General features: G+C 37.5%; 6 protein-coding genes, 1 non-coding gene and 1 pseudogene across 8 annotated transcripts; 5 read left to right on the forward strand and 3 right to left on the reverse strand.

Moving 5' to 3' along the window:
• Positions 1 to 6,624: 6,624 nt before the first annotated feature.
• Positions 6,625 to 9,543, reverse strand: LOC119992274 (40S ribosomal protein S4-1). The gene is made up of 5 exons (XM_038838977.1): positions 9,414 to 9,543; positions 8,712 to 8,789; positions 8,452 to 8,632; positions 8,205 to 8,302; positions 6,625 to 7,335 (listed from the first exon to the last, which is right to left on the reverse strand). Exons 1-5 carry the CDS (start codon positions 9,414 to 9,416, stop codon positions 6,901 to 6,903), a joined length of 795 nt encoding a protein of 264 aa, XP_038694905.1. The 5' UTR covers positions 9,417 to 9,543; the 3' UTR covers positions 6,625 to 6,900.
• Positions 9,544 to 9,815: 272 nt separating this feature from the next.
• LOC119990721 (mitochondrial import inner membrane translocase subunit TIM22-4-like) lies at positions 9,816 to 12,230 on the forward strand. Of its 2 annotated transcripts, XR_005466079.1 has the most exons (5): positions 9,816 to 10,006; positions 10,690 to 10,883; positions 10,960 to 11,032; positions 11,520 to 11,593; positions 11,782 to 11,923. XR_005466079.1 is itself a non-coding variant. In XM_038836792.1 (4 exons), the coding sequence occupies exons 1-4, from the start codon at positions 9,853 to 9,855 to the stop codon at positions 11,865 to 11,867; spliced, it is 507 nt and encodes a 168-aa protein (XP_038692720.1). In that variant the 5' UTR covers positions 9,816 to 9,852; the 3' UTR covers positions 11,868 to 12,230. The 2 variants fall into 2 exon arrangements, 1 of the variants encoding a protein (XP_038692720.1); XM_038836792.1 differs by lacking the exon at positions 11,520 to 11,593 and having other exon boundaries at positions 11,782 to 12,230.
• Positions 12,231 to 12,727: 497 nt separating this feature from the next.
• Positions 12,728 to 12,800, forward strand: TRNAK-CUU. The gene has a single exon. It is a non-coding gene; the product is annotated as a tRNA-Lys (tRNA).
• A 14,756-nt stretch (positions 12,801 to 27,556) lies between these two features.
• LOC119990712 (uncharacterized protein At5g39865-like) lies at positions 27,557 to 28,811 on the forward strand. The gene is made up of 2 exons (XM_038836780.1): positions 27,557 to 28,544; positions 28,671 to 28,811. The coding sequence occupies exon 1, from the start codon at positions 27,770 to 27,772 to the stop codon at positions 28,538 to 28,540; it is 771 nt and encodes a 256-aa protein (XP_038692708.1). The 5' UTR covers positions 27,557 to 27,769; the 3' UTR covers positions 28,541 to 28,544; positions 28,671 to 28,811.
• Positions 28,812 to 31,720: 2,909 nt separating this feature from the next.
• LOC119992312 (serine/threonine-protein phosphatase 7 long form homolog) lies at positions 31,721 to 33,536 on the reverse strand. The gene is made up of 4 exons (XM_038839025.1): positions 32,965 to 33,536; positions 32,751 to 32,851; positions 32,134 to 32,656; positions 31,721 to 32,059 (listed from the first exon to the last, which is right to left on the reverse strand). The coding sequence occupies exons 1-4, from the start codon at positions 33,412 to 33,414 to the stop codon at positions 31,733 to 31,735; spliced, it is 1,401 nt and encodes a 466-aa protein (XP_038694953.1). The 5' UTR covers positions 33,415 to 33,536; the 3' UTR covers positions 31,721 to 31,732.
• A 310-nt stretch (positions 33,537 to 33,846) lies between these two features.
• Positions 33,847 to 36,152, reverse strand: LOC119991504. The gene is made up of 2 exons (XM_038837850.1): positions 33,944 to 36,152; positions 33,847 to 33,860 (listed from the first exon to the last, which is right to left on the reverse strand). Exons 1-2 carry the CDS (start codon positions 36,150 to 36,152, stop codon positions 33,847 to 33,849), a joined length of 2,223 nt encoding a protein of 740 aa, XP_038693778.1.
• Positions 36,153 to 55,090: 18,938 nt separating this feature from the next.
• On the forward strand, positions 55,091 to 55,190 carry LOC119992336 (annotated as a pseudogene).
• Positions 55,191 to 58,311: 3,121 nt separating this feature from the next.
• LOC119990950 (zinc transporter 6, chloroplastic-like) lies at positions 58,312 to 60,303 on the forward strand. The gene is made up of 2 exons (XM_038837095.1): positions 58,312 to 59,203; positions 59,895 to 60,303. Exons 1-2 carry the CDS (start codon positions 58,541 to 58,543, stop codon positions 60,207 to 60,209), a joined length of 978 nt encoding a protein of 325 aa, XP_038693023.1. The 5' UTR covers positions 58,312 to 58,540; the 3' UTR covers positions 60,210 to 60,303.
• Positions 60,304 to 72,089: the final 11,786 nt, after the last annotated feature.

Raw genomic sequence — 72,089 nt, forward strand, 5'->3', positions numbered from 1 at the left:
TTGGTCTAGGTCGGATATTCCTAAATACATTCTAACCATCTTATTGGTCTAAACATGCATAGGAATTCATGGAGTTCTATGGAGATTAGAATTCATACAAATTGTCACCTAATTAAAGGGAGACACATTCATAATCAAGTGTTTCAAGAAGCATAATCTACTTGACATATTATTGTCTAAGCAAATTCTCCAAACAATTTCATCCAAAAACCTAAAGTGTTGGCCAAACACCACAAGCATGAAGAAATTGCAATCAAACATAGAAACACAAGATTTATACCCAAATCAACTCATATATATGTACATCAAGTCATAAACAAAGTCATCAAACCCAAGGCTTCAACCTAGCCTTGGCAAAAGAGGTTTAGTTATACATAATGAGAGAAAAACGCAAGAGGAGAGATGAGAAAATCATGAATAAACCCAATTAGTTGAGTAAATCCAAGTTGAGCTGAAGAATCTCTCCTCCTAGCTCCAAGAGTCGCCTTCCCCCTCTGGTTTCGCTATCCAGAAAATCAGTTTTTGATCCAAAAGTCCCCTTCCGCTCGGGAAAATCACGAATTAAAACAAACCCAAAATCTGTCTTTTGCGCCTAGGCGTATTGAATTCACGCCTAGGCACAATCCTAGGCGTGGTATATATTTTCAATCATCTTCACATCAAATGCTCTCTGGACTGGGCGTGCATAAATGATTCTGGGTGTGCACAATGGTGCGCCTAGGCGCACGCCTAGGCGCGTTACGCCTAGTCCCACAATTCAAATGACCATAACTTCTCCATATGACCTCCGATTTGCCTGATTTTAGCTTCTACGGAAAGCTTGAGATGTCTAGTTTCCAATGCCTTTTGTTTCACGCGATGCCAATAACATGACAGAAAGTTATGACTATTTGAACACACGAAGGTCGGTGGACATTTCCTTCAATTCAGCCCATTTTCCGTTGCTTTTCATCCAAACCGCAATCAACCTATCAAAATACAAATCAACACATAAATACACTCATTATTTATCAAAAGAAAGCTTAAGAGGGGGATATTTCTACCAAAAACAATAGGTATTATCATACCTATCAGTGGCGCAATGCAAACACCTGCATCAAGATCCGGTCCATCTAGGATTGTTGGCAATTCCTCAAAGCTTGTTGGCAATACCTCTTAGGGCTGTCAAAAAGACCGTGCAAACCGAATCAACGGCCAAACCGACCGATTGGTCGGTTATTATAAAATATATGTTAGTGAAAACCGATCGAAAAATCAAAAAAACTTACCAAATCATCAATAATGGACCGAATGGTAGGTTAAAGTATGTCAAAAACCGACCGAACCGACTGTTTGACACCGCTAATACCTCTAGGGTTTTTCACAGTCCCTCTTCTCTAAATCTTCGCACAACTGCAATTATATTGGTACTGATGGCCAATCCTACAACTAAGAAAAATGCTAGGAAATAAAGAAGATCGTTTATGGGGTTTCTGGCTTCACTTAGTGTTGTGATGCAAATGGTTTGTAATGCTTAAGTAATTTTGTGACCTATTTAAATAGTTGTTTGGTTGTGACTTAGCTTATGTTTTTATGACCTATTTAATGGTCTAATGGTTGTGATTTATATTATGTTAAGGTTAATGGTATGTTTTTATATAGCTCTATTCATCTGTTTTTATATAACTCCATTCAATAATTGATGTTTATTTATTAAGATTCAGTCCCATTTTGGTTTGTTACATATCCATACCATGCAAAAAAATTATTATTGGATAAAAGCTACATAATACCATGCAAAACAATTAGCATTGGATGTAAGCTACATAATAATACCATGCAACACAATTAGAATTGGACCAAAATTATAAGCTTAAGTTGTTACATATATCATTACATAATATTCATCTACATTAGCATAACATTTGAACAAAATATAAGCTGCTTTTGAAATCATTACATTAGTAGTAGCTACATTATTAAAATAGCTCAAAATATTGCCCTACATTAACAGTTAAAAAAAATATTGCCCTAGTTTTAACAAAACGATTTATGTCAGGCACTTCATAATAATCCTAAATGGTAGATTGTTGACTTGGGTGTTCAGTTGAATTCATATTTGCAACTCCATTGTTTGAGAAAGTACTTGTCGTATCAGTTCCCCCATATCCTCATTCTTGTAGGAAATTGAGCATATGAGGTTGGATTCTTTTAGTTTGTTATTGGAAAACATATTAAAATGTCCAATCATTTTAATATGTTTTCCAATCATTAGTCAGTAATACAAGAATAAAAGTAAAATGCTAATAAGGTAACATATTAAAATGCCCAATCATTAGTCAATAATACAATAGTAGAAGCAAAATGCCAATATGGTAACAAGGTATTTCAGCTCCTGCTCCCCTTGCTACTTGTGGTCCCCTATCTGCTTGTATCCTACTAGTTCTTGGTCCCCTCGCATTTAATGGTCCCCTACCTAATCCTAGTCCCTAGCTGCTCCTGGTCCCATTATACTAATACCCCTAGCAGCTCCTGAACATTCACCTCATCCCCTTCCCATTCTTCCAATTCCCCTAGCAGTCTTGAAGTTTGACCTCTACCCCTTACCATTCTGCCAATACCCCTACCAAATCTTGGATTTTGGCATCTGCACCTTCCAAATTGCACCTGGTTTGGATCACACAAATCAATCTTATAGGTCCTGAAATTATGTTTAGGTATTCCACATTGTTGACATCTCATTTTGGTTGACACCCTACCTTTTTTTTCAGCAGATATAGTTTCATCGTGTTTGGCATGCGTACTTGTTTTGTTATTGTAGGTGGCATGATGTCTAGAAGACCAGTGTTGGTCTATGAATTCATACCATGGCTGAATGATGGGTGAATAATAGTACTCATATGTTGGTTTCTTGAAACAATGAGGAACATATAGCTCAATATTATGCTGTTTGGAGTTGACACAACTAATAGCATGGCAACATGGCAAGCCAGTTAGATCTCTGCTCTACAATTGCATTCCCTTCCCTTTAAGTCAACTGTGAAAGTCTCACCCATCTTTGACACCCCAAATTTCAAACCTCCAGCTCATCTTATCATCCACCTTCCACTCTCATTCCAACATTTATTGATCCGTTTTATTGGTCTTGGAAGACTTTCTCTCTATTTTGACACCATCTGGTCATCAAATAATTTTTTATCTCCTCAAGCATAGACACCATAGGCATTTCTCTAGCACATAAAATGACACTATTAAAAGTTTCAGACATGTTGTTCACCAATGTGTCACATTTTGGATGACCATTAAAGTGAGACCTAATCCAAAACCTTGGTTCAACACTCATTAATCTAGAATATGCTGCAAGTTCAATTGTCCTCATCCAGTCTTGAGGATATATTGCTCTTGCAGCCTTCCATATGAGATCCTTCAATTGGTTTTAGGGATTGAAATTGATGTATAAATGACTAACACAAAATCTCCACACCTTGGAGGTCTTTATCTAATGTCAATCCTAGCCCCTTTTGTTGGTCACTCATGAATGTCCATCTGTTATGCAAGTGTGAACCAATATCTTCGAGTAATTTTCCAATAAACCATGACCAAGAGTCCCTATTCTCCCTTTGAACTATAGCATATGCTATATAGGTAACATTTGGTCATTTGGGTCCCTCCCAACTGCTGTCAATAGTTGCCCCCCATGTACACCTTTGAGGAAACACCCATCTAACCCAATAAATGACCTACAAATTACAAATGACTTCTTGCAAGCTTCTCAAACACAGGGAATATGGTCTCAGGGGGGAGTACAACCAATTGAGAATCATGATTTGAACCATTTGCCCTAACAACTGCAAAACTACCATGATTTGACCTCAATATTTCTTCACAGTAATCATGGAGTCTCTTACTACTGTTCTTTATGACTCCCCTACACTATGTCCATTGCCTTTCTCTTTGCCCTTGCTGCAAGCCCTAAACTAATCCCCATAACATATTTTTCCTGCACATTCATGATGATCTCAACAAGCTTCATCTTAGGATTCCTTTTTAGCTTAGGCACTAACTTTTTCGCCAACCAATTTGAACTCAACATTCTAACATTTTGGTTGTAGTACAATCATGTTTGAAATTGACAGATTTAAGCTGCCAAGTTGAGTCATTGGGAGTCTGAGAAGCATGCAAGTAAAATTTACACCCTGTAGAGCATACTACCCTTGCCCTTATTAAGTATGACTTATCTCATTTCAGTTTATTCCCAGAGTATCCTGCATATGAAGACACTGCATCCTTAAACTCTTCTCTACTAGCAAATGTTGTGCCAATCTCCCAAGTGTAGTCAGACATATCTTTCCTAGGAATAAAGTTTGGATAATTATGTAGAACAATTCCTTCATCTACTTCAGATATATACTCATCACTAGGAAGACTATGCAACTCCTCATCTTCACTGCCATCACTAAGACCCCTAACACTCACGGTAATCCCTCCCCCTAACTTTCTTCAATCACATCTTGATCAACCTTATTGTTATAGCTAATCTGCAAAGGCTCTGCCTCAACTTCACTGTCAACATAGTTGTCGTATGCAAGCTCATCTTCTTCAATAGCAAATGATCCATCATCACTGTGATACAGACTATCATTATCAAAACTACCATTGCCGACATGGGCATCACCAAAATCACCCAATTCAGCCATTATAAAAACCTTCCCACATGTAAATATCGCCAGAACAAAGACAGAAAAAACTTTAAATACTTTGCTAGTCCATTACAAACGACAAAAGAACAAACAAAATCTAAATTGTGGAAGAATAAACAACTCACAGTGGTCCCAACTCTGCACCCTTTACATGAAGCATGCTACTTCAGGTTCAAGCTCCCTCCAGGTTCGCGATCCTTCATGTTGCACCTTCAAGTTCACGATCCTTCAATATCCTTCAGTCCTTCACGAAATTGTCCGTCTTGCACACTAATCTCCAGTTCTTCACGAACTCAAGCTAGGGATTTTGAGTTTCTAAGGATTTGGGGCAAACTTGTCTTCACGAGGGAATACCAAATTCTTAAGTACAAAATATGTCACGTAATTTATTTAATTTTATTTGCCAACGTGGAAATGATGTGGCTTTACTCATCTCCGATGAGTATCACGTAAGCCACTCGTTTGCTGAACTCAACAGAATAGTGGGTTAGGATATAATCGATAAATTTTAAAATTTAAGGACAGAAATGAAAATCTGACGAAAGTTGGAGGACATAAACATTTGATTCTAGGTATATAATTAGTTTGATAATTAGAATCAACATATTCTGTATTTCCCCCATTTTATGCTTTACATATACGGGGATTGCCCCTTTATAGAAAAATCAATACACAGTGATGAAAATCAGAGATGCTCACCTAGAAGAATAAAAATTTAAAATTTTAAACCAGATGTAAGATGCCATCAATTGTATAAATTTAAATAAAAAAAAAAGTTTCCACCAATGCATAATGCCACGTACTGATCATCTAGCATTGACATTGCAAAGGCTCTGCCTCAACTCCACTGTCAACATAGTTGTCGTATGCAAGCTCATCTTCTTCAATAGCAAATGGTCCATCATCACTTTCATACAGACTATCATTATCAAAACTACCATTGCCGACATGGGCATCACCAAAATCACCCAATTCAGCCATTATAAAAACCTTCCCACATGTAAATATCGCCAGAACAAAGACAGAAAAAACTTTAAATACTTTGCTAGTTCATTACAAATGACAAAAGAACAAACAAAATCTAGATTGTGGAAGAATAAACAACTCACAATGGTCCCGACTCTACACCCTTTACATGAAGCATGCTACTTCAGGTTCACGCTCCCTCCAGGTTCGCGATCCTTCATGTTGCACCTTCAAGTTCACGATCCTTCAATATCCCTCAGTCCTTCACGAAATTGTCTGTCTTGCACACTGATCTCCAATCCTTCACGAACTCAAGCTAGGGATTTTGAGTTTCTAAGGATTTGGGGCAAACTTGTCTTCACGAGGGAATATCAAATTCTTAAGTATAAAATATGTCACGTAATTTATTTAATTTTATTTGCCAACGTGGAAATGACGTGGCTTTTACTCATCTCCGACGAGTATCACATAAGCCACTCGTTTGCTGAACTCAACAGAATAGTGGGTTAGGATATAATCGATAAATTTTAAAATTTAAAGACAGAAATGAGGACATAAACATTTGATTCTAGGTATATAATTAGTTTGATAATTAGAATCAACATATTCTGTATTTCCCCCATTTTATGCTTTACATATGCAGGGATTGCCCCTTTATAGAAAAATCAATACACAGTGATGAAAATCAGAGATGCTCACCTAGAAGAATAAAATAATTTAAAATTTTAAACCAGATATAAGATGGCATCAATTGTATAAATTTAAATAAAAAAAAAAAAGTTTCCACCAATGCATAATGCAAATTGTATTGACATTGCACAGAGCTATAAAAACTTGATTTCTCAAGCGATAATACAAATTGTATTCCCAACTCAGAATTTCTTTTATCATAAATCATATGAGACGAAAATTTACTGATGTCTCAATATCCTCAAGTTATCACATATTCAATCACCTCACGGGAATAAGGAACGAGCAATGGGTAAACAAGCAACAGTCGCAGCCAATTCCCCTGCACTGCCAAATCATTAAAATGAAAATCATAGAACAAGTAGTCATTGCACAGATCAAGCCTGAAATAGTATGATATATCTTAGCTATCACAAAACCATAATTGAGTCGACAAAGCAACCTCAAAAATGACCAGGAAACAACTATGTAACAACTAACCAAAACTTAGTCATAAAAGCATTAGCTAGCAAGAATGTCTTAACAGCTGAACTAGTTCCCATCAGAGACCTGGTGCCTTTGTGAATCAAGCAGTTGTTGCCTGTTGGGCTGCAAGTCTCTTCCTTGCCTCCTCAATAATAGACAATTTAATACCCTTGCCCTTGGGAAGAGACACCCATGGCTTTGTACCCTTGCCAATGGTGAAAACATTACCAAGACGAGTAGCAAATTCATGGCCTTGAGCATCCTGGATGTGGATAGTCTCAAAGCTTCCCTTATGTTTCTCCCTGTTCTTAATGACTCCAACACGTCCTCTGTTCCTTCCACCAGTCACCATGACAACGTTTCCAACATCGAATTTGATGAACTCAGCAATCTTGTTTGTCTCAAAGTCCAGCTTGATGGTGTCATTGGCCTTGATAAGTGGATCTGGGTAGCGTATGGTGCGGCCATCGTAAGTGTTGAGATATGGAATTCCCTTCTGCCCAAATTGCACTGAACGAACCTTGCATAGCTTGAACTGCAGAAGAAAATTTAGAAGTTAACTAAATAGAGCAAGCGCATTTTTTATGTGAATATGAACCAACTCCACAAGTGAAACAATTGATACAAGAAAACAATAAGAAAGATGATTTTTCAAAACTTCCTTCCAATAGCTTAACCGGTACATGAGAAAGATGTGAACTCCAAATTGGTAATTTCAATCTAAAGATGAAAGGGTTGGAAGACTCACCCACGAAACTATCAATCAAATGGTTCTATGAATGAACTAGTCTTTAAATTCGGCAGTATTTTGTAACTGTCCAATTAATTTTCTTATCACATTAATACATCACAAAGTATTTATAATGCTTCTAGTGGATTAAGGGAAACTGATTTATTCCAAAAAGATTGGTCCAATGAAAGACCCTACCTTGCCAAATGCCCTTTCTCAATAAAATATTATTAAAAGGATACTTAATATATTATCAATCAAAGGATACTCCAAATATAATATCAAGCAAAGGGAACTCCAAATATCTTACACACCAACAGTTCTCTTCAACGAAGAGGAACTATCGAGATCTATATAGTTTGGCAAAAGCCTCATTTAATTAGGATTGAATACTTTTGGAACCGGTTCTAGATCTTCTTTTCAATTTTACTAGGGTGAAGCTACATGAACTGATGAACACTCAACAAACTACACCATCAATAATAAATATTCAACATGAACACTCATCATCTTTGCTGAATTAATAAGACTTTTGTACATTAGAAAATTTACAACAAAATCACTATGATTCCATAAAAGCAACTGCCTAAGCTTACTCATCAATAAATGAACTAATCTAATTGCATAATAATGCAATATCCAAAAATATAAATAAAAATCAAGTGGCAACCAACCTTAGCTTCCTCATCTCTGATTGAATGGAGGCGAAAACGACCCTTGGTATCATACAGCAGACGGAAGTTCTCATTTGTTTTTGGAATTGATACAACATCTGACCAAATTACAAGGGAAAACATTTCAAGAATTTCCAATTAGAAATAAATTAAAATTTTATTCCCAAATGGCATACATAATTCTCAAATCAGTATTCATAGTTTTCATTCCAAGACAGAAGGTGTAACTAATGAAAATAAAACTTACCCATGAAACCTGCTGGATATGTCTTATCAGTTCTAACCTTTGCATCAACCAGCACATGCCTTTGCATCAAAATAGCAATGACCTCACGGTAGGTGAGTGCATACTTCAACCTGTTCCTTAAGATAAGGATCAAAGGCAAGCACTCCCTGGATTTGTGGGGTCCAGATGAGGGCTTGGGTGCCTATGCAACCAATGGAAAACATTATAACCCAAATAAAAATTTTAAACTGGATACAGAATACACTAAAATCTTCACTTACAAATGCCCCGCCAAGTTTGTCAAGCATCCAATGCTTGGGGGCATTAAGCCTCTTCATATGTTTCTTCAGTCCTCTAGCCTGAAAAACAGATGTCAAAGTTAACAACCACAACAGTCCCAACAAAGGGTCAAAAGTTCTTACAACATTCACAACAAAGGGTCAGCCAGAAACTAAAGAATGTGATATTACACAATCCAAAGCAACCGCATTACCGACTATTTTTCTTTGTAACACATCTCAATGCCTGTAAAACAGAATTTTCAACAGATTTGTACCCCAATGCACCTTCATAGCCTTTTAATCTAATCTAACCGGTATGTATGCATACCAATTAACCATAACACTAATGAAACTCCACAGGCGCAAAAAAAATCATGTATACTAACTATATCATCAGACATACTCTTTCCTTCACTCTTGCTTTTTTCCAAACTAACAACGAAATCGAATGGAACAAAAAGATAAGGGTCAACAAAATTGGATGCATGAGAAAGTATCTGGACCCTCATAGATCCAGAAAATAAAGTAGTCCATTCAATCAAAATCCCCAAAAAAATAATTAACATCTCTTAGGCCTAAACAAAATGGAATTACGAAAATAAAAGCACAAAGAGAAAAAAAAAAACGGAATATGTAATGTATCTTATAATCAACAAGAAGAACGAATCTAAAAGATGCAGAGGATATCGAAACCAAACGAACCATTTTGTTCTTCTCGAGCTATCTGCGCCAAGCGGCAGGTCTGCTCCTCTCCCACACCTGCAAAGATAAAAACAGCCCTCAACTGTGCAATAAGGCAGAGGCTAGCTTAAAACCCTAACTCCGCTATTTATTTGTTTTTACGTGCTCAATGACGAAAATGCAACTTTTAAGTTTGAGTTTTACCGAAGTGCCACTAAGCATGATAGTTAAAGAACAGCGCTATCAAACGACGTCGTTTGCACAACCAACCTCGAGGAGCTAAAACCTCCCAGTAAGAAAATCTCGCTTCCCTTCCGTGGCGGCTACGCTCCAAAAGCCGCTTCGCTTATAAGGGTTTCCCCCCCTTCCATGGTCCTCTGTCCTTGATTGCAGCCCTTTCTCATTCTTCCAGTTTTTAGTTGTTCATTTATCACTTTTGGATTCGAGTTGCTGTTATCTAATGGCGACCGATTCAGGCGCTGAATCTGGGAACGGTTCGAAGGAGCCAGAGAAGTCCCAGATTGAGCCTTTTAGAATGCCCTCGGCGGAGGAGATCCGCGCCCAAGAAGTTTGGAACAACTGTGCTGTTCGCAGTGTTGTCAGTGGAGTCATGGGTTAGTCCAAAGTTTCTTCCTCTTCTGATTAACATGTCCTTTTGATTATTGCTCTAAATTGTTCGTAAATTTCACTTCTTGCTCCCTTCCTCTGTCAAATGATATAGTTTAATTTTGGGGCTGTTGAAAAGTTAAAACTTAAAAAGTTTCATTAGTGGTTGAATCTCCTTCTCTATTTCTCAAAAAAAAAATGTAGTTCCTGTGGTTTATTAGGAAAATGGGGAAATGCGAGGTTGAAAATAGACTTCTGATAGTTTTGTTACCCTACTAATCTGTTGTATGATAGCTGTGAATTCAGTAGGGAATAGTTTATGTTCTGTCTTTTTTTAACTGCTGGTATCTCAGTTGGAAGGGTTGTAAATCAAATTGTGGTTCAGAGGTTTTGAAATTCAAAACTTTAACTGCTTCATTGTAGCAATAGAAAGAAACATGCTATGAAATTTGTTTGAGATCGAATATATTTACCTTCTCTATTTTCCTTTCAATTATTTGGGAAGTTGGGGACTATCACAAACGAGAACTCTCAAGTTTTGATTCAAGTCTGCTTGTATTTTGTTGTTATTTCTTTGCTGCTAGATTACTTTTCGTCATGTTGTGAGACATTGTGTGTTCTATGTGAGGGTTAGGGATTCTTGAGTATAGTGATTTGATGAGTGTGTTTGATTTTGGAACAATGTTTGTAGGAGGTGGGCTCGGGTTGTTCATGGGTTTGTTCCTTGGTGCACTTGATAATCATCCTACAATGCACGACGAAATGACTGGTAGGCAGCAATTTATTTACACTGCCAAGCAGATGGGGCAAAGGAGTTGGGGTTCAGCCAAGACATTTGCAGTCATGGGTCTAGTTTTCTCAGCTGCCGAGTGTGTTGTTGAGAAGGTGAAAAGAGTTTTAAGTTTTATATATTTTAGTTATCATTGAAGCATTAACTCAATTTTTGGATTGTTTATTTCAGGCACGGGCTAAACATGACATGACAAATACAGTTGTTGCTGGTTGCGTAACTGGGGGTGTAATGTCGGCAAAAGGTAACATTCTTGCTGCTAGTTGATTATATATCAAGTGCATATGAGCTTTAGACTGCCAGTGAGGATAGCACTTGAGAGCTCTCCAAGTTTGTAAATCTTGTATCTCATGATATCAATTAATGTTTACACTTGAGCCTATAATGTTGGAATATGTTCTTGATTACTCTATTTACCGCTTTATGCATATACTAGAATTCACAAAGCAACAATAATAACAAGGATCCTTTTTTCTTTCAATTTTCGAGGATATATCCGTATGACGGGTGAGATGGAAGTTAGTCACTTAGTCCTTGAATTTTTTCAACTTCTGTAAGAAGTGTTCAAATTTTCGAACACTTTGAGGAGATGGTGTGCGTGGAACTTGTGACATACATATAAGACATTTTAGGTGTCAAAGACTATAACGTACAGAACCAACGGAGAAAAACACACTAGTAGCAATTATATTTTCTCGGATGATGATATGATGATGATTGCTGAATTTCAGGCATGGACATATATTAATTGCTTTGCGAAAGCATAGATGATCAGCTGACTGTTAAGCTAGATGTGATGGAAATGGTAATATAGTACTGGAGTTTATCCTCCATCTCTGCGTTCATTGTTTCGTTCTTTTGTACTTTGTCATTGTGAACAGAACTATTCTAGTGGCTATTATTGTTTAGTGCTTGATTCTCTTTTCTTTCTGGTTTTGCTCTATGTGCTCTTTGCTACCGTGTGATCTCAAACTCTCTCTGTTGTGTTTCTAGGTGGTCCACAGGCAGCCTGCATTGGTTGTGCTGGCTTTGCAACTTTCTCAGTTCTGATAGAGAAGTTCTTAGATAGACACAGTTGAGCAGACACCCGGCTCCAGTTTTGCAAATTCCAGGTTTTAGTCTGGACAATGAGTTCTAGCTGCCCGGATAAATTCATCATAGTTTTCCTGTTTTCATCCTCATTGAATTTGAGTGCATCGCTAAGAATGAAGATAGAAGTTGTACTAATTAATTCTCCCATGTACTACTGCAGTATTATTAGTACACATATTCTTTAGTAATTCACATATAGGAGGTGATTGGATCGTTCTATCCATCCAACCTTCGAATGATTCTGTAATACCAAGTTTTTTGGCAAGTTGAAGCAGTTTGCGATTGATGACTGATTATTCAATCTTTGATAATAAAGAATTCGGGTGGCTGGACCTAGGGTACCAAATGCATATCATTTTCACCTGGATAAGATCGATGTAATGTCAATTTTTTTTTTCCAATAATGTGTACATGTATTGAATCTGTTACATTTTCAATTGACTATCTGCGGTGGAAGTGTTAGCTATCGCAAGGAAAGTGTAGTGCAGAATAGTAATAGTAATGACATGCCTTGTGTTCTATGCTAGTATCTTAGGATCCATTTTTAAGTTGAACCAAATACCGTATTAGAATTATTTTTTAGCTCAATATAATCCAATCATCTCATTTATCCAGATTACGAAACCATAGCCTTGTGTATTTCATTGCTAAACACAACTCAAATGGAGTGGCTGGCTGATGCACACAAGGGGGAAGTTTGCTGGACCGACGTCGAGTACTGCAAACAAAATGGAGTGGCTGACTTTCCTTCTATTCTCATTTTCATCCCCGCAAAATCACTTACTTTGTAATTTATGTAGATTGTAATATACAGATAAATATATAAAACGGCCCACAGTAACAATGAGCCCGTCTAGCTCAGCTGGTAGAGCGCAAGGCTCTTAACCTTGTGGTCGTGGGTTCGAGCCCCACGGTGGGCGGCTTTTTGGCCTTTTTCAGCTTTTGCCCCTAACGGACGGTTTACTGTGTGTCGATCCTTTTTTTTCACCTCTCTTTTATAGCTCCAGTTTTAACTTTCAAAATGAGGGAACTCTAATTTATTCTTCCAGTGCATTACATAAGAAAAGTCGCAATTTTAGAAAAATATGATTACGGATTTTTTTCAATTAATATAAACGACGTGTTTTGTTGACTTCTGCGGCACAACTTAAGCTTCAACTACTACTACTTAATTATCAGTGTTTTGTTGACTTCTGCGGCACAACTTAAGCTTCAACTACTACTACTTAATTATCAGTATTATCATAATCGATCTACGTATCGACTCGCGACAATAATTTTTAAGGATTGAATCGGTTGGTTTGAAAGATTAAAGGTTGAACCATGCATTTTTAAAAATAATTTAATTTATTGATAAATAATAATATAATAAATTAAATCTTAATTATATTAAGGGTCCGTTTTGTAGACAATTTTGACAGTAACATATATTGTATATAATTTATACTGATAAAAAATGGTAACATATATGGTTGCTGATAATTGCGCCAATCTTCCATCTTCACCTGCACCAACGCCCTGCATCAGTCGCACATCCATCTACGTCAATACTAGCATCTTCGACTGCATATAACTGCGTTGGAAGTAGATGAACCTTAACGCTATGTTTCTTCAACTTTAACATATTTTTCTATTCCAGGAGTGTTGCTGCTTAAGGAAGAGGGGTCACTATTACACGATCTACTCCCATCACAAAAATAAGTTGCTGCAACTCCTTCTGTTGGAGACATAAGGTATTTCTTTTATATTAGAATTGTCAATGTTCTATTTTTAATGGATAACTAGAAATTTATTTACCTCAGTGCATGATAATTAATTTCTGGCATTGGTTGTTTAGTACTACTTGTATTTTCCAGTCTTTGTCATGTCTATATGCACGATATGCTTTCCAAGCTTCAGTTGCAAAGGATGAAGACGATGATGTGGATATGTTTGTTGAGGAGACTTAAGAGGAAAATAAGGATGCATAATAACGTACAGCTGCTATCAAGACATCACCAAAAAAGAAAGAATGTAAACTTTTAATTTCTTTGTTCCTGGCTGTTAGTGCTATTTTCGCTAGCTTTTTTTCAATTTTTTTTTTGTTTCTTGAGTTCTCGTAATTTATGATGATAAGATTTAGAATTTGAGAATGTAGGACCCACTATATAAAATATGGCATATCCATGTAAAAGTTCTTAGCTTTCTCCTTCTTTTCATGTAGTATCAAAACTATTCTCATGTTCCTCTTTCCATAGTCTCCAATATATTCTGTCATGCTTTAATAGATTATTCTCTCTGACATAGGAGATTCTTTCTTTGTGGTTCTAAGTCACCTCAACTTGCTCATTACTTTTTTTTCCTTTCTACAACGAGAATTAGGCTCAGTCTACAACTTCAAAAGAAGAAAGCTTCCTGCTCGGATATCACTACTTCAAGAGTGTTTGGGAACTTATTTATATGCACAACTAAAAAATATTTAATAATTGTAGAACTTACGAGCCTCAAAATGGTCATATTTCAGTGCATGACTACATATGCTTTACTTTTCTTTTGTGATACATTAATCAAGCTCATGATGCCATTACTATGATCATAGCAACATTCACTGTCCACAAATGTCAATATTCAGATTAATTTTTTGGACCTAAAGTATTGATAGTTCTTTCAATGTGTCTATCTGTATAGTTGAGTACAAGAGTTTCAAGCTTCTTGACTGCAAAAGACTTTTCAACCATTAGTAAGTACTAAAAATTGTAAGACTTTCAAGCACGTTACATAGGATATTGAAAGGATATACATATGTTGTGATTTATGATTCATTGGTGCATCATGTGTTCATTGACTTCAACTTAGGAAACTAGAATCATAGAAGATTTTAAGTCTAAGGCTATATATACTTGCCATCCAAGTCTTTCAAGATTACCGAAGTCAGTACTCAAATACAAAGCCATTTTCCTTCAAGCTTCGGATTATTATTTGTTTAATGTGATCGTGATTGTTGAAGAAGAACCCTGGCGTGAGACAGCTCTTGGTGGATTGTGTCACTTATTGGTGGAGTACCAGACAACATCTTCTCAACGTTGATACTTTGGTTGCGGCCAGAGTTTGACCAGCTAACGTAATTGCTGGGTCTTAGAAAATATACACTTGATGGGTGATGTACTATGGTATCTTAGGTTAGGTCCTCTGTAATCTTTATTCATATAGTGGATTATTTTCAAGGTTGATTGTTTGATTGACCCGAGGTTTTCCCTACTAGGTTTTCCTCATTATTCTGATGTGTTTTGATGGTTACTTATTCATTCCGCAAGTTCTATATATTTTGACTAACAGTTCTTGAACAAGAATAAACTCTCAATTGGTATCGGAGCAGGTAGTCAATATGGAACAACGAAACAATTAAGTTCTGCACTTTAATAAATTGAATTATTCATACTGGAAAGCTCGTATGAGAGCATACTTGAAGTCAATAGACGAACGTGTATGGGTATCAGTTGTACAAGGATACAAAGCTTCCATGATTGACGACACATGGCATTTTTATTTTTAAAAAATAAATAAATTAAAAAGGTTAATTAATTGTATTATAAAGAATCAATAGACGATACACAAATCTAATTTAATTACTATACATGTATTACTATGAATGACATGAGTTTAACCTTACATTCATTTCCCTTTAAATAGATAGATATTTATGTCATACATTTGTCTTAAAACACATATATCACATATATCATCACTTTTAAAATGAAATGCTCAACTTCTTACATGTCACTCACTATTATCTCATCATACTACAACAAATCATTAGAATAACGATGATATCACATAGAGCTTGATTGTTCAAAAATTATATAGAAATACTTAAGTACATCTAAATTTCGTATCTATTAATGTTTTCGATAATCTATAATAAGCATCATATAAATGTTTATATTTTCTTAATTTGTTATTTTATAAGACACATTGATGCATACTTTTGTTTGTCAATATCATATTGACATTTACAAAACAAAACGAAAAGAAGGAACCATACTTTATATTTCAAATTTTAGAGTTGTTTCAACTAACTATAAACTCGGGTATACGACTAATTTGATTGTAATTCTGAACTTTGTTCATTATTGATCTTAATCTCATCATTAAATGCTATACTTACTGTAATATGCGTATAATTATATAAGGCATATATTAAACTTCACTTATTGTTAATATATATTTTTATTTTTCTAGTACTTATTTCTTACAACACAACATCACAAGTGTAAAATGCAAAAAAAAAAAAAAAAAAAAACTTAATAAATGCTCGCCATGTTTACAATTCGAATGCAATGCTTGCCACAATAACCAAACCTAGTAATGATGTAAAACTAAATTACACTGTTCATACCTAAAACAATACTTATTGGTTGTGTATGAACATATTCGAATTCAACACAAAATCATCCATAAAATGAATCAGAAATCAAATGCACTAATTGTTAACATATATAGATATATTTAGTCTCTTACCTTCAACAACATGTTTTCTTGGAGAATAACATCTAGTAATAACTTCACAGTTAAACGTGCTTCTGTGAGAGCACTCTATTGGGATGGGTGACCACCTGGGAAGACAAAGTCATGCGGCCCTGATATATCCACGGGAACCGAACAACCCAAAGCGGACAATATTTTTGATGTGTATTGGGTTGAAAATTCTAATATGGTATCAGAACGAGCTCCACCCATTTGGGTCACTTGTTGGGCCTTTCGAATGTCGTTATGGACAGACCACCCATAGATGGGGGAGTACTTGTAGGACCTTTCGAATGTCCAACGGATGGATCCCCCAAAAGTAACCCTAACCCGTACAATCCACTTGTTGGGTCTAGTATAACCTAACCCACAAGCGGGGGGAGTGTTAACATATATATAATTTCAGTTTCTAACCATCAACAACGCGTTTTCCTGAAGAAAAACATTTCGTAGTAACTCTGTAGTTAAGCGTGTTTCTGCGAGAGCACTATTGAGATGGGTGACCTCTTGGAATGGCAAAGCCGTACGGGCCTGATGTATCCATGGGAATTGGGAACTGAAAAATTCAAAGTAGACAATACACAATATTGTTGATGTGAAGAATTCAAAGTAGAGAATATTGTTGATGTATATTGAGTTGAAAATTCTGATACTAATAGTGATGATTTTAAAAAAGAATCAAACTAATGAGCAGTAAGCACACATTAATTACTTGTAAAAAATATTGAAAATCGTCCGAAGTATAGGATATTAGGTTAAAACTTAAAAGAATGAATTACCCCCTTGGTGTAAACCCCGAGTGGTAATGAGCATGACCTTATCCCCATTTGTGACATCAGACTCTCTCACGGTCATCACATCCACCAACACTCTCCCTATTAGCATTAATATTAAACCATAGAAGGAAAAGTTGTTTACTACTCAAACTATTTGTTACTTTCATTTTTTTGATAGATAGATGGATGGTTAGATGGACCTTTGGAGAAGAGTTTCTGGCCTCTGTTGGGTCTAAATTAACCTTACTAGCAAGTGTACTAGTCGGCGACTACAGCACAATGATAAGCAAGGGTCGAATCCACAGGGACGGTGTTATATCTAATCCAAATTTATACTTGTATTTACGTATGGACAATGCAAACAAAAGTAAAATTCAACTCAAGATTGTTTGGTTGGGTAATTAAATTAAAACAAGCAAATAGTAAAGTATTTTTGGTATTTTCTTTGAATAAGGATGTAACTAATGCAAATGAGATAAACACCAAAGCTTTGGAATCCCCCTTGGGAAATAACTTGCGATGACACAAATTCACACACATATTTGCTAATTCGGGCATAACGAATCCGTACCTAAGTCGGTTTTAGCGCACTTAAGCCAAATCTCCCTAAAATCGATTACTAGCCATCTTATTGGTCTAGGTCGGATATTCCTAAATACATTCTAGCCATCTTATTGGTCTAAACATGCATAGAAATTCATGGAGTTCTATGGAGATTAGGATTCATACAAATTGTCACCTAATAAAGGGAGACACATTCATAATCAAGTGTTTCAAGAAGCATAATCTACTTGACATATTATTGTCTAAGCAAATTCTCCAAACAATTTCATCCAAAAACCTAAAGTGTTGGCCAAACACCACAAGCATGAAAAAATTGCAATCAAACATAGAAACACAAGATTTATACCCAAATCAACTCATATATATATGTAAATCGAGTCATAAACAAAGTCATCAAACCCAAGGCTTCAACCTAGCCTTGGCACAAGAGGTTTAGTTACACATAATGAGAGAAAAACACAAAAGGAGAGATGAGAAAATCATGAATAAACCCAATTAGTTGAGTAGATCCAAGTTGAGCTGAAGAATCTCTCCTCCTAGCTCCAAGAGTCGCCTCCCTCTCTGCTTTCGCTCCCCAGAAATTCTATTCTCGGTCTAAAAACTCCCGCAGCTCGGACAAATCGCGACTTAAAACACCCCAGAAAATTGCTTTTTGCGCCTAGACGCGTTGTTTTCACGCCTAGGCGCACCACGCCTAGGCGCAATCCTAGGCGCGTTACCCCTAGGCACATGATTCAAATGACCATAACTTCTCCATATGACCTCCGATTTGGATGATTTTAGATTCTACGGAAAGCTTGAGATGTCTAGTTTCCAATGCCTTTTATTGCGCTCGATTCCAATAACGTGACAGAAAGTTATGACTATTTGAACACACGAAGGTCAGTGGACATTTTCTTCAATTCAGCCCTTTTTCCGTCGCTTTTCATCCAAACCGCAATCAACCTATCAAAATACAAATCAACACATAAATACACTCATTATTTATCAAAAGAAAGCTTAAGAGGGGGATATTTCTACCAAAAACAATAGGTATTATCATACCTATCAAACACCCCACACTTAAACCTTACTTGTCCTCAAGTAAAACTAAACAAAGTACATCTACCAACTAACATCCTAACTCACTAACGCAGGAATCGCGATTGCATTTAGCATATGCAACAAGCCGTTAAACCCCTAGGTGTCCCTAGTGGAGGAGTTTTGTCTCCTGAGGGCTTACAAGAACGACACCCACAAACGTTTCAAGATAACTCAAATCAAACATATGGGAGGGAAATCACTAGAATCGAAACAATATACATCAATGCCATGCAATCAAAAAGATGTGGAGACCCCACACTTCATCCAAACATATACTCAATGAAGATTATCCATCTACTCAATCACTTCGTCTACATTAAGTGCGTGCAAAGAAGAAATGTATAATTATTTGGCTTCCAAGAGTTCATAGGCGCCAAACATAGTCACATTCCAAGAATTCCAAGAACAGTCAAGTAGTAATACCAAGGCACTTTTATTTATATACATACTTCTCTTCTTCTTCTTATTATTTTTTATTTATTTTTTTATTTATTTTTTTTTTACTAGGCCCGTGCAATGCTCACTCCTTTAAGCTTTCTAGTCAACCCATGTAACGAGTTCTCAACCAATGACTCCCAACCAGTTGGTTTAGGGCATTATGTGATAAAGCACGTCTCGGATCAATCACTCGAGTTGAAAAGGCTTCGAAGTTAAGCTAGCCTAGTATGTTCATCATGATTGTCTTACCTTTTTACGCGAAACTCGAGTTGGTTAGACAAGAGCCCCGGTTACTCGGCAAGATCACAAGAGCGGAACATGCTTTTAATCATTGTCGCAACCGGGGTCACGACGCAGTCCGACGTTTGAAAGGATGAAAAATGTTTAGAGTCGCCACCAATTGATTTAAGGTGCAATTGGACACCGTAAAAAACCTGCGAACCAGAGAAAAGGGTACAGGGATCGATTGAGTGTGGTGAAGGTGTTAGGCACCCCACAACTCCCGTTTGAAAACGGTTACCCGGATTAATCTAATGACTATCTTATGGAAACTTGCTCTTTGCAAGATATAATTATTTTGAGAAAAAGGTTGGTATGAAAAATACTATCAACTCATGATAGCTTTGGAAAAAGGGTTTGAAATAACACTTATCAACTTATGATAGTGTTTGAAAAAAGGTTTGGAATATTACTATCAACTTATGATAGTTTTTATTTGGGAATATACTGCCAACTTTGGTAGGTTTAAATTTAAATACCAACTTATGGTTTATTGAACAAAATGCCCTACCAACTTTTGGTAAGTTTGATTTTAAATACCAACTTATGGTATAAATGATTATATGTACTACCAACTTTTGGTAGGTTTAATTTTCAATACCAACTTATGGTATAAATGATCTTATGGAAACTTGCTCTTTACAAGGTGTAATTGTTAAAGTTTGAATTATTACTTTCAACATTTTGGTAGGTTTAATTTTGAATACCAACTTATGATGTAAATGATAAAATGCCCTACCAACTTTTGGTAGGTTTAATTTTGAACACCAACTTATGGTGTAAATGATAAAATGCCCTACCAACTTTTGATAGGTTTAATTTTAAATACCAACTTATGATGTAAATGATAAAATGCCCTACCAACTTTTGGTAGGTTTAATTTTGAACACCAACTTATGGTGTAAATGATAAAATGCCCTACCAACTTTTGATAGGTTTAATTTTAAATACCAACTTATGATGTAAATGATAAAATACCCTACCAACTTTTGGTAGGTTTAATTTTAAATACCAACTTATGGTATAAATGATTATTTGGAAAAAATGTCATTTGCCAATTTAATCCATTATTGCCAACTTATGGCAAATTCATAAATGAAATCAAATATGGTCCATAATCCAGATAAGTGAAATCAACTTATGATTTCCTTAATTGAAATGACAACATATCAAAGAATCAAGATTTGCACAAAACAGATTTTCAAACCACACATTGCGCACAGATTTTTCAACTCTGATTTCACCTATCAAATGAGGTCGAAATGCAACGAAATTTTATATACATTGTCACAACACCTCAATAAACACTATATCAAAATTTCAAAGCAAAATTCGAAGTTTAAAGCAGTCTGCTAATCTCGGACAGATTAGGGTCTTGAAAATCCTGCAGTTTGAAATCCTTGATTGTAGAGGCTCGCATTGGAGAAGATTGTTGTAGCAAAAAAAAAACAGGAAAGCTTGATGATTGATGAACTTGATAGCAAGAAGTTTCTCCCCTTTTTTTTCTCTCTTTTTCTTTTTCTCCCCCCTAGCTCTCTATTTTTGCTCTCTTCCCTTAGCTCTCTCCCCTAGCTCTCCTCCTTTAGCTCTCTCCCTTAGCTCTCTCCCCTAGCTCTCTATCTTGCTCTCCTCCCTTGGCTCTCTCCCTTAGCTCTCTATTTATAGGAAATTAGGAGCTACCCATCCATTGAATGACCAACCATGGCAACCTAAGTGGAGTCACCACCATTGAATAACCAATTTGCACTAAGTAAGTGGATTCACCACCATTGAATGTAAATGGAGTCACCACCATTGAATTTGCACTAAAATGATGGATTCACCACCATTGAATGTAAATGGAGTCACCACCATTGAATTTAAGTGGAGTTGCACATCAATTTGCACTAAAATGATGGTGATGCATGGAATGATGTCAAGAGAGATATACATATATGTGTATTTATGTATAGGTGGAAATAGTAATGGGTTTGACAAATCATGTGGTGGGCTTTCAAATGATAATCAAGACATTGGTCAAGATGGTAGTGGACACAAGCAAATTAGCTCTTCATGAAATGGGCCAACAAATGTTGAACATAGGTTGGTATGAATTGGGCTAAGATATGAGTATTTGTGGGCTTAAGAATCCAAGAAAGAGAATATTTATGGGCTTATAGGTACAACAAATGTGTTTTTTTTGCATTTTTGTGTTTTTTCTCATTTTTGTATTTTTTGTATTTTAGCCGGACGAAAATCGGGTACTACAATCATCATCAAATTTATTTTTTTTCATTTTTTTTTTAACATGCATGTAATTAACTAGTGCCAAGAATATAACTAACACGGTGTTCTAGATCATCTTAGAGAAAGTCCACATCCAACATCTATTCACCCAAGTCATACCCCACAAGCACACATTCTCGTGCAGGTGAATTACAGTGATTGTGCAATAGAGTAGACGTCAAGCATATAGAAGGATATGATGGGTTCCACAAACCAAGATTAGCTGCATTTCAATATAGCACTCAATTCAACAGAAAATTCCCATAAATATGCAAGATTCAAGCACTAAATTTTTTTTTAAAAAATTTTCAATTCAGCTACAACAAAAATCATGTGAAATTTGGCACAAGATAATCCATATGCAGTCCACCACCCCACACTTTAAAGAATGCATTGTCCTCAATGCAAAACATAACAATGTAATAATGCACTAAAAAGAGGACAAGTTGAAACAATACAACCTGGGGGTTGGAGTCATGCATCGAGTGGATTGGGGTGCTGGCCTGGCCACAATTCTTCAATGTCTATATGCACCCTCCTCTTGTCTTCAGCTAGACGAGATCCACCACTTTGCAGTGGCTCCCTCCTTCATTGGTGGATCCATCTCCGAAAGTGAAGTGAGAAGCATTATCTCATACTCCTCTTCATCCACATAATTATACTCAACTTTTCCTCTAAGCTCCAACTCTTTGCCACTGCTTAATGTAACTGCTTGAGTTGTCTCACATATATATTCCCCCTCACTTGTTTTCATCATAGGTTGGTAAAGTTGATTCTTGCTTGATACCATCCTATGCGTTGCCTCTTCTAAAGTTTGGGTACTCGCATTTAAGGAATCGAGTATGTCATCCAATGATGACTCATGTCTTTGCTCAAGCGGTGGTGGTGAAGCCCATTGAAACATCTCCTCTCTACAAGCTTGAGTGTTTGCTTTCAACTTTTGGGTACTCGTAACCAATGCATTTAGTATGTCTTGTAGAGATGAGTCTTGTGCTTGCTCAAGTAATGGTGGTGGTGCTGCTTGTGTAGGAACAAATTGATGCTGGTAGTTGTTCCATAGGAATTGAGGTTGTTCACACCTTCCAGAGTTATAAGCGTTGGAGAAGGAGTTGCATGGTGGATATGGGGCATGGTTTGGTGGAGTTGTCCTTGCATTATATCCTTGCAAATATAAGCTCGACCCATAAAAACCTGCTCCCTGATAAGCACATGGTGGAGGATATCCCATCTCAAAGCATATGCCAACAAAAAACAAAATTAGTTAATAAATATTATGTACAAGTATTATGTACAAACAAAGGAAAAAAAAATGGACAAATAACAAAAAATGGATCAAACGTAAGCTACCATCCCCGGCAACGGCGCCATAAACTTGTTGGGTCTAAATTAACCTTACTAGCAAGTGTACTAGTCGGCGACTACAGCACAATGATAAGCAAGGGTCGAATCCACAGGGACGGTGTTATATCTAATCCAAATTTATACTTGTATTTACGTATGGACAATGCAAACAAAAGTAAAATTCAACTCAAGATTGTTTGGTTGGGTAATTAAATTAAAACAAGCAAATAGTAAAGTATTTTTGGTATTTTCTTTGAATAAGGATGTAACTAATGCAAATGAGATAAACACCAAAGCTTTGGAATCCCCCTTGGGAAATAACTTGCGATGACACAAATTCACACACATATTTGCTAATTCGGGCATAACGAATCCGTACCTAAGTCGGTTTTAGCGCACTTAAGCCAAATCTCCCTAAAATCGATTACTAGCCATCTTATTGGTCTAGGTCGGATATTCCTAAATACATTCTAGCCATCTTATTGGTCTAAACATGCATAGAAATTCATGGAGTTCTATTGAGATTAGGATTCATACAAATTGTCACCTAATTAAAGGGAGACACATTCATAATCAAGTGTTTCAAGAAGCATAATCTACTTGACATATTATTGTCTAAGCAAATTCTCCAAACAATTTCATCCAAAACCTAAAGTGTTGGCCAAACACCACAAGTATGAAAAAATTGCAATCAAACATAGAAACACAAGATTTATACCCAAATCAACTCATATATATGTAAATCGAGTCATAAACAAAGTCATCAAACCCAAGGCTTCAACCTAGCCTTGGCACAAGAGGTTTAGTTACACATAATGAGAGAAAAACACAAAAGGAGAGATGAGAAAATCATGAATAAACCCAATTAGTTGAGTAGATCCAAGTTGAGCTGAAGAATCTCTCCTCCTAGCTCCAAGAGTCGCCTCCCTCTCTGCTTTCGCTCCCCAGAAATTCTATTCTCGGTCTAAAAACTCCCGCAGCTCGGACAAATCGCGACTTAAAACACCCCAGAAAATTGCTTTTTGCGCCTAGACGCGTTGTTTTCACGCCGAGGCGCACCACGCCTAGGCGCAATCCTAGGCGTGCACAACTTCAAATTCAAGTCCAACTCTCTGGACTGGGCGTGCAGGAGTGATCCTGGGCGTGCACAATTTGTGCGTCTAGGCGCGCCACGCCTAGGCATACGCCTAGGCGCGTTACCCCTAGGCACATGATTCAAATGACCATAACTTCTCCATATGACCTCCGATTTGCATGATTTTAGATTCTACGGAAAGCTTGAGATGTCTAGTTTCCAATGCCTTTTGTTGCGCTCGATTCCAATAATGTGACAGAAAGTTATGACTATTTGAACACACGAAGGTCAGTGGACATTTTCTTCAATTCAGCCCTTTTTCCGTCGCTTTTCATCCAAACCGCAATCAACCTATCAAAATACAAATCAACACATAAATACACTCATTATTTATCAAAAGAAAGCTTAAGAGGGGGATATTTCTACCAAAAACAATAGGTATTATCATACCTATCAGCCTCATGGAAGAACATTAGTGAGACATTGGAGAAGCTACTCAAGGTCTTTGTCGAGGCATCAGTTTCGTCGGTCTCCATCTTTATCATTCGATTTGGTACTTCGTTGAGTCCCCGTTACATCCTGGAGGAAGAGATGACGACTGCACTGAAGCACAAGTACGAAGTTCATAATGTTGAGAAATTAGACCCACTATATTCCTTGACAAGATAAATCAACACGATAACAGAGAAATTGAAATTGAGAAAAGCAACAATCAACACACAAGATTTATGTGGAAAACCTCCAAGCCCGAAGGAAAAAATCACGGCCGTTGTCAAAAGACAACCAAGAGAAAATTTGTATAACCACACACCGACAATTTTCTCTCACCAAGAAAACCAAGATCACCAAGAAACCCAAGAATACCCAAGAGCCCAAGAGATTACATAAGCCCCAATCTAGCATATATCTCTAACACCCTACATCTTGAATCTCAAACCGACAGAAACCTAGGCTAAACCTGAGAGATACACCACAATTGAGCTTAGGAATATAGTGAGACGTTGGAGAAGCTACTCGAGGTCTTTGCCGATGGCATTAGTTTCGCCGATCTTCATCTTTGTCATTCGATTTGGTACTTCGTTGAGTACCTATTACAGCCTGAAGGAAGAGATGACGACTACACTAAAACACATGTACCAAGTTCATAATGTTGGGAAATTAGACCCACTCTACTCCTTGACAGATCAATCAACACGACAATTGAGAAAATTTAAATTTAGAAAAACAACAATCAACACACAAGATTTAAGTGGAAAACCTTCAGCCCGGAGGAAAAACCACGGTCGTTGTCAAATGACAACCAAGAGAAAATTTCACTATGTAGAAAATTTATACAACCACACACCGATAATTTTCTTTCACCAAGAAACCCAAGAATACCCAAGAGCCCAAAAGATTACATAAGCCCCAATCTAGCCTATATCTCTAACACCCTACATCTTGAATCTCAAACCGATAAAAGCCTAGGCTAAACCCGAGAGATACACCACAAAGTTATCACCCCTTGCTCTCTCTCACAAACCTTTGATTTCTCTCTCTACCGTAAGCTTCACTACTCATGCATGAGCTTTGCCTATGAGCTATACTTGGCACACTCTATCGTGCATCACGGCACGGATGCACCCTCCTACGCCACTGCCTAGCTCACTCGGTGCTTCACCCACCGTCTGACGCTGCAAAACCAGCATTTATATGGAAAGAAAACAAACCTTGCGTGTGTCGTCTCCTTTCATAAAGAAAATGTAACTTTTGTATGCTGTGTTCAATTTGATTTTGAACACCACAACATATACATACATACATATATATGTTTGTCCCATTCAACTACAATTTCTTCCGTGGATCCCATATCATTATCAATTTTTTTTCATCAAAATACTAACACATAACATAACACGAATAGTCCTGATCTTAAAAGAAAATCGTTCATCCTTAAGAGTCGCGGTTGGGCTTCTTCAATGTAAGTATTTTGCAAGCCCAAAATGAGACCTCGCCCTTTAATGATCAGCAGGCCCAACCCAAACTGCCCAGGACTTCCGAAAAAGATTGGTTTCTCCTTGAGCTATTATGGACCACAGAAATGAAGTGAAAACGAAAAATAATTATTTCCTCGTATTGGTGTGTAGAGAGTATTGCGGTGTGGATTGGAGTTTGCCATAAATCCCATGTGATTTGGCATATCTATCAATTACTATGCCTTGTTGGTAAACTGACAATGAGCTGTTTCAGGGCTTTAAGTCAAACATTATGCCGTACCTTATCCATCATAATTGAGATTCCCATTTTCACTTGCAATATTCATCTGATTATGTCATGGAAATTTGAAATGCGTGGTTTAATTTTGATTGATCAAACATTCATCACACATATACTCAAAACATGATTTGTCATCTATGATGGATTATACTGCATCAAGCAAGTAAGCAATATAGATATACACGTCTAGACAATCATGAGTCAAAGTTGGCCCACATCACTATGGATAAATAAAGAGGAATACAACAATGAATTTGTTCATTGAGTAATGGCTCAGATCACTAACATGAACACATAATGGATTGGTTCCATACTTGTGCAGTAGGGCATGCCATTCCGAGCAAGTAAACACAAACTTACCATCCAAAGAGAGAGACTAGTACTGATCTGCAACCTTATGTTTTGTGTCAAGTGTCAAAACAATAAGGCATGTGGGCTGTGTAGAGTGTAGTTACCTTGTCAACTTTCTTCCCCTGCTACCACCATGTGAAGCTTTTCAGAATCCACCAACTTTGGTTGTTTTCTTTTATTTTATCTTTTAACTTGATTACATATATATATATATATATATATATGGTCCCCATTACACCCAATTAAGATCCTCACATCATTTTCCACGCTCTTCTGATATGGAATAACACCAGGCAAGATATTTATAAAATTAACCGAAATCGTTCCAACAAAATATAACAAAAGAATATTGTCAAAAGAAAATTCGCATATTTAAATTCATCTATTTAGATAAGACTAAAATTCGATTCAGTTTAGTTTGATTAATATCAATGATTAAAGATTCTACTAACTACTCACCTCCTAATCTTAACTATAGTCAATCAAAGACCACTCGTCAAACACCTGAGTTATCAATTGAAGTGGTAAGAATGATATGTATTACCTTAATTATCAGGATTCGAATCCTCTCTCCATTTCAAAAAAGACCACTAGTTTAAAATTAGCCTAAATAATCAAATCTGTTAATCACCACCCTCATATCCTGCCTTCCATTCCTTCAACCCTGAAAAACCCATATTAAACCAAAATTCAAACAAACCCCACCTCTCTCAATTACCTTAACTACCCAACCCCCCCCAAAAAAAAAAAAGACCCCAAAGCCACCGCCTTTGCAGCTCTCTGCCTCAGTCACCAAAGCATTCTCCTTAAGCAATCAATTACAGGGAAAAAAAGAAAAAAAAAAAACCACAAGAAATCCCCCTCCAAATCCCAAAAAAGGCTGCTGCCGCCTCCTCTTCTTATTTATTTTTCTCCGGTTCAAACACCTCCGGTTTCTGCCGGTACGATCCAGCTCGCAATGTGGCGGCCGCGGTCTTCTAAATCGACGGTGCGGATACACAACACGTCATCTCCCTCCACCGCCTTCTCCTGCTCCTCTTTCAAAGATATCCAGGACCTGTGCGCAGAGGATCCTTCCCCTTCTAATCCCTCATCTTCAACTACAAAACGGCCGTCTAATATCTTCCACCGAGTCCGATTCGCCAACTCGCTCATCCGCGCTTGGTCAGCTCTCCCGTCCGTAGTCCCGGAATCTAAATCGGTACCTGAAAATTCTTCACCGGTTATTAATCAAACGCCACAACCGGAGCCTAGAATCGCAATCCCGGGCGCCGACAAACGTATTGTCGTTTACTTCACGTCCCTACGCGTGGTGCGGTCAACATTTGAGGACTGCCGGGCCGTTCGATCCATACTCCGAGGGTTTCGTGTCTCAATCGACGAGCGAGATCTATCGATGGACTCTCGGTTCCTGAACGAGCTGCAGGGGATCTTAGGCGGCGATGGCAAGTTGACTGTTCCACGCGTTTTCATCGGCGGCAGATACATGGGTGGGGCAGAGGAGATCATGCAACTCCATGAGGCTGGCGAGCTCAAGAAGTTCGTCGAAGGGCTTCCTGCAGCGGAACCCGGCGTCTGTGTGTTGTGCGGCGGTTACAGCTTCATTGTGTGCGACGAGTGTAACGGTAGTCACAAGCTTTACACCGAGAAAACTGGGTTCAAGTCCTGTACGGCCTGCAACGAGAACGGTCTGATCAGGTGCCCTTCTTGCTCCTGTCCGCCGCTATGAGACTGTGAGTCGTCTGACTATTTCGACGGAAGGATTTTTTTTTTTTTTTTACACAAAAAGAGGGGAAAATAGTTTTTTCTTATTTAATTTTCGATAATCAGTTTTGTTTCATGTTTTTTGTGAGTGGCAGTGTGGGCCTAGTCTGGGGCGTTGCTGGATAAGGGTAGAAAGAGCATTGGGAAGCCCAAGAACTTTGGCCCTTTAGATTTGTATCAACGAACTCTCTGCATCTTAAAATATTGATATGGTTACGTCCGAAAGAGGACCATACTATAGTGGGCTTAATTCTTGTTTTTGTGTTGTCATTATGAGTTAGGAACTTAGATGTCAAGTGGGTAATCCACCTGCAACTCCATATACAAGTAATATGAATGACCCCCCCAACAACAAGATACTCAGAAAGGATTCTGACTTTCAGAGGTTCTGCACGGCGAACTGATCCATGCTACTTAGCATGATGTTCTACAGTAGACCAAATTTACGCAAAATTTGTTCAAAATTTCATATAATAGTGGTATAGAATCATTGCTACCAAACAATGAAGTGACTCAAAGCATTCCCATAATCCAGAGCTTATATCTCTTTATACACAGATATAAAAGACTCGGTCCACCGCTAAGGTGCTTGCAAAGCTTAAGATAAAGTATCTACATTGCCTGATTGTTGGATCCTTACCAGAAGACAATAAATCAATCAACTGGAAATGCAGTACAATGATAACAGCAGCAAATACTATGATGCCCAGTGAGATTGCGTGTTGTTATGTCAATGCACTTAAACAGAAAACAACGTGATTTCTGAAAAAAGAAAAAGAAAAGAAAGTTATGAGCTAGGCATCTAGCTAGAACAGGGAAAGAATTGGTCTACGGTTCTAAAAGAATCATTTCCAAGGTGTTCATCTCTACATGAGACCTTTTCCACATAGCATCTTCAACATGATCACTTTATTCTGACAAATTAGTTCCAAGACAGTGCAAAGTTTTAAGGTTAGAAATTCAAAAAAAGCAGATTCCCTTATGAAAAATCAGATTCCAATCAAGTCAGGGTTTGATGAATAAACCAAGCATGAAAAGGCCAGGAACATAATCAAATTAAACAATTAGCCAATATGGAAAGAGTCGAAAAATACCTTTTGGAATTGAAACGAACAAATACTACAAAGACTGAAAGATGGGTCGGATAGGTAGAGGCGGAGATGGGGTTGGAGATGCAAAGGAGGATACTAACGACCTTAGGCTGGCGCAGAGGCATAGAGGCAAAGACAAAATGAGGCCCTGATGATGAGACAGAGACCTTACCTAGTAATCTCAATAGGAAAGGAAACAAAGTGAGGCGCAGCTGCGCAAGACCAGATCAAGAGGTGGAGAAGCCTTCTCCGAGAAAGATGGAAGTGACGGAGACGTCGAGACAGAGATGCCGAGAGGGTCAGACGGAGACGAGGCTGAGAACTGATGTATCTAGGTCAAATGTTCAAATTCGATCACAGAGACGTTTTATTTTAGTAGGTTATAATTTTAAAATTTTGTTTTAATTGGTTATCGGATCACCCAATAACCCAATAACATGAGAAATTCAAACTCGGTACCCGGACTTGTTAACTAAGGTCTGGGCCCAGTTTGGCTTGGTATGAAAAAAAGCTTTATCGAGTAAGCCTACCGGGCCGAATCGTGTCGCCGGGTTGAACCGGGTTTTTCGGCCGGTGTATACCCCTAATTGTAGCATGATGATCCATAAGGTTGGTTTTGATCCAAATTGGGTTATACATATTTCTTAATTGTAGCATGATGATCCATAAGGTTGGTTTTGGTCCAAATTGGGTTATACATATTTCTGAGAAAAAAAAAACTAAAATTCGATATGCTGAAATTGTTGAAGAACAAATTTAGAATAGCAGCCGATTATCTAAGAGTGTGTTTGGATTGAGGGATTTGGAGGGAAGGGAAAGGAAGGGAAATAGAGTTTCCTTCCAATTCCCTTGTTTGGATAGTTTATTAAAAATTAAGGGGAGGGATTTGAGGGGATTTGGAAGGAAGATTTCATTAAATTTTTGTTAAAATTCTTTCTCTCCAAAATGGAGTCATTTGGAGGGAAGAGATTACTAATTAAGTCATTTGTAAGTTAAATATCTATTTTACCCTTGTACATAATATTTTAACATAAAAATAAGGATAAATTAGTAAATTAAACAAATTTTCCTTCCTTCCTTTTTTTATCTATCCAAACATGGGAGAGGGAAAAATAATCCCCCTTCCCCTCCCTTCCCTTCTCTCCCCCTCCCCTCCCTTCTCTTCCCTTCCCCCCAAATCCCTCAATCCAAACACACTCTAAAAGTGCTATGAAGTTTCTCAGAAGCTGACTCTAGTTCCCCCAAACAAGCAAATTGGAGCATGACTAGACTCATGATGCGCCTGATTCAATAGGTCACTGATTTAATTGAATAGATGGTACTGAATTTCTCTCACTTTAGTGGGTTACACATCTATTTGATCACGTGAATAGAGTGACTGATAAGCCGCCAATAGAGGTAATGTGACTGACTCTGGCTCCACTCGACAATGAGTTTTTTACGAAAATAACAATTTGAGTATAAATAATTACGTATATGACTTTTGGGGGAAAATATTTACCAAAATAACAATCCACGCCATCGAAGATGGCGTGATTAGCGTTACGTTGATACAATCACGCCATCAGAGATGGCGTGATTGTATTTAGGAGAATCACGCTACCATTGGTGGCGTGACTCTCGTATATAATAGAGTCACGCCACCATTGGTGGCGTGATTCTTCTATTTACGAGAATCACGCCACCAATGGTGGCGTGATTCTATTATATAATAGAGTCATGCCACCTATGGTGGCGCGACTCTTCTAAATACACTCACAACCAGACATGACCACGAACCCGAAACCTCTTAACAAACACCACATAACATACACAACAACTCTCAAGATAAATTCAGCATAGACTAACTATGAACACCAACCCAATACCTGTTAACAAACATCACATAACAACTCAAGATAAATCCAGCATAGACATGCTCTAACCATCAGTACATGACATGCACAACAAACAAAATAAATCTAACATAGACATGTCTTGCTTGCATCCATCCAATCAAATATTTGGAAAAGAAAAACATAAAGTAGATAATTAAAACAACAATAAAAACCAAAAGATGGTAAATATCATATGGTCCGGTGCCTAGCCCATGTCGTAGGAGTGGTAGATTGACCAGGCTCATCTTGTGTCAACTGTGAGGCATGCATTGTAAAGTCAGGTGCACGAGAAACACGAGTACGTATATGTGATGGACCTCCTGGATGCCTGCGACGATGTTGGGGTGTAGCTTCCACATTGCCTATAATCTCCTCAAATCGATTACCCTCACCAACCTCTTCCAGAATGTCGCGGCAAGACCCCAACCAATTAGTTGCAATGGAAGCGGCGGACTCATTTACTGCATCACGTAATGCATTAGCAGCTCTTCTCGCTCCCGCCAATGCCAAAGTAGCCTGCATTAGTAGATGTTACATCATAATATAATTTAAATAGTATGAAAGAAATATGAAATTATTTAAATATGTACCACTCTTCGTAGTCGACCCCCCTGAGGCGCATAGTCAAGATCTGCAAGTCGTCTCACTGTCGATGGAGCACCAATAACCCGTCTAGTTATCGAGAAATACCAATGCATATACTCGTCAATGCTCGTTCGAGGGAATCGCTCCTGTGCGATTTGGCTAAGTCTATCATCCCATTGTGCTATCCATGTGGCATTTTGGATACTCCAATCCACATCACCGCGACCTCGCCTATTCAGATCATGCAATTTTTCGTTGGTATCCACTGGATGCGGGACATGCTGCGTAATACCAAATTGCCTCATCACACGATCCGGGCAATGTAGCTCTATCATCTCAAAACAAATCAATGGCACTACAGCTCTCCATACTCTGCTTCCTCCAATACATACTACAGGTGCATCCATAAGTCTGGCAGTTGTATAAGGCATCCACTGTACCTGATGAGGTTCTTGTTGATCCAACTCATCTCTAGCAAAGATAAGGACTTGCCTTGGAGATCTTCTATAAGTCCGATTTCCCCGCCAACTATAATAACAAATTTTCAATAAACTTGGAAACATATGTATATCATTGATAAAGTAAATACATAATTTATATACAGCACATAAATAAAAATTACCTGGCACCAAGTGGACGAGGCGGCTCGTCTGGAAGTCCTGCGGGTGGATCCAATGTACGCATTCCTGGTCGACATACATGTAACCTCTCCCATGACCATAACTGTAAAACAAATTTTAACAAAAAAGAATATTTATTTTTTTCTTGTTGATCCAACTAATGATATTTTAATATGTCAACTATCGAAATATGTATATATATGTTTCATTCATTACCTGAAGTAATAGGCCACAACCTCCTATCGTACGAGCACTGCCCATACATCCTCGACATAGGTTTCGATATAAACAAGCCAATACTGCTCCTCCCCAGCTATACATTGAGGTCTGCCGAAGATCTGCTAGGAGAGGTAGGAAAATGAGGGGTATGCTATCACCCGTCGTGGCCGGGAAAAGAATGCTCCCAAACATGGCTAATATGTAAGCCCTAGCATATTGTTGCAAGACCTCCTCAGGGGCATCATCAATTGGAGGATTATTTTCACCAAAATGCAGAACTAACCATGACAACGATAAAGATGCCCCCTCCCTCTCCGTACTCAGTGCGACCCTACCTAGTAATCGCAACATCACATCATCCCAATCATATATCCCAGTACCAGTCACAGCTGGTCCATCAACCCTAAGGCCCAATAATATAGCAACGTCCTCCAGTGTTATCGTCATCTCCCCAACACGGAAGTGGAAGGTGTGGGTTTCACGCCTCCATCGCTCGACTAACGCAGTTAAGAGGCCATTATCAAGTTTTATATTACCTATTTGTGTGATACCATAGAAACCAGCCTGGATCACATAGTGTCTTACGCGTGCATCCAAGCTCCAAAACACATGCTGCCTAAATCTTATTGGCACTCCTGTATCCTGTATAAAATGATTTCAATGAATAATATATACATATATTTTGATAAGATATGCATGATTTGATAAAAATTTAAATCAAATTTTCACCTGTCTCCGCCACACATCCTCTGACCGGTGGTTTGCTTGCATGTATAGAATGGAACGATCATCCGGCCCAGGACGATCCTCCCTCAAATCGCGGACAACGGGAGTCCCTGAATGACTCGATGATCGACCACCCCGTGTCCGCGCCATATGTCAACTAGCGCCACCTGCACCGGAAATACATTTAGTCATTGAAGAAATTATTAAACAAGTACAAAGAATAAACAATAAATATACATATACAAATTACTTTGTGCAGTGGACTTATGAGATTTTTTGTTATGCCCTCTTTGTCCACAAATGCTGCACTTGTTCGATGAACGACCTTCTCTTGCATCCATCTCATTTCTTATTCGTGTTGACTTTGGACGACCTTTCGATGACCTACGTTGATCGGGATCAGCAATGACAACTGGGCCACTATATATCTGCCAACCTGACTCATCAGGTATTGGGCAAAAGATAGGCGCATATGAGCTCTCATATGCACCAATTGTGAAATATGCCTCCATATATTGCCTCCAATCAATCTTGTTAACCGAACAACAAGCCAATACATGTGAACATGGACGATGGTACAATAGCCACATATTGCAAGAACAAGATTGATCTTCTGGTCGTTCTCCAAGACATACTACAGCCCGCCGTTCACCACGTTGATTATTTTCCGCACCTCTTGTTCTTGTTGTCACCTGAAATGTAGGAGGGTCATGATTGAACATCCGAACATGTTGTCGTTTAGCATCTTCATTTTCTCTACTAATGTGACCATAAACCTGTGGAGGCAATTCAGAACCTTGAAGTCTATATTGTTCTGCTTCCATCCTCCTCTTCACGAAATATTTGTTGCACCTATAAAATGTCAGCTGGACAAGTGCAGTAATAGGAAGGAATCTCCCCCCCTTTAGAACACTGTTGAATATTTCTGACATATTTGTAGTCATGTTACCATATCTATGCCCATCATCATACGATAAACTCCATTTTTCTTTTCCTGCACGATCTAGATAATTCCACGCTACAATGTTTATATCTTTTACTCGCGACATCCACAAATCAAATTTTTGTCTGGAAGGTTCATTGGCCATCAAATTTACTGCATTCTTCATGTCTACATCCTTAAACTTGTCGTGGAAATTACTAACAAAATGACGCGAACAATATCTGTGGTAAGCAACTGGTTCGGGCCACCTATCCCGCATTGCAGCCAAAATACCTGCATGTCGATCAGACAAAACACAAATTCCTGGTCGATTTGTTACATAAGAACGAATGTTATCTATGAACCATCCCCAATTATTAGAACTTTCTTCATCTACAATTGCATAACATAATGGAAAAAGTCCATTATCCGCATCGAATGCAACCGCAATCAACAGTTTCCCCTTGTATTTTCCATACAAATGAGTTCCATCAATACTTATCAATGGACGACAAAAGTGGAAGCCTTCGATAGAAGGCCTAAATGCCCAAAAGACACGACCGAAAGTTGCCACTCCATTCACACATTCCTTATAGTTTAAATTCACTATTGACCCTGGATTAGAAATCTGCAACGCCTGTAAAAATCGAGGGAGCATGTTGTATGAATCTTCAAATGTGCCAAATAATTTCTCCATCACTTTTTGTTTTGCAACCCAAGCCTTCCTGTACGACACCGGGTACTTCAAATGTGAGCTTGCATATGCTTGAATAGCTGCTATGTTAATCTTCAAATCAGCTTTAACAATATGAATAACTTCATCTGCAATATACTCTGCATCCAACTGTCGATGTCCATGATGTAGTGAGGCATTTGTGCATGTATGACGACCTTTAATAACTGTTATCATCCACAGGTTAAAATTTTCTTTTTTCATTGCTCGAAGATACCAATTGCAAATTGGCTCTTTCATGCATATCAATTGCAATTCTGATTTACTTGAGCGTTGAGTCTTGTACTGGGAGTTATTCTGAATATGCCACATCTTCACTGCGCGAATTAATTCTTTCTTGTTTTCAAAAACTTCCTTCTCTGCCAACGTATCATATGGACCTTGATTTTGCTTATCCCAATCTCGGCACACTGCATACTCCGCTTGACTAACATCGCCAAATTCAGGTACCATCTCCTCCAAATTTATGTGCCCATTTTCATTGTCGATTCCAGAATCAATATTCAACCCTACATTACCACCATCCTCCTCGTCATCGTCACTATCATCAGTATGAATGCCAGGCTCATCCTCTACCAAGTCAAACTCATTGTTAGCAATTGCTTGCTCAAAATGATTGTCGTCTTCATCCATACACATTTCTGGGATTAGATTTAGGTTAACATATGATGATGCTTGCTTATATGAACTACCAATGTCTGTTTGAGTATAACGAACCCATGCTGACGATTGTTCTTGATTTTGTTCATACTCATCAGCAATTGAAAATCCACTAGTTACATTTCGATTCCAAGGTGATGTCATTATCACCTCCAATCTACATCACATATAAATTATACTGTTAATGCACAAAAATAATATTTTTACCTAACATCATTATGTTTTCTTCAACTAAATAAATGCTTAATTACTTTTCTTAATTAAATAATCATAATATCCTAAACACTAATTCCACTTCAACAACACAAACTACCTACACAACTACAATCAACCATACACAAAAACAAAAATTAAAAAAAAATAAAAATTAACCTAAACACATAAACAAATTTCCATAAACAGATTTTCATATATGCAATGTAACAATTAAATAAATAAATAAAAAATCTCACCTATGTATCGGGTGAGACTTCAACCCGGAGCTGGCACCTTGGATGGGGGCTGATGCTGATGCGACTGGGGAAGGCGGCGGTGGGAGGGCTGTGGAGGTCTGAGGCTGCGGTGGTGTGAGACTGTTGTGGTGTGAGACTGCGGTGGTGCGTGAGGCTGCTGTGGGACTGCTATGGGAGTGAGGCTGCGGTGGGAGTGCTGCGGTGCAGATCTGCGGCGGAGATCTCCGGTGGGAGGGCTGCAATGGGTGTCGGTGGTGGTGGTGGGTGTCGGGCTGCAGCAAATGGGTGTGGTCCGTGCAATGTGGAAGATGGTTATGTGAGAGAGAGGTCGGTGTAAGGAGAGAGATTTTTAACAAGTCACGCCGTTAGGTACGGCGTGACTGTATAGTCTACAGCGTGATATCGTGATATAAGAGAGTCACGCCACCATTGGTGGCGTGACTCTCCTATATATGAGAGTCACGCCACCAATGGTGGCGTGACTCTATTATATACGAGAGTCACGCCACCAATGGTGGCGTGATTCCCCTAAATACAATCACGCCATCTCTGATGGCGTGATTGTATAGACGTAAAGCTAATCACGCCATCAAAGATGGCGTGGATTGTTATTTTGGTAAATATTTTCCCCCGAAAGTCATATACGTAATTATTTATACTCAAATTGTTATTTTCGTAAAAAACTCCTCGACAATTACAAAAGTTGAGAACACACAAATATTGATTAAAACTATTAAACTCATAAACCATATTGGGAAGGGGATCAAATTTACACAAAATTTCATATAATTCTGGTATAGAATCATTACCACCAAACTGTACTACTGGTTAAACACCAGCTTCAAAAATGTTACGACTGCTCCAATGAAGTGACTCAAAGCATATTCTCCACCATTGGATCAATCTCAAAGTTTCAATAGTGACCTTTCATGTTTCTTCAAATCTTGGCCCTTGATGATCTTTAGCAAACAAATCTCTACCTTCCAATAACTAGCCGTTTGATATGTAGGAAAAAGTGAGAACTTGACAACTCTTTTTGACAACCATTAGATCACACACACGCAAACCGAACCGAACCGGCTAGACAAACAATGACGGCGAGCGCGTTTTTTTGGGCATAATGTGCATTCTTTTCCTCCCACAAAAGTTTGGGTGCCCTTGGGTCTAAACCATTAGTTCAACCCTCACTCTTATGTACAAGAGTTGATTCACTTAGTTCTCCAATGAGAGACTTTTATTCTTCCTCAAGCTTCGTCATGCCCAAATGACTCACTTTGAAGCAACATTTCATTCACTTTATTCATGGTTTTGAACAAGTGAATACACATAATTATTTTCCACATGAAAAACTTTATATATTCATGTTTAGTTCCAACTTATGCATTAATTGGATCTCAAGTAAATTCATGATCAAAGACATGAATTTCCAACATCACCAACTTGACTGCACCCCTATATTCACCATCAACTTGACAAAGCGTATGCTCAGTGGCTATTTTGATTGGATTAAAAAGAAAGCCGATCACTTTCATTAAAGCATACTCGGCTGAAGAGAAACAAACAGAGCGTATAAGAATAAGTTACTTTCAAGGCCAAATCAAATGAATGAGGTCAACTAGTTCAACGTCCTTCACTCAAAGATTTCCAATTGGAATAAGAAATGAAAAATGGTGTTGTCAAATCAGTACATGAAATGATACTGAAAACATCTGCAGAGTCCACACCATATGCTTAATGTTTCAACTTGAAGTTGTGTATAGTCAGGGAATCAAAACTCGGTGGAAGACTCCATTGTCTCCTTGTTAATCCGGTTCTCCTTCTTCAACCACTCAAACACCTCGATTGCACACCATGAGTCCCTCCGGTCCTGGAGGTTTTACACATCTATTCTTGTGTTGATTGTGTTGCTTTTTTCAGTTTCAATTTCACTACTGTTGTGTTGATATTTTTGTTAAGGAGCATCCGTGACAAATTTCCCAACAGTTATTGAACAAGACACATTGAATTATGAAAAGATTGCGGTGGTTTTCCTTTTGATGTTTTAAGACAGAAAAATACATTATCGAGAGATGCCAAACTTGCACAAAGAAATCCAAACTACATTTGAGTTTCCCTAGCTAATACATTTTTCTTTGAAGGGCATGCATGGTTAACGGTTATGATATACATACATAATATTGGTATACATAAGGATACATAATGACATGGATTGCCATGTGGGATGCTGATTAGACAAATTTAAAATTCAAAAATAAAAAATCAAACCCTTAAAATAACTCTTTTATCTCTCCTTGGATTCCAATTTTTTTTTCTCTCTCATCAGTCTCTCCCTCTCCTCCCTCACGACTTCTCTCTTCCTCTCTCATGGCCAACACCGGATCTCCACCGTTCGGTCACCAATCCGACCACCATTGCTGTCAAAAGAAGCGCTCGGCTCCCACAAGCAAAGCTTAGCCACCACTTGCCGTCATCCGTCACTGGTTTTGTCGGAAATCCACCTTGAAGCCGTAGGTTTTCACTGGACAAAAAACACCGATCCAGCGGATTTCGGTGTCGGTTTGTTAACCCGACACCACCAATGAACTCCGTTAGGTGAGAAGCACCTAGCCCAACCCTTTGTCGACCAAAATGGCCACCGAAAAATGGAGACCCACTTCAAAGGTATGCTCTGGTTTGTTGTTACATTGTCAATTCAAAGTGTAATACAATTGAAGTATGCACAATATAATTAATTTGTTTGTAGGTCTTGCAATATTGCATAGTGTATTCTCAATAGTGTAAATTTTGCATAATGCAGTTGCTAAATACATCGGCAGTATGAAAATGTATTTGGTTATTGTTCTTGCATAAGACTTTTGCGGACTCGTTTCACATAGATCTCAGTTGTTGATTTGATTATTTTGACTTGCTATGTTCAAGATCCCAGTGATTACACTTTGCAATTTTGGTAGTATACTTGTCCGCATTATTTATGTACGTTGTGATTTCTGGTAGTGTATTTCTCCCAATGTGTTTATCCCAGTGGCTTATTACACAATGAAATCTGGCAAATGTATTTAGCACATGAGGTTATTACACCATGCATTTGGTAGTGTATTTAGCTCAGTGTGGTAGTGCACTATTTGTGCACAATGTAATTATCCCAAAGATTGTTGGGTATTGTCTCAAAAATATAACAACCTTGATAGATACATCAAATTCTAAGCTCTTTTTAGACACTGTAGAAATGGGGATGCAACCATTGGGGTCTCAGGCAATGCATATTGTATTTGGAACATTGTAAATTATGCACAGTTCAATACACTGACATTTTGATATGTAATTGTTTTTTGAATGCATTTTCTATATTTCGATACCATATCATTTTGCACAACCTAATTTGTTTGTTGAAGATTGTCATGCACTAGTGCATAATGTAATTGAACTTTCTTTTTCAGAATGGCTAAAACCAAAGACGCAAATAAGAAACCCATCTCATTGCAATATTGGTCTAATATGCAAGGGCTAACACCACTAGTATGCTTGAAGAAGAAACATAAAAGGAGTTTGTGAAAGACACCTTTTTGAAATTTGTTCAAGGTGTTCATGGACAAGAAACGTGTGGAAATTACACCTCGAGGATTTTATTTTTGTTGACATGGATTGTATTGAAAAGTGCATTAACATATGGGATACAAATACACTATAAAAACATAATGTAATAAGGCACTGCCATTGACAGCTACTTTAAATACCTTGTTAATTCGTAATGCATTAACATGGGTGATGAGAGATGATGATAGAGAACATGAAAGCTAGAGAGAGATGAGGAGATGACAAGAAAGCTGGAGAGAGAAGGAAGATGTACAAAAAAGCTGTAACAAAACCAAACCAATTTTACAAAAATCGAAAAAGAGAGAAGCAGAAGGACCAAGGAGAGAGAAGCGGGAAATCTCTCTTGCTTCTTAGGGTTTTGTGTCAAAAAATCTATGTGGCATGCCTAGTTAGCATGCTACATAGATTATGTATCTTATGTATCTTAAAAATTATGTATGTATGTCATTTTCCCATGGTTAATTCGTGAGGATATCACAAAGCAGTTCCGCTCCATTAAACAACCTAGTAACACTAGCGGTTCCGCTAGCAAATTAGAAGTTTCAAAATGGAGCTTCTGATGAGTAGAATCGTTCTTTTATATTTTTTTTCTAAAAAATACATGGACCCCACTCTTACAATATTTTATATTTTATTTAAAAAATCATTATACACTATTATTTCAGCATAATTTTTTTTAATTTTGTTTCATTATTTTACTACTTAATATTTTTTATTAATATAAACCTCACAATAATATAATACATTTTTTTTTTATTTTACAGTATTATTGACTTATAAAAATAATAAAATCTAATATTATAAATTTTAAGATAATACTTTAATTCAACAGTTTTTTCCGCTAGCGTCAGTTTTTAGTTCGCCAAACACTTCACTGCGCTTTAAGCTCTGCTTTTTTTCCTATAACGTTGAAAATCAATCCAATCGCTCTATCAAACGAACCTTAGTACTTCATTAATTGTTTAGATAAATCAATGGTAGTGATAGTCATACATAATATTAGGGTCCATAATGACATGGCATGTTGACTGAGTACTTTCAATTTTCAATTTTCAATTTTCAATTTTCAAATATCAAAACAAAATCTAGTCTTCACTCTCCTCTCTTCTCTTGAGATTCAAATATCTTTTTCTCTCTCCTCTCTCTCTCACGACTAGCAACGGATCTCCACCGTCCGGCCACCAATTTGACCTCTACTGCCACCAAATGAAGCATCCGGCCACTAGGAGTCAAATCCCAGTCACCACTTGTTGTCAACTGTCGCTGGTATTGCCGAAAATCAACCTTGAAGCCTCAAATACTCATAAGACAAAAAAACACCAATTCAACTGATTTCAGTGTCGGTTTGTTAATCCGAAACCACCAACAAACTCCCCTAGGTGAGGAGCACCTAGCCTAGCCCTTCATCAATCGAAATAGCCACTGAAAATGGAGACCCACGTTGAAGGTATGCCCCAGTGCATTGTTACACTGTCCCAAATTAATTACACTATCAAGAAAAAATGTAATTATCATGATATATGGGGTGCTAAGTTCAAGTTTCTTTGGTGACAGTGAAGTTTAATGTCATGATATAGTCTATTACTTAAGTTTCATTGTTTGAAATTGTTATGTTATTATTATGTAGCATGCACAGTGGTGAAATAATGATAATCATTTATCAAGTTTCTTTGGTAACAGTAGAGTGTTGGAACAATGTAATTAATCATGGTGCCTTATTACACAGTGAAAATGAAATAAAATACAGGGTTTCTTTGGTAAAATTAGAGTATTGACATAAATACACTACCAATTGCACAATGTAATACTCATATTAGATAAATACACTGCAAAATACATATTGTAATAAGCAACTGAGAATTGCACTGCGCTAAATACACTGCCAATTGCATAGCGTAATAATCCACTGGGAGAAGATACACCAACAACAATCGAACCACCAATAGCTCTACGTCATTGTAGCTTATAATTGTCGAAATTCACCGATACTTTATTTCGTCGGTTGCTGCAACATTGAGATGAAATCTTAGAGGAGAGAGAAGCAAAAAGAATGACAGAGAATGATGTTGAGAGAAGAAAGAGAAAGAAGAAAGAGAGAGAAAAGAGAGAAGAAAAAGTTGGAAAAAAGAAGAAAAAGTAGCTTCATGAGAGAGAAACGGGAAAATGAATGTGAGACATAGGGTTTTTGAAAATTAATCTATGTCATATGCTTAGTTGGCATGTCATATAGATTATGAACATTATGGAACTTAAAAATTATGGACCTGTATCATTTTTCATATGCGTTCGACATTTATTCTTGTTGGAAATTAAATGAGTGATATGTAGTATATTGCAAGACAAATATAATACTTTATATAAAATCTAATCATTAGCACATATACAAGAATATGTAATCAATATGTATCACACATAAACAAATATATTCACTGTTTGTATATATTGTATAAGAATGAACTTCACCTATGAAAACGTGTCTTGATAGAGTATAGTGTTAACAAATTTGATTTTATAAATAAAGTAAGCCATGTATCATAATGACAAAACAATAGATACAGAAATTTGACTAAGTATTATACATATAAGAACAAGTATCAGATGTATACCAGATATATGAATCAGTATGCTTTAATGAAATCTATGCACCAATCACAAATAATTTTCGAACATATATATATGAATATATTTCAAGAAGCAAGTACAGATACAATGCAAAACTAGAGTATTGCAGCAGTTACAGACTAGCTAAAATGAAATCAATATATCACATGCACCGAAATCAATTATACTAACAATATTAAGCTACAACTGGATGTAAAATTAACAGACCAAACTATATAGTGTTACCGAACACGTGAAGACGAAAGCGAGGTACTTGAATGCGAATCTCCTTAAGGTAAATTTGTCCTAGCCACTTGGTGTCCACACTTTACGAGCAAACATCTCCCAAGATACAATACTCTTTTACTGCAGGTAAGTGACACTTCAACACCACACAGCTCTTTCGAACCAAGAAAATGAATGTATTCTCAGATTTGTAAACAAAGGAAGAAGAGGAGAAGAATGATTTGGTGCTCCACAACCAAGCTCTCTATTTATAGTAGAGCCTTGCAACAAAATGGTCTACAAAATCAGTAATATGGACTGATTTTCAGGACTCATTATTGACCAAATATACTAGCTCAACCACCCATTTACATTGTGGACTTGTCTCAACTAATCCTTGACCATAAATAACTCACATGCTTTTAGGGTGGACTTTAACTAACTTTGAATTGGTCATATTAAGCACTACAATGTATATGAGAATTATGCATGAGTGGAAAACTTATCTTGAAATGAAGTATATTTCATTCAACGTAATGATATTTAATATCATTATTTTCCAACAATTCTTAGTATGGTATTTTGTGATAACAACGACTAGTTAAAATGCTTCACATCCTTTTATGCTTCAAATATCTCTCTAATTAACTTTCTTGCTTTTGGATTGGTCCACCTCTAGGCCCATTCAGATTTGTCACCTATGGTTGCGCGGCCCTGTTAAGCAATCTATGATACCCGAGTGTTGAAGAGTCTTTAGAGTGTAGAGGTTTCACAATCTGGGCTTTACCAGGAACCTTTCAGTCATTCAATCAGCTTCGTATCGTATGTGATCAATCAAAACAGCTGGATAGCCCGGATTCATGTTCTAAGAGTTCGATGAAGCCTAGCCTGGCCTGGCTTGGCTCATCATAAGACATAAATCATAATGGTATTCAATAGTCAAAATGGGCTATGTGTGGAGTGGATTTGGGGCTCTCAAATTCGTCCAAATTTGAGACTCTCAAATTGTCCTCATCTCTACCGTCCATCTAATCCAAAGACAGCAAATAAGTCACGTGGCCTCACTATTCCCAAAATTCATGACAAATAAGAGGGATTTTTCCCACTCAAAACATTCGTCCAAATTTGAGACCCAAAACAATAGATAGGCTTTCTCTCGTCCCGTTCCACAAAGTTTCCATGAAATCTTTTGTTGGAGGATATTTTGTTGACTTCAGATCACTCTGTGCCCTCTCCCTCCTAGATCTGAGTACGTTTCTCCTTTATCTTTTTTTTTTTGGTAATTAGATGGAATAACATTCAGAAAATACAATGGATTTACTCTCGTCCTTTCTAATGTGGTATTGCTTCGAATGTGCCGAAATTAGTATTTGTGTATCTTGTATCTACCTTTGTGGGGGAGGAGGGTGGGCGAAGGAAAGGAAATGAAAGCCCAAAAAAATTTGTTCTCGCAACAGTTATTGCATAAGAGAATTTCAAAAAATTCTTTATGGGTTAGTTATTGCAGTGTCATTGTTGTTATGAATGTGATCTCTGTTTTGTCTTTTTCAGAGTTCATTGTTTTTTTTTTTGGCATTGTTTTTATAGGTATTGAATATGAATGTGATCTCTGATAAAGGCAATTTGACTCTTGAAATTGGTTTGGAATTTAACACACTCGATGAGGCTTGAAATTATTGGATTGATTATGGCAAACATATGGAATTCTCTGTTAGAAAAGCGTTTGTGAATAAAAGTAAGAAAAGATGGACGGGTTACTTTCAATGGAAATGCAAGGACAACTATCAATGCCAATTTCAACATTTGAATCTCCTTTGGTGCATAGGCCTAGAACCAGTTTCTTGGAATTGTTATCAGTGAGTTTATATACATAAATAAAAAAATTTATCAGTGAGTTTATATTATGTGTGTGAGCTTCGTGGACCAAATTATTTCATGGATTCAACTTTTACATGGACAAATCTTTACTGGTGCTATTCAATCCTCCCAAACACCATATGACTTCATGGATTTGCAGTAGCTGAAGTGGAGATTAATATGAGCTAAAGATTTTGGTTTATTTTGCTCTTGTAAATGGAATGAATGGATATGAATTTTCCATTTTTGAGAGTTGGGATTCTGTTTTGTAAAAGGATGTTACGCTTTGCTCATATTGTATTGCCTTGTGGGCATTTTATGTAGATAATGATATAATGTTTGTTGGAAAGGATACTATAATGCTTTTTTTACAATTCTTTTGTAATCTAGACATAACATTGACAGAATGATCATTGTCCTATAAGTTTACAAATCTGTTGTAACAAGCTTTGATTTCATACTGCAAACAAATACAAGCTACAAGCATAATGTTCACTAAAGGACACAACAGACAAGAATAGCAAAAGTCATGGCAGTAGTGTAAATAGAAATCACCCAGCAGTTGCAATCAAACAAAAGGAATTTGTCATCTGGAAATAGAATCGCCCAACAGTTGCAATCAAACAAAAGGAAAGTAACTCATAAATTTTTCACTTGAGATTAAAACCACTATTGGTACATACAACTAAATTAGTTCAATACAAAGAAAGTTTGGTCTTTGGATGAGGTATCACCCAGCAAAAACAATCAAACAAAAGGATTAACCCATCAGAAGAGCTACAAGACCACAATTGCATTGCCTCTGAAGGAAAATATGGTATGGTACTCGATATGGACAGCCTCCCCTCTGTCAGAAAAGATTGTGGTCGAGATGGAAAGCCCTTTACCTCACCTCTGTCAAAAAAGTTGGTGGTCCAGAAGGAAAGACCCTTGCATCGCCTCCGTCGAAAAAGATGATGGTCGAGATGGATAGCCCTGCCTCGCTCTGTCGGAGAAGATGATGGTCAAGATGGAGAGCCTTTAATATCGTCTCTCTCGGGAAGGATAATGGTCGAGACGACATCTCGTCTTTATCATCATAAGAGATGGAGAATCCTTGAGTGGAAAGTATGGAGGACGAGAGAAGCAGGGGTTCGGATATGTAGGAAGAGAGAAGTAGAGTTTGAAATTTGAAACTGTAAAAGTAAAATAACCCTAAATTTAGACATAACACATGGCTTATTTACTGTCTTTGGATTAGATGGACGGTGGAGATGAGGGTAATTTAAGAGTCTCAAATTTGGACGAATTTGAGACCCCCAAATCCGTGTGGAGTTGGGTGTTTTTTATACGTGGAAAAAGGAAACGGTACACTCAAACACACAAGAAATCCAATGATAGAAGCGCAACTACCAAATCGAGAGGTCAACTCGCCACGAGAGATCCAGAATTCTAGCAATCTTATATATAACTAGGTGTCTCCCCGCGCGTTGTCGCGGGTCTTGGTAAAGAGAGGTTCTAAAAAATTATCAGTAGCAAATCATTTTTTGTGAACCCTTTACCATATATAAAATACGCAACTTACCCAAAAAAAAAAATTAAAATATATATCTACAATATGTAGATTCATGAAAGACAATATTATTCATCAGGCTACCATTCTTTCTCCAGCATGGCTTGTAAGTGCTTTCCTTGGGTTATATTCTCATTCATAGTTTTTTTTGCACCTGTATATGAGATTATCAGAATAATGCAATGGTTACTGGAGAAGACCATAAACTCTTGAACTACAGAACTTTGTGAAAAGTTGATGAAGTGTAAACTGAATCATGTATGTGATATGTGGGCAATAATCGTATATAATATGCAATAGATTTGAAGTAGACCATGCACACGGTGTCTTTTAAACACAAATTAATGAAGTGGAGTGACCATCTCGAACAATATATCTGAAGTAGTCGATGTAAGCTTAATAGTGAACTAATAAGGAAGGTATTTATGTATGCAGGAGAAAATTACAGTAAAACGACTCATGGAGATATGTACCTCAAGTTGTTGTTGTAAACTCTTTTGCAATTAAACCTGGAACTTCAGAGTCTTAGCAGTTGGAACATCTCTGTTTCAATACATATGAAGTGTGTTAAGAAAGAAAACCCAAATATAAAGTCCAGAATTATAAAACAGAAAGCAAAAGAAGATCCTAATTAGGATAAGCAGCAAACTATTTGTTTGTTAAGGCTAAGTTAAGTATCCCTGAAATGTGTGTTCTTGATAGCTCTGGAAAAAACTATGCAAATGTCTACGATTGAACAAACATATGCTGAAAAAGAAACCAAAAAAAAATGCAAGTATTATGCTACCTGTTGTGTTCAAAGAGCTGAGGTTTGACGGTGGGTAGAGTTTGGAACAATTGAAAGCTCCTGTGCGTAGACCCAAAATTTGGAAAAAAAAAACACATAAGAATCTGTTAAAGGCCAAGCATACCTCCAAAAATCACAGTTTTTGGGACCTTTTGATAAATCAAGGAAAGAATATGAATAGCATATACTTGGATTGGTTTGTCAAAATTAACTTGCTGTTGATTATTCTAGCAAGTTATATATAAGCTGCTTTATAATCGTACTACATAACAGAGTTACCTGACAATAGTGCGAGAGAACAATCAACGTTTTGATTTGTTCCTTACATTTTGGCTCATCAAGTTTTCTTAAATATGAATAACCTCATGAGAAAATGTCATGGACATCATTGAATTTGCACCATGCTTAAATGCCTCCTTCTCTGTTGTCTATTCCTAACAAACACGCACAGACAAAGAAGAAAATTAAACTTAGTTTTAAGTTGTGTCCAAAAAAGGTCAGATCTCATAAAACTTACCTCAGAATTAAAGATAGTTGGAGTGGGTTGTGGAACCACAATCTTCAGTCATTTTATTGCTACATAAAATTTTGAAAAAGAAAAGCTGAAGATTTCATTTACAGAGAAACATAAATTTAGCATAAAGCATAAATTTCAGCACATCATAAGAGCATACTAAACATTGCAAGTGAAGGTTTATTGGCAGCAGTAAATTAGACAATTATAAGCACCCGGTTGCAAATAAAAAGCTTACCAAATAAAGTAGCAAAGCTGCAACAACATATGCAAAACAGAACTGGATTGTGGACCTGAAAATCTCTTGCAAGCGAGATTGAAGTAGGAACTTTAACCTAAAGAAATAAATATTTAAGCAGGAAATGCTATTAATGAGAGAACGGAGAGAATCCAACAACTGCAAACAGGCCACAACCAAACAATTCAATAACTAACCATTTGCAAAGGCAAAGTGAATTGTATAAACAGGCGAAAAAATCCTACCTCCTCTTCCTCTACCAAGGCCTTGAGTATGACATCAACTTCATAAGTAAATATCCCACAAGCAATAAAATGAAACCTAGTTAAACAATGACAGCAATATTAACTACGGTAGATAGTGCACTGAAATGATTCACATGGGTTCATCCAGAGAAGTCTACTTAAAAAGTTTACCTCTTTCAGCATCCTCAGCAGTTTCTTCTACAATATATCGGTAAAGTTGTTCAACCCCAGGCTTAATTGCAAACTGAGAAAATAAAACAATATCAACACAAAAGAAAAAGTGAATTTCGTGTTAAATAAAGTTCTACAAAACCTAGATTAAAACCTGAAGCATAACAATGTTGTGTTAAAAAAGGGGCAAAAAGGCAACACAATGAAAGCCATAGCCAAAGTGAAGTTTGGCAAGGTTTGCCATAGATGATCATCTGCAATAAAATTAATAGAATTATTTTTGTCGCGCAAACAAAATGAAATTACAAAAAGGTTAAGCCACGCATGATCACACCAAAATCTCATAGAATTGAAATTGAACTTCGAAAGAGGTTACAAGAAGGAAAAAAATCACAGAGAAAACGAATTTGAGATTTGAAGGGTGCGTAGAAAGAGAGAAAGCATGTCGGGGATGGAGCCTGAAGAGCAAAAGAAAATGAAATTTGGAGGCAGATAACAGAATGAAATCACCATCTCAAAGAGGAAAAAAATATAACACAATGAAATCTAAAACCATGACCTGAAAGCTCAGAGTCACCTCTCTGGGTTTTTTTTTCACTGATCGATGGAAAAGCGATGGTCAGAGAAGACAGAACAGAGAGGAAAGAGCTTGAAGAAAAGTGGAAGCCACGCCAATCACCCGTAGATATATTTCAAAAGTAACACCAAAACCTGCAAAAAAGAGAGAGAGGAGCTCAGACAACCCAAGACAAATGACCGTGCAACAAAATTGAAGAAGAACAGAAGACAATCACACAATGACAAAGAGCGAAGGGAGGACTACACAAAATTACCCGGATTCAAAGAGAAGAGGAGTACGAAAGCTAACCCAGGCTGAGGAAGGCTTGTCAGAAGTCAGAAGTGTTAATGCGAGGTACGAATTGGAGATACATGCACCACAGAAGTGCATGAACCAAAACTTGACCGACACTAAAGTGTGTGTACTTACCCGAAGTGTAGGGTATCGTCAAGTAATAAACCGGTAAGTCCGGTATCGATCCACGAGTAAGCAACGCAAATTTGAAGTGAATGATATGCAAATGACTAGCTAAGACTAATAAACGCAATGAATATCAAATAAAAGCAAGCAAATGAAATGGGCCGAATGACTCGGTAGCATGAGCGATTTTGTAATCAAAGTAAGCACGAAATGGATTTAAAACAATTAATTAAAAACCTAGTCTCTAATCCGTCCCAGTGGCTACTTGGTTCTCATACTCAAGGTATCATTGCAAACACACACAACCATACACAATGCATTGTGTGATACTATCAATCATGCATATGCAAAGAGAATTGAGATATAAGACTTCAATTCATACATGTAGGCCATCGGGTCTCTTAATATACGATGAACGCAAAGGGATAAACACCTAATATTATGGATTAATGTTCCCCCTTGGGGCTCGGTTTGGCTAACACCCTAGTTTCACACTCAAAGATCAATTAACCATAACTCTCCCATGTACATACCTAAATTAACCCAAAACCCCATCATCAATACACATAATTAATAGCTATGCAATGGAAAACTCAATTAATTAAGGAAATCATGCAATGGATTTAACAATTCTCAATCAAACACATTAGATGCAATCCCTAGACTAGACAATCCAAGAATACAATCAAATATGTCATTCTTATGTATCCAATCACACAACTATCACGGAATTAAAAGAGAAAAAATCGAAGCTACGATTCATTGAGCATACCTTGAGTAATCGAAACCTTGCACCCACTGTTCGGGACTAGAAGCTAGAAAGGGAACTTAGCCACTCATCATAATGGATATAAACATCAATTTTATAGATGAAAATCAATGTTTACAAACAAAATCACAAGAACCAAGCAAAACCCTAGAGAGAGAAAGAGAGAGAAAAACTATGGAGGCTAGATGTTGGAGAATGAATGAATGAGAAACAAAACCCAAATCTTAGGGTTTTCCCCTCTTTTTACAAGTATAATGACCTATTTACCCTTACAAAGTTTGCTCCCATTGGTTACATTTGAGAAATACCCAAAAACCCAGCTCAATTAATCATTCTCGGAATGCAGAAATCGGGCAACTGTTCGGACGGTTGAAATCTGTGTGGACGATTAAACCTTCTGGTTCCAACTGTCCAGACAGATTATAGGGTGTTTGGACAGTTTGTGCAGATTTTCATTTTTTGCTGTAGCTTCATGATTCTTTGACCTTTTTGCCCTTGGATTCAACTATCCGAACATCCAATGAAGGTGTCCGGACAATTCTTCATCTCTATGCACTTTTTTCAGTCCCGAGAACTTCCAACTTTGTCGGTTTAATCATATTTTCTACAAAACCAAAGAGAAGCAACTATAAGAGTAAAATTAACTTATTTAAACACAAATACATTACTTAAGATTCTAGAACCCCCTATTTAGATGGTATTAGGACCTCAAAATAGAGGTCCGATCACACCCCCCAACTTAGACGTTGCTAGTCTCTAGCAATGCAAACACTACCTAAAAATAAAAACCTAACTCACTGACGTAGGAATCACGGTTACATTTAGCATATGCAACAAGCCTTTAAACCCCTAGGTCACCCTAGTGGACGAGTTGTAGTCTCGTGAGGGCTTATCAGAGCGATACCCACAAACACTTGTCAAGGGATCCACCATTACTTTGAAAGCACCATAAATGATTCTTAAGTTCTCACATGCAAGAAATAGAGCTAATCTCCCAATTCCCCCGCTTAGTCAAAAACATGCAAAATCTTTGGAAAATCAATCTCAATCCCCTTAAAAATGACCAAAAACATTTTATACTATGAAAAATATATGTGTAATCAAGCAAGGCAACTCAACACATTCACACAAGTAAAACCTTGTTATGGACCCTTTTGGTGTTCATAAATCCCCAATCCCAAATGTACACAAAAACATGAAATCATTGTGCTAAGTGAATGACTTACACAATTGAACTAAATGTATGTGCTTACAAAAGATAATTTGGATGGGCATAGCTTTGAGAAAGAAATCACCTACAAGAGCAATTAATGCATTCACCAACTCACTTGCTTACCTTGGATCAAATTCATCAAAAGGTTAAATGGGTTGTAATGTGGCCATGGGACAAGGTAGGAAGAATTTGGATCTAGATAACAAGTTGCAAGGTTAAGTCCAACATGTGAACTAAGTTCTCATTTTTGTCACCTCTTCCATTGTACCACAATTTCAAAGACTTCTCCTTCTTTACACACAAGGGATTCTTTATTGCATACATTTCTTTTTTTGATGTTTTTCTTCTCTTTTCTATGCATTTTTTTCTTTTCTTTTTTTCTTTCTTTTTTTTTCTTTCTCTTCTCTTCTCGAAAATGAACAACATTTATACAACAACCCTCAATTTTTTTCAACATAAGAAAGGGTAAGATCACTACCAACTTATCTTTTTCAAGCTCTTACTCAACCTTGCAACCAAAGGTAGGAAGTATTTAAGGAAGTGGTTTACACAAGGCTTTGTAAGTGAAATTAAAAAACTTAAAGAAATTTAGGCTTATAATCACTCACAAATGAATAGGCTAGGCTCAAATCTCTCAACCTAATGAATCATTCAATCCTAAGTTCACAGGCAAGTGGCAATTACAAAAATCACACTTCTCAGTAATCAAATGTAATGGGTGCAAAGCTATTGAAGAACACGCGCATAAGATGTCAAATGAATATCAATGAAAAACATCACCCGAAACCCAATGTGTATCAATGAAGAATGGCTCAAAAGAATGAGAAGGGATAAAAGGTAGTTTTTCAGACAAAAGAATCCAAAAACGCAGTCATACAAATGCTTCAATGCCAAGATGTCTGCTTAACTACACAATTTTATATCAAACTAGGTCTCAATCATCCCAAGAAAGATTGATTACAATTATCCCACTCAACTGCATGTATCAACTTCACAAAAGAAATCAAGAAACCTACTCTACACTTGCACGTTTGAACCAGAATAATAAATTAACGTTCAAATTGGTAGTGAATCCCAAAAGCGTCTACCCTTCCCCTCCTAAAGTCCATCTAGCATGTATGAACAACAAAGCGCAACACAATAGGATAGAGGGTAGGAAATCATACCATACTCTTCAAAAGTGGTCGGAATCATGAGAAACGAACCATATCCTGGAAAAGTTAATACCAACCACACTATCCAAGCATGACACAACAAGAATTTTTTTTCAAAATTGTCAAATTTTTGATATTCACAAAAGCATACCAAAATAAAGCAAGTTTCACAATGAATTCACAATTCCCTCACCCCCCAACTTAAATGAGACATTGTCCCCAATGTCAATAATGAAAAACAAGGCAAGAACAAATTGTGAGATGCATTGTGAACATACAAAAACACACCAAAATTAAGGGTAAGAAAATCACAACATAACACACAATCATTTCACAATTCTCATCCCCCAACTTGAATAAGTGCATAAGGAGCGAAAATTAGGAAATGAATTGTGAGCATACAAAACACACACAAAAATTGAAATCAAATCAAAACTAATCACAACCATACTATGGTACAAGGGTGAAATCTCCCACAAACTAGGTGGGCGTGGGATCCTTTAGATCCCGGGGAACAACCAAAGCATCAAAGTTCTCCATGAATGGTATCAAGCATTGGTCATTCACCTTAAACACTTTCCCTCCACTAGTGTCCTCAAAATCACTACTTCCATGTTGAGGAATATGGCGAACATCTAAAGGTCCATTCTCCTTGATTCTCAAATCTCCGGGAAAAAATTGTACCCGAGATTTGGGCCGCCACACTTTCCTAACTTTTCCAATAACTTTTTGCACAAAGTGACGTTTAGGAGATTTTGTCACTCCACTTACTAAAGGTTTTCTTTCCGGTCTTGGTGGATGCAATTGGGATGATTCAACTCTAAGTGTAGGAGGCTCGAGTTCCGTAATGTCATATTTTTCACACAAAGGTTGACTAGCTTTCGCACCCAATGCTAGCACACCTTCAACCGAATCCTTTGCAAGGGTTAACTTCAAATTATCCTCAACATGGGCATGGAGAAAATCTACATCCCTTATATCCTCACAATCACCCATAAGCTTAGTCACACTAAAGATATTCATCTCCATGGTCATATTCCCAAAAGAAAGTTGTAGCACCCCACTCCTACAATTGATTAAGGCATTGGAAGTTGCTAGGAATGGGCGACCTAAAATGACCGGAATGGAAGTGCTAAAGCTAGTGGGAGGTTGAGTATCTAACACAATGAAATCCACAGGATAGTAAAAATTGTCCACTTGTACTAACACATCTTCAACAATACCCTTAGGAACCCGAACAGATCTATCGGCTAATTGCAAGGTGATCCTAGTAGGTTTCAATTCACCTAACCCCAATTTTTTGTAGATTGTATACGGAAGGAGATTCACACTTGCTCCCAAGTCTAACAATGCTTGCTCCACCCTATGGTTCCCTATGACACATGAGATAGGGAGGGTGTTGGTTTGAATAATGGAGCTTGCTTGCTCCGCTAGGAAAGCTTTCTCCTTAACATTTAATTTCCTCTTCACCGTACACAAATCCTTAAGAAACTTGGCATAAGAGGGTATTTGCTTAATGGCATCTAAGAGACGTATATTGATCTTAACTTGTCTAAATAGCTCAAACATCTCCTTATGCAATGCCTCATTGGTGTTATTTCTTAGCCTTTGGGGAAAGGGTATCTTGGGGATGTACTCACTCTCCTTGGTAGGCTCTACTTTATCCTTGCGGTCGCTTTGTTGCTTAACTCTTTTTTCACCAAGCAAATTTTTCTCAGTTTCACTATTCTCTTCCTCTTTCTCTTTCACACCATCACCAAAGTCTTGCACCACATCATTTTCATCACTATTCTCAAAGGGTATAGGTCTATCCACAACTCTTCCACTCCTTAAAGTAAGAATGGATTGCACTTGCTCATGTCCACTAACCTCCCTACTCCCACTAGGTGAATTTATCAAATTGGTTTGCTTTGAAGGATTGGGGTAAGGTTGAGCCGGAAATTTCCCCTTTTCATAGGTTGTGAGAGCTTGGGTAACCTTAGTGATTTGACTCTTAATATCCTTAATGGCCCTATAGGTTTGTTCTTGAAATTTGTTGGCCTTTTGATTCTCCCCTATTTGAGCTTGCATGAAAATGTTAAGAGTGTCTTCAAGAGACCTCTTAGGAGGTGGAATATAAGGTTGTTGAGTTGGTTGTGCAACACTTGGAGGAGGCAATTGTTGCTGGGGTGGATTGGGGAATGATTGAGATTGATCATTCCCATCATTCCTCCACCCAAAATTTGGACGATTCCTCCAAGGGTAATTCTCATTGTAAGAATTGTTGCCTTGGTTATTGGTAGGGTAGGGCTTCCTAAAGTTTTGAGAATTGTTCCCATTGTAACCTTGCCCAAATAGGACTTCTTTACCAGCCGATAAAGCATTACACTCATCCGTCCTATGATCCCTACTTTCACACAAAATACAAGCAACTTGTTCATCAACACCAACCACATTTATAGGGGCCTTTAGTGACTCTAGGGACTCCAATTTCTTGGACAACAAAGCAAGTTTAGCATGCACATCATCATTTTCATTCAACACAAACTTGCCACTAGAGCTTGGCACAACATCATGTCGGGTTAGTGGAGGAGCTTCCCAAGATCGGGATTCCTCCGCCAACCCATCAAAGAAAGTGAATGCTTCATTGGCATCCCTATTCAAAAAATCACCTTGAGTCATAGTGGAAACCAATTTCTTCAAAGATGGAGTCAAAGATTTGTGGAAGAAATTCACAATTTGAAATTTTTGAAATCCATGGTGAGGGCACATAAACAACAAATCCTTAAACCTTTCCCAAGCTTGGAAGAAGGTTTCATGTTCTTTGCAATGAAAATTCATGATTTGTGTTTGGTAAGAGATGGTACGGTGGGAAGGAAAATATTTGTTGAGAAATTCTTCTTGCATTGCCGCCCAAGTCGCAATGGATTGGGGGCGCAAGTTCTCAAACCATTGTTTTGCATGATCCTTCAAAGAGAATGGAAAAAGTTTGAGTCTCAAAATCTCTTGTGAACATGTGACATCACCAAAAGTAGTACACACCGATTCAAAATCACGCACATGTGAATATGGTCGTTCCGATTCCATTCCATGGAATTTGGGAATCATTTGGAACATTGACGGTTTAAGGCTCACGTTTTGTTGGTTCGGTGGCATGATGATGCAAGAAGGTTGGGTTTGCCTTGCGGGATGCGTAAGCTCCCTCAAAGTGCGATGCTCTTGGGCTTGGGCATGAATGTACTCCATAGGAGGAGGTGCATGAATGTTTTGCCCAAAGGGAGCATAGTGTGGCACTTGTGGCATTTGAGGCATATTGTAATACATGGGATGCACATAGTTATATGGGGGAGGCATATGGTATGCGGGAGGCATATTGGGAGGTGGGTAGACATTTTGTGGGACAAATTGCGCCGCATTGTCTTGTTGAAGTGGTTGAGGTGCATTTTGCAAAGCATGCTCAACTTGAACATTTTGCACATTTTGGGCATTTCGTGCATTTTGGGCATTGCCAATTTGGACATCTTGCCCTTGCACCGGATTCATCAACTCATCAATATTCACATGTTGCAAAAGACGACGCAATGCATCAAAATTCATATCACCCCCACGAACACTCCCCGCATCACTCACATTTAGATCACCACCTCTCCCATCTCTATTAGACCCACGCCCACTAGCATTATCTCTAAGTTGAGACATGATGGCAAGGAACAATAGCAAGTAGCACACAAAAGTAGCAATCAACCAAGTCAAGTAACACAAGATTTTCAATCAACGAACTACCAAGAACAAGAGCAAAGATAGGAATAGAACAACGATCAACCTTAGGAACAATAACACACCAAGATGTAGCAAGTAGTGATAGAAAGAAAAATGCGCAAAGCTCTCTCAAACAACGTATCACTACCAAGCAGCAAACAAGGTGGCATCCATCGCCCACAGAAATCTAAGTTAGCCCCATCCGCCAAGTTCTCCTCACAATTTTTTTTTTCTCTTTTCAGCAACTACACTAAATCAACTACATTAGAAAGCAAGTAAAAGGGAGGAACAAAGTTACCCTTGAAGCGTGACCATGCTCCTTCCTTATTTGATGGTGTTTAATAGCATAAAGCTAGCATCTACAAGCCACCAGCTTCGTCTTTGACACTCGCTTCCCCGGCAACGGCGCCAAAAACTTGACCAACACCAAAGTGTGTGTGTATACTTACCCCAAGTGTAGGGTATCCCCAAGTAATAAACCGGTAAATCCGGTATCGATCCACGAGGAAGCAATGCAAATTTGAAGTGAATGATATGCAAATGACTAGCTAACACTAATAAACGCAATGAATATCAAATAAAAGCAAGCAAATGAAATGGGTCGAATGACTCGGTAGCATGAGCGATTTTGTAATCAAAGTAAGCACGAAATGGATTTAAAATAATTAATTAAAAAGCTAGTCTCTAATCCGCCCCGGTGGCTACTTGGTTCTCATACTCAAGGTATCATTGTAAACACACACAACCATACAAAATGCATTGTGTGATACTATCAATCATGCATATGCAAAGAGAATTGGGATATAAGACTTCAATTCATACATGTAGGCCATCGGGTCTCTTAATCTACGATGAACGCAAAGGGATAAACACCTAATATTATGGATTAATGTTCCCCCTTGGGGCTCGGTTTGGCTAACACCCTAGTTTCACACTCAAAGATCAATTAACCATAACTCTCCCATGCACATTCCTAAATTAACCCAAAACCTCATCATCAATACACATAATTAATAGCTATGCAATGAAAAACTCAATTAATTAAGGAAATCATGCAGTGGATTTAACAATTCTCAATCAAACACATTAGATGCAATCCCTAGACTAGACAATCTAAGAATACAATCAAATATGTCATTCTTATGTATCCAATCACACAACTATCACGGAATTAAAAGAGAAAAAATCGAAGCTACGATTCATTGAGCATACCTTGAGTAATCGAAACCTTACACCCACTGTTCGGGACTAGAAACTAGAAAGGGAACTTAGCCACTCATCATAATGGATATAAACATCAATTTTATAGATGAAAATCAATGTTTACAAACAAAATCACAAGAACCAAGCAAAACCCTAGAGAGAGAAAGAGAGAGAAAAACTATGGAGGCTAGATGTTGGAGAATGAATGAATGAGAAACAAAACCCAAATCTTAGGGTTTTCCCCTCTTTTAACAAGTATAATGACCTATTTACCCTTACAAAGCTTGCTCCCATTTGTTACATTTGAGAAATACCCAAAAACCCAGCTCAATTAATCATTCTCGGAATGCAGAAATCGGACAACTGTTCGGACGGTTGAAATCTGTGTGGACGATTAAACCTTCTGGTTCCAACTGTCCAGATAGATTATAGGGTGTTTGGACAGTTTGTGCAGATTTTCATTTTTTGCTGTAGCTTCATGATTCTTTGACCTTTTTGCCCTTGGATTCAACTATCCGAACATCCAATGAAGGTGTCCGGACAATTCTTCATCTCTATGCACTTTTTTTCAGTCCCGAGAACTTCCAACTTTGTCGGTTTAATCATATTTTCTACAAAACCAAAGAGAAGCAACTATAAGAGTAAAATTAACTTATTTAAACACAAATACATTACTTAAGATACTAGAACCCCTTATTTAGATGGTATTAGGACCTCAAAATAGAGGTCCGATCACCAAAGTAGTTGAGAGTAGGTCGGGTACATGACGTCGTTTTGCGATCGCATCAGAGAAAAATGAAAGAGCAATGAAGTCGTTTTGTGCACAGATCTATAGAAAGAAAAACCTAAAACAAAACGACGTCGTTTCAAACAGAGATATGTCAACAAAAAAGCTAACGCGCGAGTAGGGAAAATGGGCTGAACTCGCGTCCAAATCTAGGAACTTTAAAGTAAAGTAAGTATGGATAAGTAATAAGTAAAGTCATAGATAATCCCAAATTTCCATATATTTTAATATATTTCGATGTTGGAAATCATACATCACAAAACACCAGTGTTCTTAACATTTTGTCGAAAATCCAACTCACAAAAGCCTTCCATTTAGTGCCTGGACCCCACCATTTGCCATTGCCCCACTCTTAAAACTTACATTAGTCGACACGTTGAAGTCTCTCCCTCAACGTCTCTCCGACTTTTCATCAAACACTTATTATTATCGTACATTCTGCCCTGCCCAGCCATGGCTAGCTGCGTGACCGACACGGCTCGAGCCCTGGCCTGCCGAGACGGACCTGCAGCAAGCAACCTGAAGTTCGTCTCCCTCTTTATAATCTTCTTCACAAGCATCTTCGGCATCGCCTCTCCGGTGCTCCTCGCTCGCTACTTCCATGGCAAACCAGTATACGACAAGGCAATCCTAATAATCAAGTGCTTCGCTGCGGGCGTGATACTATCCACTTCCCTCGTTCACGTTCTCCCGGACGCCTACGCAGCCTTGTCAGACTGCCACGTGGCATCACATCATCCTTGGAAGGATTTCCCGTTCGCCGGACTAGTAACTCTAATCGGTGCTCTGCTGGCTTTACTAGTGGACATAACTGCGACCGCACACGTGGAGGATAGTCATAGGTCACCGAGCGAGTATAAGCCGATTGGGACACCAGAGGAATTAGAGGGAAAGAGGGCGGGGGAATTGTCAAGGTTGGAGAGAGGGGAGGACCTGGCGAAGCTAAAGGAACGGTTGGTTTCACAGGTTTTGGAGATTGGAATAATATTTCACTCGGTGATAATTGGGGTGACGATGGGTATGTCACAGAATGTGTGCACCCTAAGACCTCTGGTTGCTGCGCTGTCGTTTCACCAAATCTTTGAAGGGATGGGCCTTGGGGGTTGCATTGCTCAGGTAACTTTACCTTCTTGCTAAATCTTACCCATTCTAATTTCTATAAAAGCTCTTAAATTTTCGGTTTCTTTTTTCATGGATTTGTGGGCCCTTAGTTATGTCTTGTAGAGATTTGAGTCATTTGACTAATCGTGTTAGAATTTAGGGCATCTTTGAATTATGCGAATTTTAGGCTAAGTTTGTGATCTTAAAACTTTAGATTGCCGAACAATCTTTACGTCATTCTATTGACGAATGTGGTATTATTTTTTTTAAAATATCTTTTAGAAATATGTTTTCGGTTTATATTCTATGGTGCAAATTTTTATGTTTTTTTTTCCCTATTAAATTTGATTTTTTTTGGGACAAAAAAATATATACTTGAATTCGTTAAAATCTTAATTACAGCAGACTCTAAAACAAACTAGGGCGGACAACGCCATCAGTTATGAGTGGTGTTGCCACCTACATAATATGTTGATATGTACGGTGTTATGGCGATGCCTACTTCAATAATTAGGTTGCTTTGAGTAGCCCTGCCTGCGTGATTGGGTACTGTTTAGTGTCAAATTCTTCAAAAATCAAATTTCAGACTTACATTATATGGTCTTATATATATATTGATCATAAGTTGATCACTGGTACATGCAAGCTAGTATTTGGTGAACCAAAATACCAAATGTCAAATAATGAATTGGTGGGTGCACTGCAGGCAGGATTTAGCGTTGGAACAGTAGCATATATGTGCTTCATGTTTTCAGTAACGACGCCGGTGGGGATAGTGCTGGGGATGATTGTATATTCATTGACAGGTTATGATGACAGTAACCCTAATGCCTTGATCATGGAAGGACTGTTGGGGTCTCTCTCTTCTGGTATACTAATATACATGGGTCTTGTTGATCTCATTGCTGTTGATTTTTTCCATAACAAGTTAATGAAGTCTACTCCAAGAATGAAGAAGGCGTCTTTTCTTGCCCTTCTTCTTGGCTCTACTTCTATGTCCATCCTTGCCCTCTGGGCTTGAAATCTTATCCACACTTTATGTGTATGTTAGAAGGTATGAAGTAATTTATATATTCTGAACAAAATCCCATGTCGAATTCACCATATTGTGATCATATTATATGGCTTATTGTCTTTAAAATAGGAAAAAGTAAGCTAAATGGCTTATGCATCAGCATATGGGAAAATGTTATTTGTCCCATCACTTTTTATCCCAAATCTTCCCAGCCCCATGTGACATTGCCACCTAAGCTTGTTGACATGGAAAGCATGTTTATAGGGGGTCTATTTGGAGACCCATGAAATACTTTCTAGATACCCATTTTGTACTTTATTATTTTTTAATATATATTCAAATATTGTTTCATGATTATTCTTAAAATAACAATATTTACATTTTCAAGTATTACTTATCAAATCTTGTTTTCAGTGCAGGTCTTTATAGAGCATTTTAACAAAACACTTTATTACATGTGAAACATGTGTACAATTTTCGCCTACATTTTTCTACACTTCACGTGACTAACTTACTTTTGTGCATCAATTATTTGTGCTTTAATGATGTAAGAATATTCTTTCAATAATTAAAGTTCTTTTTATTTGGTTTTAAAAAAAAAATTGACAAAATACTCTCAAGAGACCCATTTCAAGTTTATTATCTTACTTTAACTATAATTTGTAAGTTTTTCTTTTTCTTAAGGCTTTTCTAATTAATAACATTAAACTAACATATAATTTATAGATAAACTTTAAATATTATTATGCTATTTTAAATTTTACAATATTTTATGACTAACAAGTAATGAAATTGCATATATTAAAAAAAATTCATTATAAGAACTAAAATTATAATGATAAATAGATGGCCAGTATGCCGCACATTCATATCTGTATCTATGCCATTGTACCATAATAGATGGCATCAGATGATTTGGTACCATAGACACTCCGACATAATGATTTTGTTTGACAAATCAAATACAAATCACAACTTGTTCTGATGGTGGTTTTGGTGGAAAAGACCGCAGCGGTAGAAATGTTGTGCATTGTATGTCGCTAATCAAAATAAAAAAATAACATTGTATCGAGATGCAATTAAGTGACTCATGTCTGGCATACTCATCCAATGAACCAACGGTGCAGGTCTATCACTCTAAAAAAAATGTTAACACATCTCTTATAGCAAACGCCCTGTCATAACCTCCATACAAAGCTGCATATTCATCGTGGAAGTCGTTCAACTCTTTAAGCAAATCATATCTTACATGAGCCCATGAATTTTGTCCTTCATCCATCTGCAACAAGTTTGCAATTGCTTGAAAACCACAATTTCCGTCAACAACAACATCTGTGACACATGTAATAAATGGCCGCAATTGAACTAGAAATGGGTTGATATAAAAACTCTGTGAGCCCATCCATATGTTATTGTTTTCTTTCTCATGAACCGACATTCTTCTGCTTTTTATTGACGGAGGAACATAAGTTGATGAACAACTATGTCTATGTGGTACAACTGGAGAATCTTCAGCTAGTACATACTCAAAAGCAGATGGATTCTTGCGAGTTGACGTGTCAACTTTTTTATTTGAGGACGGTCTGTCGCGTACTTGTTTCTTTACCTCGGGCTCTACAAGTGAAGTGCTTGAAGGATTGATAATTTTACGTAATTTTCTTAACAATACAATTTTACCTGATCGAGGCTTATTCTTGAATTGTTATGTTAACAATTCTAACTCAACGGCGCAACTGATATCTTCATCTTCTTCATTTGCATTTTGTGCGAAGTCTAGCTTCCTCCAAAAAAATCGACAGAAGAAAGCGGAATTGGACGACATTGCAGAATCTAAAGTGATATCTCATGGGCACATGGTAAACCATGCGTGCATCGGATTCTACAACCACAAGTTTGTGCATCAATACCAACATTCTTAGAACGTTGCACCTTATTTAAAATGTGATATAATCCCGCAAATGCAACAAAACCTTTAAGTTCTTTGAATATCTTCGGTTTGAAATCATGTTGCACCACATTGATACTTTTTTCCAAAGAAGTCTATATGACAATAGATTGTCTCTTTAGTAGGCTATGAATGACTGACCATACAGGCTCAAAATTTCCCGTTGAATTTCCCATGTACCTTTTCAACTTCGAATGTTGGCTCTCAGCTCGATTAGTCATCCTGTTTCCAAAGTGCATGCATTTATCAGACTAGACGGCAAAAAATTTATCTTTATAAGTGTCAAGCCATGCATTCTTTATATATTTGATAGGCATGAGATACTGGTGAAATAACCCCCCAAGTGTTTCCAATCTATGAGCATATTCTTCAAGAGATTCAGAGTCAAATCAAATCATGCCACTTCGAGTTAAATCCATCCCACGTCTTTTTGTCTTCAAATAACTTCTTGCAATTAGTGAGAACATTCTTCCCAATATGTCATTTGCATAGTAAATGTGTTAATGCAGGAAAAACAATACCAACATCTTTCATCAGTGCTAAATCTCTGTCTGTCAAAATCACACGCGGTAATGAACGTTCATCCATTGTTGTTCGCAAGCAACTTAATGCCCACCTGTAATTTTCTTCCTTTTCATACTAGAGGAACACAAATGCAATACAAAAAGTCATCTCCGTTGATGTAACACCAATAATTTCAAATAGAGGCATACAAAATATGTTTGTCTTATATGTTGTGTCCATAATCAAAACAAAAGGAAACGCACGTAACAAATCTAGCGAATGAGGATGAAGAAAAAGTAACTCTTGAAGTTCATTCGACCCACTACCACTTCTATTCCACCATATGTAGTCATGTTGGCTAATCTCAAACATCAGTTGTTGTAATTGAGATCTCCCAGCCTTTTCTGCAACCCGATAGCTTTGACGAGCATTGTAGATTGTCTTCAATGTTGACACATTTTGTAGATCCTTTGCCTTTAACGTAGACAATATTTCACGAGGTTTAATCAGGCTTCTTGACATATCTATCAGCATGCTAGTTTCATCTTGTGATAATCTACTAGCATATGAATGTCCCTCCATAAAAGTTACAGTAGGATGATTATGAACCCCATAAGTAACCCTTAATATCCAGTCATTATCAGTTTTCAACTTCATTCCTTTTAATCGGAATGGACAATTGCAGTTTTTAGTATCTGTCAATTTCGATGAAGGTTTACTAGGTCGATATTCTCAACTTCGCTCACATTGCATAAGCAATTTAGGCTGTCTACCTAATCCACCTTGGCGTGAACTAGATATAGCTAAAACAAATCCAAGAGCTTGTCCAGTAGATCGCACCCATTCAATCAAGTTTTCGCGGCAAGTAAATACCTATATATAATAGAAATGTTATTATGCATTATCGTACTAAAAAAAGAAAAAAAAATCAATCGCATACCATATTTGTAGTAAATTGATCTGTGTAATCAACTTCTAATTGATTATTCCTTTCTAAAGGGTTGTTAACTTCATGTTTTGTTGTAAACGAATCTTCCTAAAAAATAAAATACAAAGCCGAATTACAAGGATTATCATCAAGAAAATCGCATATAATTTATTAACAAATTAATTTTACCTCACTAGAACCGCTTGATAAACGAAGATCTTCTGCCCATTTTCTAAGTTGATCATCCATGTTTAATTTCAGTACAAGGTCTTGAATAACATAGACGAATTCTCACAAGGAGAGATGATCCTTCTATTATGCGAATACGGAGATGGAAGAATGGTACGATAGATGAAGAGATAAGCACCAAACCCACGAGTCTATGCATGATCTAGATATATATATATATATATGGATTTACGATTTTATAAGAGAAGAAATAAAGTTCCTAATAAGCTTAGCTCTGTCAGATTCAAGTCTCCCTGCAACAATCTCTCTTCTTAGTTCTTACCAATGAAAAGGGCAAAAAACAAGTGAAGAGAGAGATGTGGTTAAAAAGGTAGAGAAAAAAGATACCCTTCTTTCATTCACTACCCCTAGGCCTGGCACAAATAATTGCTGAACAAAAGTAAGTTAGTCACGTGAAGTGTACAAAAATGTAGGTGAAAATTGTACACATGTTTCACATGTAGTGAAGTGTTTTGTTAAAATGCACTCTATAAAGACCTGCATTGAAAACAAGATTTGATAAGTAATACTTGAAAATGTAAATATTGTTATTTTAAGGATAATCATGAAACAAGATTTGAATATATATTGAAAAATAATAAAGTACAAAATGGGTCTTTAGAAAGTATTTCATGGGTCTCCAAATAGACTCCCCCATGCATATATGGAAACACATTCGAAATTTAAGTTTCCCTCTTCTCTCTCCACTTCTCTTTTGTTCAAATTTTGAAAATCAAATCTCACACTTTTATCTCCATATTCTCTCATACTTTCTGTTGGAAACATGCAACTCGCGGAAGCGTAAAAAGACCTCATAGACATAAACGATAGCTAGACAAGTTTCAAAATTTTCTTATCAAATACTAATCACCATAGCATAAACCACATCTCAATTAATTGCAAGTAGATTATATACCTTGAGATCTCTCTGATTTGATCTCTAATAATCAGGAACAAAGGATGGAGTCAGCGAGTTTGATACTAAGCTCAAACCTACGGATCTTCCACCGTAGGCACCAATTCTCAAACTTGGATTGAGAGGGTGGTCTCTTTTCTCCAAGAACCTGAAGAACACAAACCAAAACTAGTGGAAACGATTAGAGAGTAGAGAGGCCAACTGGTGCTCAAAACTTGTGTTAACAAAACACAAACTATGTGTGTATTTATAGGGTTTCGCCACACCTAGGGTTTTCTCCCTAGGTGGCTGGCCCCTAAGCCTCTCCCTCTCCCTCTCCTAATTCCGGTCCGTTTTGGTTTTCCTGTATCTTCTAGTATTGGGTTTCTGGGCTACAATGGGGACCAACTAGGAAAAATAAAACATGGGCTTCCTATGAATTTAATTATCAGCCCAAACCCATGGACATAATTATAATTCATAAATTATAATATATTCCACTAAAATATTATAATTACTCCCCGTTTTATCTCAAATTAGATCTGAGCTTTTCGTTATACTTGTTCATAAGATTCTTTACGTTAAGTTACAGATACCCGTCAATTAAATATGCCACTGACATATAATATTTAATTGACATCTTTAAATATTTCCTTGAGCTTATCCCTTAACTTATTTGAATGTGTCAGATTAATTAAAATCCACCTGCAGGGTTTTGACACAATCTCAAATCCTATAAGCATTCTCAAGAGGGTATCATCAATCCATAATTGGACGCAAATTTTATTAATGGATTATTTTCCATCGTACAATTAATGCGGTGACCCAACTCACTTGGTGTTTGTTGGCCTATACAAAAAGACCTCACCCTTTAGTAAATCAAAGTCCCGTACATTAAATGCACATGTACTAATACTCTTTAATAAATTAAGAGTATGAACAATTCTATAACGTTTGTGTGAGTGTACAATTTTCCATATAGTCAGACTGAGAAAATTGACTCACACGTAGTCCTGATCAATACACTCCAAGTGTACTGGTACAGTAAGTTCAAGCTTTGCTGCTCTCCGTAACCAAGATAGGTATACTAAAATACTATACCACAGCCAAGCCTACTGTTTGTCCAATTCCGTCTTAGCTGTGATCGCTTACTTATATTTGATAGAAACTTATGAATTGATCTTCCATGTGCAAGCTTAAACTCTACACACCAATTCATATACCATATAGAATAAAAGACACTGATGCCAATATGTCTTTTCTCATTTTAAATGCTAAATATATTTTATTCAAATAAATAAATCGAGTTTGAACATTATATAAAATAATGGTCTTTAGCATACTATTCCTATCAATCTCCCACTTCTGCTCAAGGCCATGACGACATCACCTCTCTGTACGATCTCTCGTATCAAGTGATACTTGCGTTCAATATGTTTTCCTTTTGAATGAGGCCTTGGTTCTTTTGAATTTGCAACTGCTCTGCTATTATCACGGTAAAGTGTAATAGGCGACAGAGCTGTAGGCACCACATTCAAGTCTATAAGAAAGTTCCGGAGCCACACTGATTCTTTAGCTGCCTCAGAGGCTGCTACATATTCAGCTTCCATAGTGGAGTCAGCAATACAAGATTGCTTGACACTTCTCCAACTAATGGCTCCACCTCCCAATGTGAAAACATACCCTGAAATTGATTTCCTGAAATCTTTGTCTGACTGAAAATCTGAATCTGTATACCCTGTGAGTATAAGCTCATCAGACTTGTAAACCAGCTCATAATCTCTCGTTCTCCTTAGGTACTTGAGTATATGCTTTACAGCAATCCAATGTTCCATACCTGGATTAGACTGATATCTGCTAACTAGACCAACCATATAACATATGTCCGGTCTAGTACACATCATGGCATACATGAGGCTTCGCACTGCCGAAGCATATGGTACTTGACTCATTTTCTTTATCTCATCAACATCCTTAGGACACTGATCTCGAGATAAAGTGACTCCATATCTGTAAGAAAGAAATCCTTTCTTGGAATCTTTCATGTCGAATCTTGCCAGGATGGTGTCAATGTAGACTCCCTGAGATAGGCCCAACATTCTTTGTTTCCTATTTCTCAATAGTTTGATCTCAAGAATGTGGCCGGCTTCTCCCAAATCTTTCATTTTGAATTGACTACTCAACCAGACTTTAACAGTAGATAATATAGCTACATCGTTTTCGATGAGTAATATATCATCTACATAAAGTACTAAGAATACCACCACACTTCCATTGCTCCTCCGATAGACACAAGGTTCATTAGAACATTGCTCAAATCCCTAGGATTTTATGGCCTGGTCGAATCTTATACTCCAAGACCTAGATGCCTGCTTGAGTCCATAAATGGATCTCTTAAGCTTGCACAACAGGTGCTCTTAGTTTCTCGCTACAAATCCATCTGGTTGCACCATATAGATGCTTTCGTCAAGACTTCCATTTAGGAAAGCTGTCTTGACATCCATTTGCCATATTTCATAATCATAATATGCTGCAATGGATAAAAGTATCCGGATAGATTTAAGTATTGCTACCAGTGAAAAGGTTTCCTCATAATCGATCCCTTCTTTCTGAGTGTACCCTTTCGCAACAAGCCTAGCTTTGAAGGTTTCAACCTTCCCATCCACCCCCTTCTTTCTCTTGTAGATCCACTTTCAACCAATGGGTTTTACACCATTCGACGGTTCTACAAGTTCCCATACCTGATTTGAGTACATGGACTCCATCTCAGATTTCGTAACTTTCTTCCAAGATATTGCATCTTTATCTTGGAGTGCTTCTTTGTAGTTACTGGGATCAGTATCTTGTTCAGTTGGGATCATTTCATACACTTCACCCAATAGAGCATACCGACTAGGTAATCTAGTTATCCTCCCACTATGACGAGGCTCTATTTATTCGTTTGGAGTATTTTGGTGTGATGATTCTGTTCAATTTGTATCAGGATCTTCACACTGATCTGGTTGATTCCCCAGCATGTCCTGATCATCCCTCTGAATAGAATCAATTTGGGATTCCACAATCCTCCCACTGTTATGTGGTACTGGATCGTTATCCTCAACTGGTGTTTCTTGAGTTGTTTGGTTTCCTTGTGTTTCCCCTCTTAATTCTTCAAGAACAATTTTACTTTTGGGTTTGTGATTCATCATATAGTCTTTTTCTAAGAATCGGGCATTGGTGTTGACAATGACCTTTTGATCCTTAGGACTATAAAACAAACCACCTTTGGTACCTCGAGGGTATCCAACGAAAAAACATACTTCTATTCTTGATTCCAACTTCCCAATGTTCCCTACCAACACATGGGTCGGACTACCCCATATCCGTATATGGGCCAAGCTCGGCTTTCGCCCTGTCCATAATTCAGTAGGAGTAGTTGGTACTAACTTAGAAGGAACTAAGTTCAGAATGTGGGCAGATGTTTCCAGGGCATAGCCCCAGAAGAAATTAGGCAACTCATAAAAACTCATCATCGATCTTACCATTTCCATAAGAGTTCTATTCCTCCTTTCTGCCACACCATTTTGTTGTGGTGTGTCTGGCACAGTCAGCTGGGATGAAATTTCCTCCGCGTTTAAGTATTCCATAAACTCCCCCGAGAGATATTCGCCACCACGATCATATCGTAGTGTTTTTATACTCTTTCCTAAACGCTTCTCCGTAACTGCCTTATAGCTTTTGAACATCTCAAAAATTTCAGACTTACGATGCATTAAAAAAATGTATCCATACCTTGAGTAATCGTCTATGAAAGTGACGAAGTGCTCATAACCTCCTCTTGCTTGGATAGTCATTGGACCACACACATCAGAATGTACCAACTCCAAACATTCTTTGGCTCTATACCCCTTGGCCGAATATGGCCTCTTAGTCATCTTACCTTCCAAACATGATTCACAGACTAGAAGTTCCTCAACTTCTAATGAACTCAAAGGTCCATCTCGTACCAGTCTAGTAATCATGTTTAGATTTATATGACCTAAGCGTAGATGCCAAAGATAAGTTTGATTTGGTTTCGAAGGTTCCTTTCTCTTAGATGGCAAAATTATTGAGTTATTCAATTCATTACATATAGCAGAATTTGGCCTTATAATGTAAAGATTATCTACCAAAGTACCAGAATAGATAAAACCTTTATTGTACCTGATAACAATAGAGTTATCAAACTCAAAACAATATCCATTCAAAGCTAAAGATAGAACTGAAAGTAAATTTAGTCTCATAGCTGGTACGTAAAGACAATCGTTCAAAATTAAAGTCCTATCACTACTAAAACTCAAATGAAAAATGCCTACTGCTTCTACTATTAGTTTTGTCGCATCTCCCAAAAGCACGTAACTCTCTTCCTTATTTGGTCGCCTGGTTTCTTGGAACCCCTGCAACGAATTGCAAACATGATTAGTGGCTCCAGTGTCTACACACCAAGATCCAGTAGGCACAACCGCTAATTGTGTTTCGACAACAAATAAAAGATAGTTACCTTGAGTATTCTTGCTTAGCCATGTTTGACATTGCTTTTTTCAATGTACCTTCTGGCCATAGTGGAAACACTTGCCTTTCGGCTTTTTCACTCCACGTTGAATACCCTTGGAGTCGACTGACTTATTCATCTTTTGAGTCTTTTTCTTCTTCTTACCTTTCGGTATGGTAGAAGATCCTTTCTCATTCAGATTGACCTTAGCTTACTTAGGTTGAAGTTTTTTCTGCTCCTTTAAGCTCATTGAGAAGTTCCGGCAAGGTATAAAGCCTTTTGTTCATGTTATAGTTCGGCCGAAAATTCTCATAGCTATCAGGAAGAGATTGAAGTACGATATCAATCTGGCTTTCACCATCAATATCAGCACCAAGTACTTCGAGCTCATTCAAAAGACTCATCATCTTAAGAGTGTGCTCACTTACATTGGCTCCCTTCATTTGGGTGTTTAGGAGTGTTTTCATGGCAGTCTGCCTTGCGGCTCTGCCTTGATCACCAAACTCTCCTTTAGGCTATAAATGATGTCATAGGCACTTGTCATATTCTGGTGTTGTGTTTGCAACACGTCTGACATTGGTGCTAACATGTAGCATCTAGCCATTTCATCAGCCTTCTTCCACTTCTTGTGAGCACTGATTTGCTCATCAGTGGCACCCTCCTCAGGAAATTCAGGGCATACTTCAGTCAACACAAATTTGTACTCTTCAGAGGTGAGCACAATATCCAAATTTCTTTTCCAGTTGACATAGTTTGTTCCATCCAACTTATGGTCTTTCAGTATAACAGATAATGGGTTGAATGAAGACATTTTGAAAAACTGCAAAAATGACATATTCAGAAATTAATTTATGGCATACATGATTCGAATTATCTAAGATTGCACCCATGATCAATCATATAATTCGTTAACAATCAAAACACTTTAGCATGAAATTTTCTATCTCGATGGGAGAATAAATTCCATGCAATTTAGTTCACATTAATTTTCATTGTCTAGACAACACGCCGTGTCAAATGTAAATTTAATTAGTTAACTTGCTTTGGTCCTATAAATAATGGTATTGATTTCAATGAGAAATATTTCCATAATTTATAGTTAAGTGTATAACCATCACTTGATCATAATCTCACCATCTTCATAAAATTTATTCCGATGGGGAAATAATTTTATAATAAATGACTACTCATTATGACTATCAAGAAAACTAATAATCTGAGATATCTGTAATCGAAAATTTTCGATAGGGGGGAAGGTCTAAGCCAACACATATTTTCAATTACATCTCTATTAAATTTTCTTACCAATAATCCAAACTTAAAAAGTATTTTCGTAATTCCAAAACTCCAGGAATTGAGATATCTTAAAAAATGCATTGACCGGAATTGACGCATTTTGGTATCACCGCTCAAAACCAATATTCGTTACGGATTTTCTCCATGAAGTGAAACCGTTATCGTAGCACCATAGGTTTTCAATTTAACGATTAACAAATCTAGCAACCAAGTCATTCTCAGGAAAGAGGGGGCTTTCCGAAAAACGGCGCGCAATTAAGTAACCTCAATCCTCGACAGAACTTTCTAGACATTGCATTGTTAATCATAAATTAGAATACTTAAATGCATGGGTCGGAATTGCACACTTTGGTTCCGAAAAGAATCTTATGTTAAAAACGGATTTTCCCAAAATAATACCATAGTCACATTTAATATCTCAACTTTTCGAATTTTATTATTACATATTTTTCTTTGAACCAATGATGGAGACCGTAGGGTGATGTGTAACCCTTCTCCCACTTAATATTTTATTTTTGGGTGATTAATATTTTAATTTCCATGTTTTGATAACATCCATAAATAAATAGGAATTCTAATCTAGCATGACATTTAATTACTATCATACATGCTATTAAAATAGGAGACATAGTTAAAATAGGAAACCAAATCAATAAAGAGTCCTACCTATCATGGTCTTCAATCAAGCCCGAATCTCAACTTGATTAGAATCCCTGTTTGGAAATTGCTCGAAATACTGCAGCCCGAAGTGCCCCGCACCTGCTGCCCGATCTGCCCCCTGCCGCCCACATTTGTCCTGCAGCTTCCGGCGGTGACCGCCGGCTGTCAGATGCGCTACAGCAGCTGCTGGCTGCAACCAAAGCTGCTGCCAGCACTTGCAGCCTGCGCTGGCAGCAGTTTGCTGCCGCTGGCAGCAGCTGCCTGTGATGGCAGCAGCTGCCTGTGCTGGCAGCAGTAGCCGGCAGCTGCTGAAAAGCTGCCGGTACCCTTCGTCTCTTCGTTTCTTCATCTGTTTTTACAAAAAAATTCCTAGCCTCCTTCAAACCGGAGTTCACAATCTAAAAATTCGATTTACAAAAATTCCTACTCCTTTATTCGGAGTAAACAATTCTAAAATCAGAATTAAAAAAAAACTAGACCATGATAGCCAGAATTTCAGCCTGCAAAAAAAGTTAGCAATAACACAGAAAAACATAGATTATGCTAACAAATTAAATTTCACAAATTTTTGATTTTGTTTAGCATCGATTACGTATCTTTGACCGCTCCGATACCAATTGTTGGAAACATGCAACTCACGGAAGCGTAAAAGGACCTTATAGACATAAACGATAGCTAGACAAGTTTCAAAAATTTCTTATCAAATACTAATCACCATAGCATAAACCACATCTCAATTAATTGCAAGTAGATTATATACCTTGAGATCTCTCCGATTTGATCTCTAATAATCAGGAACGAAGGATAGAGTTAGCAAGTTTGATACTAAACTCAAACCTGCGGATCTTCCACCGTATGCACCAATTCCCAAACTTGGATTGAGAGGGTGGCCTCTTTTCTCCAAGAACCTGAAGAACACA

This window comes from Tripterygium wilfordii, chromosome 22 (genome assembly GCF_013401445.1).
Source record: "Tripterygium wilfordii isolate XIE 37 chromosome 22, ASM1340144v1, whole genome shotgun sequence".
Taxonomy (NCBI): Eukaryota; Viridiplantae; Streptophyta; class Magnoliopsida; order Celastrales; family Celastraceae; genus Tripterygium; species Tripterygium wilfordii.

Excerpts from the sequence above, each read along its gene's own strand:
- LOC119992274 (XM_038838977.1), bottom strand. Across the intron at positions 8,633-8,711 it reads ACAAACTTGGCGGGGCATTT|GCACCCAAGCCCTCATCTGG; the intron begins GTAAGTGAAGAT and ends TTGGTTGCATAG. Across the intron at positions 7,336-8,204 it reads TCAGAGATGAGGAAGCTAAG|TTCAAGCTATGCAAGGTTCG; the intron begins GTTGGTTGCCAC and ends TTTCTTCTGCAG.
- LOC119990721 (XM_038836792.1), top strand. The coding sequence starts at position 9,853 with ATGGCGACCGATTCAGGCGCTGAATCTGGGAACGGTTCGAAGGAGCCA. Across the intron at positions 10,007-10,689 it reads TGTTGTCAGTGGAGTCATGG|GAGGTGGGCTCGGGTTGTTC; the intron begins GTTAGTCCAAAG and ends CAATGTTTGTAG. Across the intron at positions 10,884-10,959 it reads CCGAGTGTGTTGTTGAGAAG|GCACGGGCTAAACATGACAT; the intron begins GTGAAAAGAGTT and ends TGTTTATTTCAG.
- LOC119990712 (XM_038836780.1), top strand. The coding sequence starts at position 27,770 with ATGTGGCGGCCGCGGTCTTCTAAATCGACGGTGCGGATACACAACACG.
- LOC119992312 (XM_038839025.1), bottom strand. The coding sequence starts at position 33,414 with ATGACGATAACACTGGAGGACGTTGCTATATTATTGGGCCTTAGGGTT. Across the intron at positions 32,657-32,750 it reads CCTCGTCCACTTGGTGCCAG|TTGGCGGGGAAATCGGACTT; the intron begins GTAATTTTTATT and ends TTGTTATTATAG. Across the intron at positions 32,060-32,133 it reads GGGGTCGACTACGAAGAGTG|GCTACTTTGGCATTGGCGGG; the intron begins GTACATATTTAA and ends CTACTAATGCAG.
- LOC119991504 (XM_038837850.1), bottom strand. The coding sequence starts at position 36,152 with ATGACATCACCTTGGAATCGAAATGTAACTAGTGGATTTTCAATTGCT.
- LOC119990950 (XM_038837095.1), top strand. The coding sequence starts at position 58,541 with ATGGCTAGCTGCGTGACCGACACGGCTCGAGCCCTGGCCTGCCGAGAC. Across the intron at positions 59,204-59,894 it reads TTGGGGGTTGCATTGCTCAG|GCAGGATTTAGCGTTGGAAC; the intron begins GTAACTTTACCT and ends GGTGCACTGCAG.